This window comes from Pocillopora damicornis, chromosome 9, assembly GCF_964200805.1.
Source record: "Pocillopora damicornis chromosome 9, jaPocDami1.2, whole genome shotgun sequence".
NCBI lineage: Eukaryota > Metazoa > Cnidaria > Anthozoa > Scleractinia > Pocilloporidae > Pocillopora > Pocillopora damicornis.
In genome coordinates this window covers 12,115,986-12,186,141 of record NC_142678.1, presented here as the reverse complement: position 1 = coordinate 12,186,141, position 70,156 = coordinate 12,115,986, and the positions used below count along the sequence as shown (strand labels likewise).

The window sequence follows — 70,156 nt, the reverse complement described above, 5'->3', positions numbered from 1 at the left end:
ATCAAGTGTGAAAGCGGGAAAATGTGCTAACGACGAATCTTTTGATTGGTTGAGCGGAATGTGTTTCTTAACGTACATAAATTCTTATTGGGTGATGATACACTACACTACATAGAAGGGTTGTTTTGTTAATATCTTGAATTTATCTTTTCTTCCTACACAGAACACGCATCCACCTCTCCAAAGAGTAGATTCTGGAAAGACAAGATTTAGTACTGTAAAACTTGCAAGAAAGCTTGAATCCTCAACTATTCCTAAATCACCTCCCAAAGTACCTGCTTCCCCAGTATTGGCTACACATGCGCAGTTCCTCTCAAGACAGCGTTCACAATCCGAAGGAAGTGAAGGCGAACCTTCCACTCCACCCCCGTCAGTATGGAAAGTACCGGAATATGTCGAGCCCAAGTGGAACCCTGGGAAACCCGAATCAAAAACGGACTTGAAAAAGACTCTGTTAAATAATGATATTGTTTGTGCTAAAGTTAAGCTTGAGCCGCCATCTAACCAGCTACATAATCCTGTTTACAACAGCCAGTCGTTTAAAAAGAATCAATTTATGAATCAAAACCCCGAGAAAAGCCTAGCGCCTTGCGAGACGAAATCAAGTTCGCCTCCTGCCAAGGTCCTGGAAAAGCCAGATAACCGATTCAACGCGTATTCCAGTTTTTCCGGTCTAGATCTGCTATCTCAGTTGAAAGAGGAGGATAAACTTAATTCAGACACCGATGTGAGATCCTACTCCTTATTTGGTCCAGACGAACCGAACAGCGCCATATTCCGGTCCCCGCTGACTGGCCATTAAGAACAAATAATGCATCTTTTATTTTCTTTGAAATGGGAGTGTATTAAAACAGTATTTGCAAAGATATTAACTATATATTAAGTGCCAAAAGTTTCGGTTTGTTTACTGAATAAAGTTACTAAAGATAATTATTTGAACGATGAAATTTTTACAATGCTCTTCCTTCTTCACATTTCCTGTCAAATGGGCTGGTACTCATTTGTACTCGAAGGGTGGGGTGTAGGGGGTTTGGGGCTAAAAAGGGGTACCGTGAGATTAGCGTGTCTTGCCTGAGAGGCAACTTGCACAACAGGATAATCGGGTGCGGAATCGTCAAAAAAGAAGAAAGTGGAACGGACCCAAGTTTTTTCGATTTTTGGGGCCATAGACGCTTATGAACTGAGAAAAAACACGGGTCCGTGCTTAACCTTAAATAACTTGGCACGCATATATAGTATAGTAATTGAAAGACTTTGGGACCGTTCTGCTATCATGGTACGTCCGTACCCGACGTTATGAACGGCCTTAAAAGCCAAGAATAATTACCACTCCATCACGTCTTCCAAATATCTTAAGCGGCATGTACAATCTAGGGATCTGGGACAATTCAGTGCGTATAGATTTCGATTGTCAGACCTGCGGCGCGTCTCTGTAACGGTACTTAACATTCCTGTGACCCTTTCTTGACTGTTCCAGTGGTATTCGGAACTTAAACTAAAGCTTTTATTTGTGTCGTTCACATTGCAAGGTCAAGATAATAGAAGTGTCATAACGCGAACGATGTAACAGAACGAAGCAATGAGAAATTGAACAGAACGGAGAGATTTTTGAGCTAAGACCCGTAATAGTTTTCCTAAGATTTAGATTTAATGACATCGCGCCCGAAAATATTTGAGACTTTCGATTACGGGCCCCCAGGTACGGTAAGTTTGGAAGTGAGATACAATAACAGCATGTTGGCCATGGCTAAATCATTTGAAATCTGGTATATTTCAATAGCATTCGTTGAGGTAAACATTCTCAGTATATTCTCCCTCCGGAACGTCTCGCACAAACTCGCGCCTCTAAGGCTTGAAATCGCGCGTCAGTAAAACGACTACACCCTAAACGTCACTGCTCACCACCCCCCACCCCCCCTTATTACCCCACCCCCTCCCCCCGCTTCTTCCTCGATATTCCTAGTTACGGCCGCGAAAAGCGGTTCATGAACGGGACACCTCTCACACTTTAAACCTAAGCTCAACGCCTTTGTTTTTAATCATCTCATTTCATCCTTGAAAACAGTACTGTTCCAAATTGTCACTACATAATGGTCTTACAAAGTGGCAAACCTGAGTGCCTGAGTGATTACTTGCATGCGATTACATTGCGGAAGTAAGTAATACTCGTTTTGCAAACAAAACTTAATTATACGCCTTCACAGGTTATTTTATGTTAGCAAGCTTTCTCTTTTTAAGGCTGCCGCCCTGATACACACTGGATCGTTTTTCAGTTGCCCCAAGTTTAACTCCTTGGCTGCGCTTTGTAAGGTGTGAAATAGTCTGCCTCTTGCCAGTTGAGGTTCCCAGTTAACCATTGCGTCTATAATTGCTTACTATGCCTCATTCCATATTTTTTAAATTATATTGTTTCTAGACTCTGTGACTTGTGAAATGTGTCCTAAGATCATCTCATTTCATCCTTGAAAACAGTACTGTTCCAAATTGTCACTACATAATGGTCTTACAAAGTGGCAAACCTGAGTGCCTGAGTGATTACTTGCATGCGATTACATTGTGGAAGTAAGTAATACTCGTTTTGCAAACAAAACTTAATTATACGCCTTAACAGGTTATTTTATGTTAGCAAGCTGTGGCAAGCTGTCAGCAAGATGTTGGCTGCGCTTTGTAAGGTGTGAAATAGTCTGCCTCTTGCCAGTTGAGGTTCCCAGTTAACCATTGCGTCTATAATTGTTTACTATGCCTCATTCCATTTTTTTAAAATTATATTATTTCTAGACTCTATGACTTGTGAAATGTGTCCTAAGATCATCTCATTTCATCCTTGAAAACAGTACTGTTCCAAATTGTCACTACATAATGGTCTTACAAAGTGGCAAACCTGAGTGCCTGAGTGATTACTTGCATGTGATTACATTGTGGAAGTAAGTAATACTCGTTTTGCAAACAAAACTTAATTATACGCCTTCACAGGTTATTTTATGTTAGCAAGCTTTCTCTTTTTAAGGCTGCCGCCCTGATACACATTGGATCGTTTTTCAGTTGCCCCAAGTTTAACTCCTTGGCTGCGCTTTGTAAGGTGTGAAATAGTCTGCCTCTTGCCAGTTGAGGTTCCCAGTTAACCATTGCGTCTATAATTGTTTACTATGCCTCATTCCATTTTTTTAAAATTATATTATTTCTAGACTCTATGACTTGTGAAATGTATCCTAAGACCCGTTATTATTTATTTATCAATTTATGATAAGTTTTTTCTTTTCATGAATATCCTTCTTTCCTGTATGAAATATCGACAACTAGCCTCGCATGTTAGCTGTGTTCTAAGGACTACTACTGGGCGGGTGGGACGGGATCAACCCTGGTACCAAAAAATTCAGCCACTAAGGAGTTTCTTAAGCCCTTGACGATAATTTCCATTGAAAATGAAGTAGATGCAGGGGTTTATCGCACAATATGATACAGCCAGAAAATATGCAACAATTCTGAAAATTTCGTACCCACAAGAAGATATCAGGGCCCTGTCCGCGAGAAAAAGGTATCCTATTTGGCTGGAAGTGTAAGGAAGCCAACATATCGCAAATGTAAACACGATAGCTATCGACATCTTGAGCACATTTCGCTCTCGTCTTTCTCTGTTTTTCCTTGAGTTGTCTGATTGTTCGCCTGGCGTTTTCTGTGACTTCAGTTTTAAAAAAATGGCGATGTAAAGTACGGCAATCGACAACAAAGGAATATAAAACACTAAAATTGAAAGGGTCAGAATGTAGTGTTTGAAAGACTTAGAGTCCCCAAAAACTTCACTCCACTGCCTCTGACATTTGGCCCCTCCAGAATACTCAACAACAGTAAAGGTGAGGAAAAACGGCGAGTAGACAGCCATGGCGACTATCCAAGAAGCAAAAATTAGGAAGTAGGACAATTTTCTACTGATAAGTGGCGAACGGAGGGGAATTATCACAGCCCCAAATCGATCCACTGCCACTAAAACCAGGTTCTGAATTGACACACCGGTTGAGACATCTGCCAAGAAAGGTGTCATCTTACACAACGCCTCACCAAGACGACCTCTTATGAACCAGGCTTCGAAGCCCAGATGTAGCTGTGTTATGTTTCGCGTGAACAGGAAAAGCGAATAAATCAGATCGGACATGGCCATGTTAACGATAAAAAAGTTGATGGGGTTTCTTAAGCTTCTTGTCCTGTAGACAACTATCCCAATAAGGGTGTTTCCCACCAACGAAATAACAAGTAACAAGCAACAAACAATAGTTTCTCCGATTCTTCTCGCTAAAGGATTGAAGCAGTATAGAAATGTAACTGGCTGCCATTCATTCACTGTTGTGTTCATAGTCATGTTCGCTTGCATTTCTTTCATTGGTAGGAGTACCTTTCCGACACTGGCAAATTGCTAAATTTCCTTTTTAGCGTACAGCTCTCATAAATGAGTTCTACAAGTCGACTCGCCGGAGTCGACACCAATCTTGGTCTACATCAATCAATCGATCAATCAAATGATTGTTTTCATCCGTACATGGAAACTTAAGTAATGACAGTTAAAAGGTTCATGTGGCTTTTAAGCTCTCTTTTAATTTCATTATATATTTCGATCTTAAAACATCAATGTAATGAAAGTTAAAGAAAGGAATTGATTAAGATAAAAGAAAATATGTGCAATAAAAGCCCAAAGAATTAAGTATGATTTGGGTTTAAAGACTTCAGCTATCATTACGCGAGAAAGCAAACATGTGCTAAATAAGAATTTGAAGTGGTTATGTTACGGATGGTTTCTTCTGGTTGAAGCAAATTATCGTTTCATTGATGATGAATAAAACATTTCCATATATTCATTCGTGTTCCTCGACGTTTTGAAATTAAGCCTACGTAGAGTAATTAGCGTGGACCTGAAGGCTGACTTGATTCCTGCCGTGACCAGGTGCAATCTATAAGCTGCTAACAATTATTACTCAGGAAACAAACGTCAAGCTAAAAATATTCAGAACATTGGTCCTAGTTACTACAGTTCCCCATCCTTACTTATCGCTCAGTACGGAAGGGATACACAAAAACTGACAAACTCCTTCCCCCAGGAGGAGGGGGACATCCCATTAAATTCTTGTTGGGGTTGTGCTGATCTGTTCTCCAACTCCTTATTCTAATTATATGGATGGTGCCAGCTGAAACGGAATCTAATTTCGCTTGGCAAATATGATATGAGGCAAAATCGATCTTATCAAGGGATATAGTCACGTTCTATTCCAAGATATTTAGGTTTAAGATCTAAAAAAGAGCTAACTTTGTTTTTTTTTAAAGAATATTCCCACCAATTCCATTTGAATTCGATTTTTTTTAATCAACAGTTAATGTAAAAATCCTTAAATCAATAAGCCAATAGGGTCTTCAGCACAGCGTTTGTGTGTCAAAATGATTCCATGAATATCCCGATCACTGCCACTTGCACAACCAATTTTACTGGCTACATAGCTTTGGCTGTAAATGAAAAATTTATCCCGGGTATTATAAAGTTTTTTCTTATGTTTGATGTTATTAAAAATAGGGGTCACCGGCCGGGAACCGAGTTTTTCCGCCCAAGCTCGAGCAAGCGCGACCATGGCGTGACGTGCAGTCCTTTACCCAAAGTTAATAGACAAAAAATTAAGCAAAATGTAGATCCAGATCATTGTACGTTTTCGGACGTTCAGTACGGATGGAGAGAACTACGTCAGCGATGTTCATATTTACCCATTACTGCATAGCCCTCCCTGCTTTATTGCATACCGTATATATTTGATTAAACGCCGCGGCGTTTATCAAATTTTTCGTCATTCGAGTTCGGCGTTTATTTAAAATCCAAACATGTTTTCGTGCTTGTCCAAAAAGTTATTTTTAAATCGTTCTCAATTTCACGATTTGCATATTATTATATTACTACAATACATAATGTGAATAAAGAGTCAATGTCAGTTATGCTTCCTCGACATCAGAACTGGTACATTATCAAAGTGCTCTGGGAGCAAACTCGTGAATTGACACATGATTGTTTAGATTATGTTTAATGTTACCTGGTTTAGGGAATTTTGTGGTTGATTGTCATATCTAGAGTACGAGCAGTAGTTCAGTGTTCGCTAATGTAGCAAAGAAACAAAGTAACGTTGGGATAAGAAGGCATTACAATTGAAATGATCATGCTATTACATTTGATAAGGGTGGATGATGTCACGTGTTTTAAACGTCTATCATTTTTGTTTCTGGTTCAAAAGAAAAGGTTGGAAGTAAATGTGGGTGAAAAGTGAAATTTACTGTCTATCATTGTAAATATTAGAAAAGCAAGGCAATACTGTCTTAATGAAAACATTAACGATTCCCTCTTAATCAAATGAGACAAACAGGAACGAGTTTTGAGTGATATAACTAAGCCAAGCCTGCCACCGTCATTTTGGATCTCCGCCCGGTAGATTTAAGTCACGTGCTAGGCAACGTATACCCAATAGCAAGATAGAATTTCATTTCAGGCTTATTTATCAATTTTGTGGTGTATAACTTTCGCATTTTAGTACGTTGTATGTATGTTGAATCTATAAATTGTCTTGAAACTTAAAAGAAAATTGTTCTTTAAAAATTCACTGAAAATTGGTAGCTTAAATTGTTTGTTTAGGTGTTATCTGATTTTCGTGTTAACTTGTAATTTCGTCAGTCGCCGGCATCTTTTGTTGCTTCACACAGGAAAAGTACACGCGACGAAACGTATGATCAATTTTGTCCTCAATCTCACGCCATGACAGAAAAAGCTCTTGAACATCTGTAAACTCCAAGCGCTTCGCAGTAAGTGATATTTTCAATAAATCTCCGGATTGTTTTCAAGTTCAAGGATTGTAAATTACAATTTTATGAAAAACGAAGGTTGTTCTGTTATTTCAGTGTGAATCCTTGCATGCCTGCCAGTCGCTGGCGCCGCTTGTTGAAACTAAAACGAAAAAAAAACTCTTTTAAGATTATCATTGGCTTCTTTTTCACCCCACCACTATTCTTAGCAACAAAGGTCACCATTTCGTTTGTTTATTGCTCGCCAAAAACTATCAAATGCACTCAAAAGCCTGAAATCGAAAAAAAAATTACAGGAATCGACCAATCGAGCGAGCGTGCAATTGCCATTCCCCATATCATATCTACAACTCGCTCTTGCGCATGCGCGCAATTCACGAGTTAAAAAAAGGATTTGCGTCTGGTTCACACAAAATTTTCAAGTGTGATCGAAGTATTTATTACCGTGTGCTTTTTGAGTCTATTATTCAAATAAACGCCGCGTCATGATGCGGCGTTTATTCGAAGGCGGTGTTTATTTATATTTCTCCTCTAAATTACGGTGTTTAGTCAGGGCGGCGATATTCTGTTGGAGACTGGTATCAAGTACAATACAAGATGGCGGCAAATGTGGACACTTTGGTTAAAGATTTTTAGAACACAAAGAAAAGATATGGAATGATGGATTCTGGCAAGCTTGAGGAGACGCGCAGAAACTTTGGACCGTGGTTTGTCATGGAAGATTTCATCAGTCTGTTTGAAATTTTTATGTAACATTAATTTGAAAATTTATTTGTGCTTGTTGTCTTCGAATTCACAAAAAAATTAGTCTTGATATGTCTGCAGGATATCTTAGTTTGAGGGAAACGACCGTGATATAAATTCTACCTATGAGAGATCTGAGGCAACTTCTCCTTCCAATTACACTAGGAATGCTCAGGTGTGACAAAAGTTCCCTGTTCCAGACATGTCTTGTTGGTACAGAGTAGTAGTTTTTCGATGTTGTGAATTTTGTTGTCTTCTTTTGCCTTATTTTCTTGTTCTAAGGAGTGTTTGTCCAGAAGAAACCACAACTTCTCAAGGAAAATAAAATAAATAGTAACAGCTTGGATAGGAAATTGAAATGTAAATAAAAGTAGCTTTGAAAAAGATGTTTTTCATCTTGTCACGAGTATGGGACAAAGAAAAAATCCTGAGTCCACATGAGGAATTGAACCTCAGACCTTTGGATTCTGCGCTCTGATGCTCTACCACTGAGTCATGGAGACTCTATGGTGAGCGAGGTCTATTACAAAGGTTATATGACATGTGTCCTGCATACTGTTAGGATCAGCAATGTTGATAGTGTCACGTTTGTAAATAAAATAAGAGAGATGGTAAGTTTTGAGCTCAGTAAAGAGACAGAGAAGGTTGTCTTTTGTCTTTTCACAAGTGTGAGACAAAGAAAAAACTCTGAGTACCTTTCTCACTGTAGAGTCTCTGTGGCTCAGTGGTAGAGCATCAAAGGTCTGAGGTTTGATTCCTCATGCTTGGTTGCTGACTGCTTGCTTGCCAAGCCTTTGAACAGGAGTTAGATCAAGGTTGACCTTGTTATGATACAAATGTTGCTGCTTTTCAAATGCAATTGACTTTGTTACAATACTAACCTATAACCCTCTTCATTCTCTTTTACAATCATGGTTACAGTGGCACTCCTAAAATATTTGCCAACAGTATAAGGGCTGTACCACAAAGGTGAATTTGTTTTCCCCTCTTAATTTTACTTTATTTCCATTTTTTTGTCATATCAACAAAGTTAGGGTTTTTATGTGGTGTAAACCAAAACAACAATTCACTTCAATATTTACCTTGCTGCTTTGTGGATTAGGATAAACATCTTCTATTTTGTTGGTAATTTAGTGTTAACAACTGGGTTGAAAACGTAAATTAGCCATCGTAAAGGGTAAAAAAGCTGACGTTTCGAGCGTTAGCCCTTCGTCAGAGCGATTAGAGGAATTGCGGGTTGTGTGTGGATTACACCAAGTACACCTTCGCGATGTGGAAAGAAATGACAAGGATGCATCCAAACCAGTCACTAGACACTTTCATCTTCCTAATCATTCTACACAGCATATGGCAGTTTGTGGCCTTTGCTTACATCTAGGCAGTTCAGAAAGCTGTAAAACTCTAGAACAAAAATTTGTATTCCAAATCGGCACCCTTAATCCCCACGGAATCAACGAGCACTTTTCATTCAACTAATTTATTCCTGTTTTCTTGTCACCATATTCCCACCAATGGCGTAGCCCCACTTTCTGCATATAAATCCATACACAACCCACAATTCCTCTAATCGCTCTGACGAAGAAGCTTTTTTACCCTTTATGGTGGCCTATTTATGTTTTCAACTCAGTTGTTAACACTAAATTACCTGCTATACTCTCCCACCGACGCAGCATCACAGTTTCTTTAGAAACTTACCCCTTTATCCTCTATTTTGAATGGGTGAATTTTAGCAGGGCTCTAAATTTCCAAAAGGTTGCTTTGTGTTTTGTCAATGATATGCTGGACATAATAAACATGATATAAGCACAAAAGATGCTACAAAGTTTGGTGTGACACTTTTCAAAAGAAAGATATGGTGTTTTTTCTTATTGAATTAAATAAACTTGTTTAACTCCTGCGGAAACTGGCTGCTTATCTTGTTATGAGTAATCAAAGCAATTGTATTCAATGGTTCCAACATAAAACCAAATTCACAACATAATTCTAATGCATCTGAGCAATTATACCAAAACAATTATTGCCACAGCCTCAGTGAAAATTGATGAATAATCCCCTCAACTTCATCTCAAGGATTATTCAACAATTTTTACTCAGCCCGAGGCAAATAAATGCTCATTGTATGAATGTACTAGAAGGGAATAAATATCTAACTATAAAAAATAGATTTTAAATAAATGTATGAACTAAATAGTTGGTCAGAAGTATACATCAACCACCGTTTTATTGTGGCAGGTAAAAATAGGTTTAAGGCCAAGATAGATTTTGATTAAGAAGTGTTCACAATAACAAATTATGTACCATCAAGTTTGAAATATTTTTTCATGGGGAGTTTTGTTGTGTGTTAGTTCACATGAGCTTTCTTGACAGCTACCACACAGCTCTCCAGGATGTGCTTGTCTTAGTTACCAGGGTGACTAGACAACAACTGTTTTACTTAATTTGCAATGCGAGGGGGCAGAAGTTAAAGTGATGCAAACATTTTCAAAAGGTGTCGCTCTTTTTCCACAGTTATTTGTGATAAAAATGTGACTCATTTTCCTTGGTTGAGTTTTTAGCCATTTCATAACAAGATCTGATTAGTAATCTCCTTTCTATCTGCCATACAATTCTTTTGATGTTAGTTTGGAGAATTTGGTATTGGATCAACAAGTCATCTCCTAACTAATACTTTTCTTTATTCTCATTGCTTGGAACTATATTGATATTGTAAGGAGAAATTCAGACTTCATCACTCATGGGAATTAAAGGGTTAAGCCTGAAGATTACATGCAAAACTTCAGAAATGCATGCCAGTCATGCTGCTTACTCCAAAGACAATGAATGTGATCAGGGCTTTAGGATGTCATGTAATATTACACATGGTTCTTTTCCTGGCAACCAAAATTTTATTTTTGGCAATTATGGAAAAAAAAGAGCTTTAATCATGTCCACACCAGAAATTCATGTTGAACTAAGCTAATTTTCTCCCAAGGAGTGACCAACAGGGAATTCTTTTTATAGCATGCTCAGTATAGTTTCAAGTAAAAAGATTTGAGAAGAAAGTATAGAAATTCATGTAAAGGATATAATTTTTATTAATGCCAATGTTTGAGGTATTGGTTTAAGAAATGTATAACCCTCATTACTGTTAATAATGATAAATAAGTCCTGGGAGTGAGAGGCCCATTCTTATCCATTATTCTTCAAACTAAAGATTTTAGATATTATCCAAGTCAATACTTGTGAAATCACCAAATTCATGTTTTAAATAACCTATTGCCCCCATTGCTTTAATCCTTTTGGAACAAATAGCAAAATTCACTGTTGTGGAATAAGAGCTGCTAGTAATAATCAAATGCCTTTTCGTTGTGCCAGTCTCAAGCAGTATACATTTCTCTACCAAGATCCTAAGATTTGGAGCTCACTTCCTGTATCAGTCGCTCATTCATCAAGTCTTCATAGCTTCTATACAAAAATATGAGAGTTTTCACGAAAATAATCACCAAGTTGGCCAAGCTGTATATTCACAGCACTTTTTACTTATTTATTTATTTATTTATTATTTTTTTTAATACACTGTTGGAGGTTAAATGCCCTCTCCTTAAAGTGGGGTGGGTTCTGGAGGTCTCCTTGCCCTATGATGCATATTACTATTATTGCAGTGTATTAAAATGGCAATAAAGCAAATTTTGAAGATAAGGGGTTGTGATTAGTCTTGGATTCAAGTGAGTGAGAATATTAATCTGTTTATAGGAACAGAAACAAGAAGAAAAGAAAGAAAAGAAGGTCAAGAAAAAGGAAGAATGATTAAAGAGAAAGGAACATGAAAGGGAAGAGAAGGAGGTAAAAACTATTTCAATGATTAATGATGCATAGCTGATTACATCTAGGTACATGTGCATCTGTTTTCTCTGCTGTTAACCCTTTAACTCCCAGATCAAATTTGTCATTCTCCTTACTGTCAACCATACAATTATTATAATTTTAGTTCAGAGAATTTAGTATTGAATCAACTAATTATCTCCTAATTGATATTTTTCTTTATTCTCATCACTTATCTGGTTGATATTGTATTGATATTGTAAGGAGAAATTCTGCCTTGGTCACTCATTGGAGTTAAGGGGTTAAAACAAGATGAGGGGAGGAATTGTATTTTCTTTCGCCTGCCTTCTCTGATTTCTCTGGTTTTTGTGCACATCAGTATGCATACTACAGCTTCCACAAAGTTTGATTTCTCTAGAACAAGTTCTTTTGGCCTTTTGCTGATGGACATTTACACACAGTACCCTCATGTATTGTTTGTGATATGTGTTTTTGACTAAAAAATGTGGTGTCTAAAAGGCAGGAACAGACACAACAGCCAGCTGTAGCACTATGTCTTGGTAACTGTAACCTCTCTGTGCAGCTTGGCCAATTCAGTGATAATAACAAAGTCAAGCCTGTTTAAATTTGTGCAACATATCACAGTTGCTAAGTTGGTGGCAAGGACATGTACAGATTTTCATAACAATAATCCATGTCTTGAAACCACTGCAGCCTCTTGTCACTTGATAGACTGTGAACAAACTCTATTTGACTCAACATAGCAACAATTCTGGCATGGAACTGCAAAAAAAAAAAAAAAACTGCAAAAATAAAACCAGAGCCTTGTGCGTGAGTCTAGTGCAGGTGCCAGTAGGTTACTGCGTGTTTGAAAGCAAACAAGCAAACAGCAGGAGAGCTTTCTTGTGCCATCATGTTTGATGGTTTTGTTAGTCAGCCTCTTGTGGGAAAAAAAGTCAACATGCCCTTACTAAAATTGGCTGGCCAAGAGAGTTCATTCCTTAGTATGTCAGAGTTGTCTTGTAGTTTGCTTGCATCATGTGATCAAGTGTTAAAGCGGGAAAACGTGCTAACGACGAATCTTTTGATTGGTTAAGCGGAATGTGTTTCTTAACGTCCGTAAATTCTGATTGGGTGATGATACACTACACTACACAGAAGGGCTGTTTTTGCTTATATCTTGAATTTATCTTCTCCTCCTACACAGAACACGCATTCACCTCTCCAAAGAGTAGATTCTGGAAAGACGAGAATTAGCATTGTAAAGCCTGCAAGGAAGCTTGAATCCTCAACTATTCTTAAATCACCTCCGAAAGTACCTGCTTCCCCAGTATTGGCTACACATGCGCAGTTCCTCTCAAGAAAGCGTTCGCAATCCGAAGGAAGTGAAGGCGAACCTTCTACTCCACCCCCGTCAGTATGGAAAGTACCGGAATACGTCGAGCCCAAGTGGAACCCTGGGAAACCTGAATCAAAAACGGACGTTATTAACGGCCTTTAAGGACCGACTAGGCTTCGAAGCTAGACCTTTTGATTTACAGGGCCAGCGCCAATAATAATTACCACTCCATCACGGCTTCCAAAAATCTTGCGCGGCATGTACAATAGGGATCTGAGACAATTCAGTGCGTAGATCTCGACTGTCAGACCTGAGGCGCGTCTCTGTAACGGTAATTAGCATTCCTGTAGCCGTTTCTTGACTGTTCAAGAGGTATTCGGTCTTGTAAATTAAAGCTTTTATTTGTGTCGTTCACATTGTAAGGTCAAGATGACAGAATTTTCATAATGCGAACGATGAAACAGAACGAAGTAATGAGAAATTAAACAGAACGGAGAGATTTTTGAGCTAAGACACGTTATAGTTTTCCTAACATTTAGATTTTTTGACATCGAGCCCGAAAATAATTGAGACTTTCGATTAAGGGCCCCAGGTATTAGATGAAAGTTTGGAAGTGAGACACAACAGCAGCTTGTTGGCCATGGCTAACTCATTTGAAATCTAGTATATTTCAAAAGCATTCGTTGAGGTAAACATTCTCGGTATATTCCCCCTCTGGAACGTCTTGCACAAACTCGCGCCTCTAAGGTTTGATATCGCTCGTCAATCTAACGACTTCAACCCCCGCTTCCGCTTCTTCCTCGATATTCCTAGGTACGGCCCCGAAAAGCGATTCATGAACAGGAAACCTTTCACACTTTAAACCTAAGCTCAACGGCTTTTTTTTTTCTTAACATCTCATTTCATCCTTGAAAACAGTACTGTTCTAAATTGTCACTACAAGATAATCATACAAAGTGGCAAACCTGAGTGCCTGAGTGATTACTCAGTCGCATGCGATTACATTGTGGACGTAAATAGTACTCATTTTGCAAACAAAACTTTTAAAATTATACTCCTTCACAGGTTATTTTATGTTAGCGAGCTTTCTCTTTTTAAGGCTTCCGCCCTGATACTCATTGGATCGTTTTTCAATTGCTCCAAGTCAACTCCTTGGCTGCGCTTTGTTAGGTGTCAACTAGTCTGCCTCTTGCTAACCATTGTGTTTATTATTGTTTGCTATGCTTTTTTCAATTTTTTTAAAATTATATTATTATATTTCTAGATTCTGTGACTTGTGAAATGTGTCCTAAGACCCGTTATTATTTATTTATCAAGTTATGATAAGTTTTTTCTTCTCATAAATATCCTTCTTTCCTGTATGAAATATCATCGACAACTAGCCTGGCTTATTAGCTGTGTTCTAAGAACTACTACTGGGCAGGTGGGACTGGATCAACCCTGTTATCAACAGATGAGCCACTAAGGAGTTTCTTAAGTCCTTGACGATAATTTCCATTGAAAATGAAGCAGATACAAGGGTTAATCGCACAATATGATACAGCCAGAAAAAATGCAGCAAGTGTGAAAATTTTGTACCCACAAGAAGATATCTGGGCCCTGTCCGCCAAAAAAAGGTATCCTATTTGGCTGGAGGTGAAGGGAAGCCAGCATATCGCAAATGCAAACACGATAGCTATCGACATCTTGAGCACATTTCGCTCTCGTCTTTCTCTGCTTTTCCTTGAGTTGTCTGATTGTTCGCCTGGCGTTTTCCGTGACTTCAGTTTTAAAAAAATGGCGATGTAAAGTATGGCAATCGACAACAAAGGAACATAAAACACTAAAATTGAAACGCTCAGGAAGTAGTGTTTGAAAGACGTAGAGTCCCCAAAAACTTCACTCCACTGCCTCTGACATTTGGCCCCTCCAGAATACTCGACAACCGTAAAGGTGAGGAAAAACGGCGAGAAGACAGCCATGGCGACTATCCAAGAAGCAAAAATTAACAAGTAGGACAATTTTGTACTGATGAATGGCGAACGGAGGGGAATTATTACAGCCACAAATCGATCCACTGCCACTAAAACCAGGTTCTGAATTGACACACCGGTTGAGACATCTGCCAAGAAAGTTGTCATCTTACACAAGGCCTCGCCAAGACGACCTCTTATTAACCAGGCTTCGGAGCCCAAATGTAGCTGTGTTATGCTTGGCGTGAACAGGAAAAGCGAATAAATCAGATCGGACATGGCCATGTTAACGATGAAAAAGTTGATGGGTTTTCTTAAAGTTCTTGTCCTGTAGACAATTATCCCAATAAGGGTGTTTCCCACCAACGAAATAACAAGTAACAAGCAATAAACAATAGTTTCTCCAATTCTTTTCGCTAAAGGATTGAAGCAGTTTGGAAATGTAACTGGCTGCCCTTCCTTCACTGTTGTGTTCATAGTCATGTTCGCTTGCATTTCTTTCATTAGTAGGAGTACCTTTCCGACACTGGCAAAGTACTGAATTTCCTTTTAGCGAACAGCTCTCATAAATGAGTTCTACAAGTCGACTCGCCGGAGTCTACACCAATCTTAGTCTATATCAATCAATCTATCAATCAAACGATGGTTTTTATCCATACATGGAAACTTACATAATGACAGTTAACAGATAAATGTGGCTTTTAAGCTCTCTTTGAATGTCATTATATATTTCGATGTTAAAACATCAATATAATGAAAGTTAAAGAAAGAAATTAAACTAATATAAAAGAAAATATGTGCAATAAAAGCCCAAATAATTATGATTTGGGATTAAAGACTTCAGCTATCATTGCGCGGGAAAGCAAGCATGTGCTAAATGAGAGCTTCAAGTGGTTCTGTTACAGATGGTTTCTTCTGGTTGAAGAAAATTATCGTATCATTAATGACGAAACGAAACATTTCCATATTCATTCATGTTCCTTGACGTTTTGAAATAAGCCTACGTAAGGGAATTAGCTTGGACCTGAAGGCTGACTTGAGTCCTGCCGTGACCAGGTGCAGTCTATAAGCTGCTAACAATTATTACTCAGGAAAAAAACGTCAAGCTAGAAAAATTCAGATCATGGGTCCTAGTTATTACAGTTTCCCATCCTTACTTATAGCTCAGAACGGAAGGGATACACAAAAATTGACAAACTCCTTCCCCAGGAGGAAGGGGACATCCCATTAAATTCTTGTTAGGGTTGTGCTGATCTGTTCTCCAACTCCTTATTCTAATTATATAGGCTGTGCCAGCTGCAACGGAAGCTAATGTCGCTTGGCCAGTATGTTAATGCGAGCAAAATTGATCTTATCAAGGGCTATAGTCATGCACAGATATTTAGGTTTGAAATCCAAAAAAGTGTTAACTTTGGTTTTTGTAAAAGAATATTCCCACTAATTCCTTTTGAATTCGATTTTTTTAAATCAACAGTTAATGTAAAAATCTTTGAATTAATAAGCCTATAAGGTCTTCAGAACACCGTTTATGTAGGTTTTCATAGCCAAAATGATTTCATGAATATCCTGATCACTGCCACTTGCACAACCAATTATACTGAAAATTCTAAAATTCGTCCCTTTAAAGTCCTATGTCATTTTCTGGTTAGCGGGCAATAAGCCGCTCTAGATTACATCTCTAGTCAGTCGATTCACAATGTTTAGTTTTGAGAGAGAGAGACCATCAAACTCCTTACTGAAGTCATGGCTAAACAGAAGAAACTTTTAATAGTAACTTCCCACGGGGCTTTTCAGCCACATGATCACCACACAATAAAGAAATGTCTATATCACAACAAAATTACTGCTAAGAAAAAAGATGTTTCTTCATTAGATTTTCAAAGCCTTCAGCGGGGGAGCAGGTGGTTTAAAGAAACTGTTTATTTTCCTGCAGGCGAATGGTTTTTCATCTTGTATCAGATTGCTGACTAAGCAAAACATAGGTACGCAAAGCGTGCAAGAGTTTTCTTTTTTTTTTTTAAGTTTAGCCAATATCCGAACAAGCCACAACAATAGCTACAAATCCGCTTTACTCTTTCCACACTAAAAGATGTTATTGAGCGGTAATTTTGGACCGGATTGAGTCGCGAACTGTGTATCCGTTGTAGTTTCTGGTGATTTCTGCCGTTTTAAGCTTGCTTTACCATCACTGTTATTCACCTCATTTACTTTTATTACGTTGGTAAAATCTGTACAGACATCACACAAACCAACTCGCGCACAAAGTAAGAAGACTATATTGAAGGCTTGAAATTATATTACGATCGATTTTCATCAAGAAATGGGCCAGGAATTTTCCACAATAGTGCAAATAATCGTGAAGGCTGATCGAGGAAAAGCGATTGCGTGACGCTCGGTAAGCTGTAAGATAACATGTTATTATTTACCAGACGTAAAAACTCTTCAGATTCTCAGTCTGCATTTTATACCCACTCTGCAGTCTGCAGTCTATATTTTGTATCCGGTCTGCAGTCTGCTATCTGCATTTTGTACTAAAAGGTATCCGTGGCACCAATACAGTTTATTTTTGGTTACATTTATTCGCACAACACACAATCTACCACAAAATACCTGTGTGTGAGGTAATTCGACATTTTCGTTCTTTTCCGCGTTAATACTCTTAATACTCTTCTTTCCTTTTGTAAGAATGTAGACCACTTACAATGTTTCAAGTAATCCACCCACCCTACAAAAATAACTCTTGCATGCATAGCATGCCTATGTTTTGAATGCCCTTGGCCAGACTTGAGCTCACTATTTCAGTATACTAGTCCGACACCCGTATTATCGCTACAATTGATTCCAAGGATCCAGTACCATCCAGGTATCCCAGTTACCCTGCTCACAGGGTCTAGTTTGTGTAAATATGCGTAAAAAGTACCTGAGCGACGTTGACAGATATGAACTTAGCAAACACCAGTGGAAGAAAGTAGCTGACATTCGAATTGCAAGAAGAAGAGCAGTCAACGAGACATATACTACTCTACGATCATTAAACCTATAATGCCTTACGGCAGTATGATTTGGACTTCTTGCAGCCAAGAAAATCTTTTGAAAGTCCTGCGTCTTCAAAAACGTGTGGCTAGAATAATTCTTGATGCCAAAAGAACAACACCTTCTGTCGCCTTATTTAACTCCCTAAAGTGGATTCCCTTTTATGCTGAATCATATGTAAATCGATGCACTTTAACCTAAAAAAGGCTACACGGCAAAACCCCTGAATATATAAATGATTTACTTATCAGGAACTCTGACACACATAATAGATCAACCCGATTCTGTAATCCGGCTTAACTTAAGTTGCCCTCGATATAAGAGAAGAAAGGAAGGTGGTCGAACTCTTGCTGTGAGAGCAACAAATGAATGGAACAAACTAAGTGTGGGCCTCAGACGTAGTACTACTGTTAAAATCTTTAAGCGTCCCGTTTTTAAAATAATATTAAATAGTCAATTTCTTACGCAATTATTCATGTAAATTTTAAAATCTGTATATAACCACATTTTATAATCTTATTTTTCGATGTGCAAAGGCTTATATACTATTTTAATTACTATTAATATTGTTACAACTACTGCTATTAGTTTTTTTTTTTTGAGGGCTATTAGATTATCAGTATTATTACTGTCAAATGTTACCCTGATTAAATAAAGTCTTACCTATCTACCTAACTACCTACCTTCATTCTCTTCGATGAGATCATTTGTCACGACATCAACTCGGCGAAATATTTCTTTCGCTTGCTTTTGTCATAATCAATCCATTCCGGAATGAGCGCTAACATTAATTTCACCACTTGAAATCGACATTTCTAGTTCCTTGTTCGACATATTCAAAATGTCTTCTCGGTTCGCTGAGTACATAGTTTTGGCTCTAAATGAAAAATTAATTACGGGTATTATAGAGTTTTTCCTTTTGTTTAACTTCATTTTAAGTAGGGGTCACCGGGAACCGAGTCTTTTCACCCACGCGCGAGCACGCGCGACCATGCGCGGCCATGGCGTGACGCGCAATAGACAAAAAAAAAAAAAACAAAACAAAATCTAGATCCAGGTCATTGTATGATTTACGTTTTCGGACGTTCAGTACGGATGGAAAGATCTACGTCAGTGGTGTTCATATTTACGCATTATTGTATGACCCTCTCTGCTTTATTGCATACCGAATTCATTCGATTAAACGCCTTGGCGTTTATAAAATTTTTCGAGATTTTTTATTCGAGGGCGGCGTTTATACGAGGGCGTTATATATAGCGTTTTCAATTTCACGATTTGCATGTTAATATATTACTGCATACATAACTTAAATAGTCAATGTCGGATATGCTTCCTCGACATCAGAACTGTTACATTCAAAAGGATTTGTGTCTGGTTCACACAAAATTTCCAACTGTGATCAAAGTATTGATCGTCGTGTGCTTTTTGAACCTATTATTCGAATAAACGCCGCCTCATGATGCGGCGTTTATTTCAGGGCGGCGTCTATAAGTATTTCTCCTCTAAAGTGCGCTGTTTATTCGAGGGCGGCGTTTAGTCGAATAAATACGGTATGTAGCGAGACATGAAATTTACCTGATACTCTGTTGGAGACTGGTATTTAGTACAATACAAGATGGCGGCAGATGCGGACACTTTCGATAAAGACTTTTAGAACAAAAAGAAAAGATACAGAATGATGGATTCTGGAAAGCTTGAGGTGATGCGTAGAAGCGTTGGACCATGGTTTGTCATTAAAGATTTTCAGTCTGTTTGAAATTTTAATGTAACATTAATATGAAAATTTATTCGTGCTTGTTGTCTTCGAATTCACAAAAAAATTATTCTTGATATGTCTGCAGGATATCTCAGTTTGAAGGAAACGACCGTGATACAAATTCTACCTATGAGAGATCTGAGGCAACTTCTCCTTCCAATTACACTAGGAATGCTCAGGTATGATTAAAGTTCCCTATTCCAGACATGTCTTGCTGGTACAGAGTAGTAGTTTTTCGATGTTGCAAATTTTATTGTCTTTTTTTGCCTCATTTTCTTATTCAAGGGAGTGTTTGTCCAGAAGAAACCACAACTTCTCAAGAAAAAGAAAGTAAATAATAGCAGCTTGGATAGAAAATTTAGATGTAAGTAAAAGTAGCTTTGACTGAAAAAGATGTTTTACGTCTTGTCACGAGCATGGGACAAAGAAAAAACCCTGACTCCCATGAGGAATTGGACCTCAGACCTTTGGATTCCTTCACGCTCCGATGCTCTACCACTGAGCCACAGTAACTTTACGGTGAGCGAGGTCTATTACAAAGTTCATATGACATGCGTCCCGTGTACTGTTACAATCAACGATGTCAATAGTGTCATGTTTGTTAATAAAATAAGAGAGATGGTAAATTTTGAGCTCGATAATGAACTGGAGAAAGATATTTTTCGTCTTTTCATGAGCATGAGACAAAGAAAAAATTCTAAGTACCTTGCTTACAGTAGAGTCTTTGTGGCTTAGTGGTAGAGCATCACAAGTCTGAGGTTCAATTCCTCATGCTCGGTTGCTGTGCTTGGTTGCCAAGCCTTTGAACAGGAGTAAGACTGAAGTTGACCTTGTTAGGATACAAATGTTGCTGCTTTTCAAATGCAAGTTACTTTGTCTGGTCTCTATCTCAATATGGTCACCTTCAGCCTCACTCTATGTCATTAAGGCTTGGCAACTAAGTACACAACTGCAAAATGGCCTATTGTCACCATACATGACTGGATGCAAGGAGTAACCTACATTAATCAAAGTGATGTAGCTACATTATAAAATCATTTCATACCTCTTTATTGAAGATACATGAAAATGGTGGAATTAGGCAGAGCCTTTATATAAAATCCCTTCATTGTGGAATTTCAAATTACAATTTAACTCTTCATCTCCCCCCTTTGTATTATTTTCATATTTAGGTGCAGCATGTATGATTTCATAAATTAGACAATCGCATCAAAGAATTCTAACCTTGACATTGAAAATTGATGTGGGCATGTTTTAGCCCTTTTTTGTTTGTGTTATGGAGTTATTTTTACTTTTCTTAGCTTTTGTTTTCACAAATTTTTTACCCCTTTGTTTGGAATTGAAAGAAGCTTTGGAGTTTATATATGAGCCAGATGTTTTGCTTCATTTAACAAGTTCAATACAAGTCTCATTTTTCATGAATGGATCTTTTTTATAGCTTTATTGGTGGGAGGGTTTGGTCGCCTCATGCCAGAAAACAGTCCTGTAATAAATGGCAGCTATCATTCCTGAAATCATGTTTCAGGACCAAGTACTTTTATGAATAACAAATATGTCAACTTTTGTCGTGTTCTGTGGCAAAAGAAATGTGCCCATCAGATGTGTACATGTTTATGTATGAGAGTTCATTTTCTCATTGCCATTTACCTTTCATGACTGCTTCTAGTCAGCAGTGACCTTTTCTTTATGCTGAAATAACTTGGTAGACTACATGTACTTAAATATGTGCTTTCTTTGTTTTAGATGATATAAAGAAAGATGAAAAAATTCAGGGGGATCCATTAAAGAGTATCTTTGTTGCAAGACTGGTATGTGACCAATTTCAAAGCTAGGATTGCTTCCAAGTTAAATGTGGAAAATTTTTTTTAAAAGATGTGTTTGTTTATCATGATTGTGACAATAAATGAATGTTTGATTGTTTGCCTCATGATTTAGGGTCATTATCAAGGCCCATTAGTAGAAATTTTATGGGGAGTGCAGGATTTCAAAAATTTGATAAGGGAAATGGGTCAAACCTGTTAGCTGTGCATTTCTGTCCAACATGACGGAGGATAACTGCACTGTTACAACTGAAGAGTGTTTGTTGTTAGCTTTGGCCAGTGCAGTCTGACAATTAATGTTCAAAGTCAACCAAGACATGAACAAGCGTTAAGCATACCGTGTTGTCCTCAGCTACAGGAATGATGACCAATCGAAATCACTGGGTTCCATTTGGTTCCATTTGGAAAATCTCAAATTTTGGTGTGAAGTCAAGTTATTGATCGATCAAACAGTGTTAACCCAGGGCTAACAGTTTATGACCAGTGACATCTGGAGAGAGAGTACAGGGGTCCAATTCCCCCCCTCTTCTCTTCCCCATCAGACCTTTAGAAGTAGCTTCTCAAATGGCTAATTTTTGTATAATGCCATGTGAGGTTTATACAAAGGCAAGGGGACAAGCATGGGTTGGGTTAGAAGTAATTTGCAGCAAAAAAATTCTGTGGTTTTTGAATCAAAATTTAAACCTCACCCCTCCATTAAAATTCCAAGATTTGTCCCTGATCACTTACTGGATAGTGTAGTATAAATTTACACATTTACTTAGTTAACAAGGTTTGTAGTCCATGTTGCATTATTATTACAATATTATTATATTCTTTGTTTTCTTGAGATTTTTCTATCTTCATCACAGGACTATAACACAACAGAGGAGAAATTATTTGAGATTTTTGGCAGGTATGAATGTTCACCCTTCTGCAATAATTTTTCCAGTGGTGTGCGGCAGGAAGAGTGTTCAGGTTATTGTCATTTTCACATCTAAGAGACCTTCAAAGTGAAAAGTCAGTGGAAATGTATTTCTGTCTATTGAAGCAATATTTGGTTACATTAAATAGATTTTTCCATTCCCACAGATTAAAGATAATATTTGTACATGTATTCCTTTATGAATTCTAGTGAACTGTTTTCAAAGTTCAGCATAACCAGATCCTTTTTGTTGTAAAAACATGGGAATCTATTACCAGTTACTCTCAGTTTTAAAGATTACATGGCAAAAAATGACAGTGATGTAATGAACGTGTAATACTATGTTGGGGAATGATATGAATAGAAGAATTGCCTTATTGTCAAATTGTCAAATTTAAAGAGAAAATTTTGCTTGGATCATGCAATTTCCTTCAACCATCTCCTCTCTAACTTCTTCTAATTCAAAAATAATTGTCAGGTGAAGTTGCGTTTTTTTTTTTCTGTCATTATTCAGATATGGATCCATAAAAAGGCTTCGGCTCGTGAAGGATGTAAAAACTGGAGAATCGAAGGGCTATACTTTTGTGGAGGTACTGTCCTTGCCGTGCAGTTCTTGAAATTTAAGCTCCAAAAATTTGGACTTAAATCCAGAAATATTCCAGAGTTGATATTTTTCATTCTTCTCGTCAGTTTTTGGTTGACAATGTATAGACACTGTAGGAAATCATCGGCTGATCTTTGATTAGTTATAGGTGTGAAAGGGTTAATCCAACACAAGGTCTTTGTCTCTAAGTTTTCAGATGAAAGCGAAGCAAAGAGAGCCTTGAGAGAGACCAAAGATAAACCACTTGTGATTGATGGAAGAAAGGTGAAGAAAAAAGTGGACTAGAAAAACTCGAAACTTTCTACAACGGGATTGTATTATCAACGGGGAGCAAAAATGCTGTTTCTTCTTTACGTCGCTGTTTCTGTACATCCGCGTCGCTGTCTACCAATCTAACCTCTGAAAAAGTTAATGGCAACCGTTATCATTTACGACTCTATCCTGACTCCGTGAAGTGCACTCAAGTTTCACAGAAAGTTACATCTTAGTGTACCCTTGCCTTGCATCCACAAAACATTTTCTTGATTGTTTTGCGCTCATCATGTTCGTTCGTCATGTTTTGGAGTCGCGAAATTTTGAGAGTGATATATAAAACTGAGGTATAAGCATTAGCCAAAGTTATGGATTAGAAGACGAGAATTGAGCGCCAAAGAAATACTCACACTTTGGAACAGCTTTAAAATTCCCATTCTGTTGGTCGGTTGGTAAGGTGGTCTTCCTTCTGTAATTCATGATCAGTAAGTCAGTGAGAAGGACAAAGCTCTTTGGACAGTGAAGGACTGAAGCATAACTATAAAATCTCATGAGATGCCGTTTAAATCCTACCAAACATCGAATTAAACCACTAATACGGGAAGATAGACCACAAAAAAGTAAAGAAAAGAAACGCTCATTTTTGTTTGTTTGTTTTTTTTTTTCAGATTCTGGTTGATCTTGTTCGGGCGGGTGTGATAGAATCCTGGCTACCACGTAGATTAGGCGGGGGTCTGGGTCAAAGGCAGAAAGGAACGCAGAGATTTGCTTGGAAGGTAACACCTTCATAGTCGTCCAATTTTATTCTGTTATATTGAAGTGACAAACGAATTGTTATCAGTGTGATGATGTGACCACCTTCCTGTTTTTTCAGATAATGCACGTGCACATGTTGCAAAGGAGTATGTTTCTCAGTCAATGTTTGCAAAATAACAGTCACAACTTCATTAATTTTTAACATAATTCCAAGCTTGTTTTTCCTTCTAACAGCTCGCTTACTTTGGTGACCCTTCTCGAATTGATCATGATGAAATTTACAGGAGGCAACAGTTATGGATGGAACACAACAGGTTGGCTGATTTTTACTTACCACAATAGGCTTATTCCGATTCAAGTTTGATGAAACATGAATGTGATGCTTGCTTCATATGAAAGGACTACATTATGATGTAATTTTTGACTCAGCTTCGTTGACATTTTCCTTTTTTAGCAATTCACAGTATTGTCTCAAAACTGATCCATTATTGCATCGTAATTTGGTATTATCAACTGAGTTGATAACGTAAATTGGCCACCTTAAAGAGTTTCAAAACTGACGTTTCGAGCGTTAGCCCTTCGTCAGAGCGAATGCAGCACCTTGCTGACTCGTCAAGTCGACCAACTGCATTCGCTCTGACGAGGCGCTTACGCTCGAAATGTCAGCATTAAACCTCTTCACGGTGGCCAATTTACTTTATTAAGTCAGTTGATAATACTAAATTACCCTGTTATACCCTTCCACCGACGCAGCACCAAAGTTGCTCTAGAAACTTACCCCCTTTATTCAGGATTGCTTTTGTTTTGTTTACTTCGCCCTGTGATTGGTTCAGAAAAACCAATCACCCAATCGATCACCCAACCAATCAGATACAAAGCGGATCACAAAGTAGTGACTCGAAGAATTTACATTAGCTGCCATGACATAACTTGATGGTAAATAAAGTATATGCTATTATCTTTCACATGAACTTTCTAGTTGATGATAATTGTTAAAAAGTACTCTTTTCTTTTCAACGGTGTGTATATTCTATATTGCAGACGTTCCATGAAACTCTCGTAGACTTTGGTACAAACTGGATTGTACGACGATAAAACCAAATGATTTAAAAACGAAACTCTCCTGTAGGACTGAATCCACCTGTCACCCAGCCCTATTTTTTATTTCATTCCCAACCCATTTGAATTGAAATTGATACAGGATCTTACTGCACACCAGGAAAGTGCTCCGAAAAATGAGTTCGAGCAGGGGTAATGCTATCTCAATTGAGTCCTCACTGCGCTCCTTAGTTGTGTCTGGAAAAATTTCTTCTGCCCTCAGGCGAAAAATTTTAAAGTTATTTAAGCAGGCAAGCTTACAATGGCAACTGAGTCTGTTATCGTTGGCCGACCGTAGGCTTGTAATTTACAAACTTTATGAATCTTCCCCTAACAAGCCATAGATACACAGAAAGAAAATACGTTGTACTGCTTTTTTTATTTGCTGCAAAGCGGTTCAGTTTTTGCATAGGCAGTCCACTAATGCACCGTAAAAATGTAGCTGTGTTACGAAATAAACAAAATATAATAATTAGCATGGGAATGAACGATCATTTTACGAACGAGTTTAAATAATAATAATAAAAAACTCTGCCCAAATTCAGTTTTGTGTTCCGTTGTTTAGAATTAGTGTTCTCTGCCGATTTAAAGTCGTTTAATGTGTCTTTTCAGTTCCTTTGCTTTTCCCCTCCAATGTCTGGTAACGTGGGGTCAATTCCCGACCAGAGGCCGTGGGCAATAAGTTTTTTGACTAATGGAAGCGCAAATTATCGTATTGATCTGACAAGGCTCTTTGAAATTTACTCCAGTTATTGATTACGAACAGAAAAATGAATTTTTTAGTGGGAAATCACCCAAAGTGTTTTGTCTCTCATCTAATTACTATCATGAAATGAGTGCCCGCTCGTTTGGCAACGGTGATGAATTTTCAAGTCTTAAACGGACTTTTGTAGAAACATTTATTATTAAGCCAAACTCCTGTTGTTACTAAAATTAGTTTTTCAAGTGGGAGGGATAACATTTTTAAGAATGGGGTGTGAAGTCTCTTAGAAAGTGTGACGTCATTGCTATTATCGTGCCATTAATTGCAGGTGTTTGAGATCAAGAAAACGGAAACAACTAGAGGGCGATAGGGAAATGAACCGTGATAAATATTTTAATTATAACTTTCTGCGTTTAAAGTCTATCTATCATTGGAAAGTAAGAGTCAAGCCCTAGTAAAGCATGGCTGTTGGTAATTACTACGTTCAAACGATTTCGAAGATTGTTGAAGATACTTCTCTTTGTTTCGTGTGGGTTTCCGAGTGAACTATTTTAAATATTAATGAAGTTCACTGAGGCTTAATTATGAGTCAACTCGGAGGCAATTGTCTTTTGAGGTTGTTATGATGATGCGTTTGTAAATATGTTCCAGCCTTATTCCGAAATTCTCTTTTATATCTCAGTTCTTGTGTTAGATTAAGGCTCTTGAGCCAACGACAATGTGCACGCAACTTTTCCTATCATGAATCTTACTAAGGTCTTAAATGCAACTTATGAGAGTAGAACGCGCCATCGCGAAAGCCTTAGAGATCGTAATAGATGGCTCCACAAATTCTCCCAACGCCGTTATAAGAAATTCAAGGAAATTGTTGTGAGAAAATTATGTAAATCGGTTTATAATGGTTGACTGCCGGGAGCTGGCAACCCCATGTGGCGAATAGCATGTCACTCAGAAGATAACAGAAGTTTCCAGGTGTGTGAGAGTATGCAAATTTTAGCATCGCTAAAGGGTTTGAGTTTCCCATAACTTGCCAACTACTTTATCGTAACATAAGAACACGAAACACGAAGGAGATTTCATCCGTCGAGTTTTGTTTTAACGATTCGTGATTGTTAAGTCAGAAACTGACCCAAAAGAAGACGAAGGAGGCCATAAAGAAGTCTGCAAATACTTTACATGGTTTCCGTTGGTGAACCAAACGAGGCCAAGGTTTGCTGTTATTGAAACCAGGTTTTTTGCAGGTGTGTGCGCAACTTTCTTAGCATAATTTGATTGTACATAGAGCACAGCCTACATGTTCTAGAAATCGAACTCCATGGTAGATTTAACTTGCGTATAAGCTAACAACCATGTTGAATCGTTCAGAGTAAGTTTACAGAGTTGTATACGTATTTGATGAGGAAATATTGGAACGGAGGGCTTTTTCTTTTACAAAAAGGACGTTCTACATCACAGGTGTTGGAAAAATCTTTAAAAAACCGACTAAGAAAGAGGTAATTCGGTTTCCAAATGAATTGGACCGCAACACTGAATGAACCGGCTAGTCTCTGAATACTCTCTCTCTCTCTTTATTTCTTAACTGTAAATGGGCAAGTTCCATAAACGTCGTGTGGTTTTTATGTCAGATGATAGCTGAGCTACCTCAAAAAAATTGTTTGTCTTAGCTTGCTTGATTTTGTTATGAAGAGAATGATGTAAATTTTCATGTATGTTAGGAAGCTCCCGTTTCGATAAGTCAAGATAATTTTCATCCTTTCATAATCCACTTGGCATTTTGGTAGCCGCGGGGAATAAGAGCACAAATTTGTGCTACTAATCGGCTCCAATTGCTTATTTATACAAATTAAGTTCCAGTTCGAGTTAGAATTGTTGACGTCGGACAGTATAGTCATAACTCAACTCCCTGTTTTCTTATGGGTACAAGCAACTAACTTTTGATCTTCGACTAATGCATAGTTTTGTAAATATTATCGGTTTCCAAAGCAATAGTAATTTTCGAACCCACACTCAAGCTGTTACGTTGAATGGTAGAACTAGCTCTGTACATCATGCAGCGAAAATAACGGACCACCATTGGAAGGGCGAGACTTATTGGAGGTATAGAAAAAAAATTAAATGGAAACCAAAGATGTTATTTTCTCTGTACAAGCAAATTTTGAACGGAAGTTTCTACTTAAGCTTTCGTGTTATTAAAATAAGGCTGAATTGTAGAAATTTGGCTTTGTGATTATATCAACATGTTGCGATACATAATTTATTATAGTAGCGTCGCGCGTCATCATTGATGAAAGTTTTCTTTTGGCTCAGATAATTTGCCTGAGTATAAGCCATACCTTCAGCTGGGCGACATCTTAATTTCTTTCGATCAATAAATTATTCTGTGCATCATTTCCGAGTTTACTAGGAATTCTCAGTATCTAGCACGGTACAATTCCTCTTAAAAGCACTAAGGCGAATTTGGTTTTCATCCAAAGTAAGAGATACTTGCCAAATTACTAAATTGCCAGCAGTCGTCTACTTCAGGCCATATTGATTTGGAAGAGGGTTTTTCATCACGAGGTACCGTTTTACTAATTAAAGTTAAAGAAGGAAAGCTTGAGTTCCAGTCTTTATTGAGGAAACAGTCATTCGCCTGCTCCACCGTATTTACTATTTTTTTTATTGCGTCTTTGCAATTTCAACCCAGAGAAAACAAAAATAAACAAGAAAAGAAACTTCGGATATTTATTGCAGGTTTGTGTTTTTATTCTGTTTGCGAATGTGGACCTGAACAGTGCTCCATTCCTTTCGTTTGATAAAAAGTGAAGGTTTTTTAACACGGAGATTAAGTTTACAGGTATGGATGTAATACCCGTTTTAACAATTAAAGTAACTTAATATATGTTTTGGATGAATTTTCCATCTCAAGTCATTCCCATACGTGTTTCCTGCGACAATATGGTTATCTATTACTTAAGCTTACACCTGGAAAGGAATTTTCGTATATTGCTTAACCTGTTTCATTGACAATGTTCTCGGTACTGAATTTTTTAGTCACTGTTCTCGGGTTTTGAAAGTACTGAAAAGCTCTTTTGAACTGAATCGGCGTAAAAACAGTTTTTTCTTCTCAACTACTTATTTACATGAAGAATCGATTTTGGATTTCGCAATAACCTTTCTCTGAGAAAGTTGTTTACATTTTGAGATGACCTATCCGTAAGCATATCGATTATCTACCGATACAGCTATATCTCCCGGGAACCAAATATCCTCACCACATACAAGGAGTTTATCCACCTGCACGGTGATAACACCAAACTGAATTGAAAATAGGGTAAACATTGAAGTCTGCTTCCAAAAATATTTAAAGATAACCGCAAAGTATTCAGATCGATCCGCGTGTTACAGCCTTTGAGCCAATCACTCAGGGCGATTCTACGGAATCGTAGCTATTTTTCCAAGTTCAAGGTAAGCTCTACTTGCCACCACTTTGTGGGATAATGGGAAGGCTGTTTGTTTATAATGATAGAATTCATTGTAATGTATGCGAGGTAAATTTTGGAATTGTAACTGAAACACTTTTCCCGCCGAAAGGTTTAAGTCGAGGCCTCCAAATTTGCTCGATGAATTCATTCAGGCAAGTTATTCAAGTTCGTGGTTATCAAATTACACCGAATTTACATATCGCCGTTACATTATACAAGTTACGCAGTTGTGGATGTTCCTCCAAACCTCAATCATTGTACCATTGTAAGAATAATTTTATTTATTGATTGATTTGTTTCCCAAACGATCAATACGTTATTTTAAAAATAATTGCGAATGCAGGTGAAGATAGAAGGCTTTAAAATATATTTATTCTATTGTTTGATACCAATTGTGGCGCAGGGCATGCACAAAGGAAGGATTGTACGAGATGGGTAGCAATGCACGGATGGGTGATAATGCAAGAGTAATTTTTGGAAGAGAGATTACCTCCATGCAACGAACTGCATCTGTAAGCGAGTGCAGTTTTCTCCGAGCATTTTAAGCTAAAAAAATCAAACTCTGCCCTTTCCTTACAGATGACCCACTGAATGGTTTAGTACGCGTGCTTCTCTGGTCAAGAAGTTAACAAGATGTCGAGAGGGACCCAAGGGCTCAGCTGGTCCCAGGACTTCCTCTTACTCTTTATTCTGGTTCCTGCGGTGGTTGGGCAGTTTACTCTACCGTTCCTTTACATGCCTTTAAAAAGCCTGCTTCCAAATTTTTTCGGATCAAACGACAAAGATCTGAAAGTAACCACTGAGCACGTGAGAATCTTGTCTCATTGGTCTTTGGAAAAAGCATATTCTGAAAATATGACTAATATTTTGAGTCGATTGGCAAAAACCGATTTTTACCAGCCAGTATCATTTACAGCCGCTGATTTGAAAGACTTAAGCTATCAATGGACATACGAGATTCCATTTGGAAGTGTCAATGATTCTTTGAGTAATGACAGCGTCGCCCTAACATTAAATGCAGCAGATTTCCAACAGGAACTCTTGAAATATACGGGTGAAAAATTCTTATTTACTGTCAACAATGTGGCGTCAAGGTTAAAAATTCCAATAAGAAATCTCTCTCACTCTTATGATCCTGGAGACTGGGAGACTGTCGTAAATGCAATGGTTTCAGAGAGTTCTTTGGCATTTAGCAACAAACTCCAACTCTCATCCGTGGATGCCTTAGCACGACTGGTGAAAGTAGAGACACAGGAATTACTAAAACTTACCCTTGGCGCTTTTGAGAAACTGGTTTTTCCTCTCCCTCCAAAGAAGGCGATTCTTGACGGAAACACGACATCCACGATTTTCAATTCTTCAGATATCTCAGAGGCTTTATATCCTGAGAGTACTTTGTCAGAAGCCCTAAAACATGAGGAAATTAAACTTTCTCCTCAACAATTCGGTATTTTGTACAACATGAGTGAAGAGCAAATCAAGACTTTAGACCGATCGACTCTGAAACAGATTTATCACATGTGCATGATTCCTATTCAGGACCTTCTGAAAAAAACGTTGCCTGACGCTTCTGTAAATGTTTTTGGATCAGTTTCTCGTGCACCTCCATGTCCAGTGTTGATCAAAATAAAAGGGAATTCGATTTCCTCATTTCAAACCAACCCAGTGATCACCTCCGAACAGACGACTGTGCTAAGAATTCTCACAGAAGTTGCCAATCTATCTTGGCACGCCGTCCGCTGGTCGGTAAATGCTTCTTTATCGGACTGGGAGTTTCTAGATGCTGTAACACTCCCACAACTTGCTGAAATCTCAGGATATGAAGAAAAAAGTTTGCGAAACGATTCTGTGAGCGAGTTAGTCAAACTTGTATTCTCCCTAAGGGAAAATGGCACCCTTGACAACTCGACGGAGAGCTATCGTGTATTCATTGCAAAGAGGCTGATGGAGACATTCAACCTAACATTGAACGAGGTGGCTACGTTAACAGGGATGGCTGATGGTTCTTTGGTGAAAGTTTCGTCCCCTTTTCTGTTCAAAAGCTTTTTCAATGCAACAGTTGTCTACTTCAAGCTGAATTCAAGTGAAGTTATCAAGGCTCTGCAGACGACAGAAGAAGATCTTCACTACTTACCGAGACAAGAATGGAATGACACGATTCCTGTCATAATTGACGCTGTAGTTAAGATCGAAGCCACAAAGTTGCAAATGTCAGTCGCAAACCTGTTTCAGTTGATAGGATACAACTCTAATGAGCTTACCATTTCTCAGCTGAAGAGGATTATCGGAACTCTGATCCAAGAGGTTACTGAGAAGAAAACGAGGTTTGAGAGCGATCCCATAAGCTGGCATTTAGCAAATAATTCTATCTCAGATGCTGATTATTTGAACACGTCGGTTCATACCTTGTTGTTATCTGGAGGTGGCTTCACAGATGTAGAACTAAACCTCGTTTACGATCTCAAACCTGATCAACTATTCATCCTCGAAGGTCTACAGTTTAGCGACCTACCTCGTGTTTGTCAGTTTAATACCTCTTCTGCTAAAGATAAAACACTCTACAACATTACAAAAGAGCTGGTTGGAATAAGAGAATATCCAGCTTTGTGTGGAACAACAAGATTTTATGTGAATGGAAGAAACAGGAACATGTCTTACTTGCAAACAGCTTTCATTATTATTGAAAACTCGACTGTTTCATTCGTGAATCTTGTTGAAATGGTGACAAGACTTCCATGGCGGAAAAACGTGTGGGCTTTCGGTTTGAAAATGGAAGACTGGACAGCGCTTTATGTTCTAAATCAAGAAACATTTAGAAACGTCACTGGTTTTAGCTTGGATGTGTTTCGGTCCAAAACGCTCTTGCAGGTATTTCAAGAGTGTTTACAGCTTCAGGCGGACAGAGATACAAGTTTTCGTATGAGAGAAAGCCAAAGCAAGGGACCCATGTTGGACATTATTAACGACCTGTTCAACACAAACGAAGACGAACTCATTCGGTTTGGAGACATGGCCAAAGCGGATTTTGAGAAGCTGTCTCCCTTTGAAGTGGTTCCACTGGTGTACAAATATCTGGAGGTAAAGTTCAGGGTGTCATTAAAAACACTAGAAGCATCGCTGAAATTGCAGCCTGGAAATATAAATAAGCTCGCACCAACCGAATGGAAAGAGGTGATTCCTTTTGTGAGGGCAGAAGTCATTCGAAGTGGCCGTCGGCAGCTTCATGTTAGTCTGTCAAATTTCGCAAAGCTGCAACAAGAAACTGTGGAGAGCCTCCAGAACTTAACTCTGGCACAGTTGGAATCAAAATGGGACGACAGTGTGATCAGGCTTTTAAATGGTAAAATGGCCATGGAAAATGAGTCAGTGCTTCATATCATAACGTCTGTTGGCATTTCAAAGGAGCCTCTTGGAGAGATGACTATATTGGATTTCACTGAAAACAAGATAAACCTGACAAAATCAGAACTATTGCTACTTTACAACTTCAGCTCCATTGGAATTGAAGCACTTGGAAACTACACTTTCAACGAAGTCTCGCAATATTGCCAAATCTCTGAGAACAATATTTATAATAAAAGGCCTCACGACATCGTAGTCTCGCTTCTGGGACATAATAACGACATGACATGCCCCAAAGTTGCTTCACTTGTTGCTGCTGCGATAAAAACTGTTGATGAACTGGCTGCAAAATCAAACTTTAATGTGCAAGATGATGTCAGTTTGTTAACGATGTTTGAAGATCAATTTGAGCTGCCATGGCCAAAGATTGCATGGGCAGTGAATGCCTCGCTAACCGACTGGCCCATATTGGGTGCAACATCTCTGTCCAATATGTCCACCCTGGTATCAAAATCCACAGGCGACTTAAAGCGTCTTAAATCATTCAGGGAAATAACAAGTCAGCTATTAGCCCTTTCACCAAATTCTTATACTACGCTGTTAAACGACTACCGGGCTAAGCTAGTCAGCAAAGCATCCAGTCTCTTTCACGTCAACTCCTCCAAGTTGTGTGATAACTGCAGCATCGTTAATTTATTGTGGAAATCGCTCACACAGCTCAATTCTCAAATTGATTTTGATCTCCATAATCTCCCTCATGAATTGAAGGTTTCTTCCTACGAGTTCAACTTAACTCTTCCATCGCAGTGGACACTGATAGTATTTCCAATAGTAAAAGGAGCCTACGCTAAAGCTGCTCTATCGCTAGAGATGTCCCCTGCTCGCTTGTCAATTCTCCTGGATATCCAACCTCCAACTATCGAAAATATGACTGTCAAAGATTTCCATGATGTCTTAAAGCAGTCTATCCAGCCCTTGATTTCTGCCAAGACCGCTTTGATGAAATCTTCTTTGATGGATCTTATCACCGCCAGTGGAAATAATTTTTCAGCCCTGAGGAACGACAGTATCTTTGATATCATCGACTCACTTATTAATATTCCCATTCAGAATCTTACCTTCATCTTCAACTGGACGGCAGAACAGCAGGCCATACTCAAGAATTATACTCTGGATGATATGATTTATTACAGGGGAGAGAAAGTTGGTAATGAAACCCTGTTCACTTTGGTCAGCTTTGTCTTTAGGGAAAATCTACCCCCACGTACCCCAACACCGCCAACGTTACTCCCGTGTAAAAGAGGATTGGTCAGGGAAGGAGATAGCACAGAATGCAAAGGTAAATTTGTCGTTGATTTTGAGAATTCTTAAGTCAAGCTGTCCAATTAGCCTGTTCGTTAAGTAACTGTGCGAAGGCCAAAACGTTTTTTATGTGCAGAATTGGTCTTCGCCAGAATGAGAGCATTTTCGATTTTCCTCCTTATTTTAATGTGATTTTGCCTTTCAACAGGGACCTATTTGCTGTCTTTTGCCTGCCCACCTCTCTACTTTAACGATGTGTTGAACAAAGTGTTTTAAGTAGATAAAGTTTAAATGGCGTCGTTTGCTCCTCGGTACTTGTTAAACTTAGCTAAGAAGTGTTTCTTTTATTACATAGATATCGACGAGTGCGGCTCTGGAGTGTGTAGCAAGGACAGTCAGTGTCAAGACTATCATGGGGGTTTTGAGTGTGAATGCAAAGTTCCCGGCCATTTTAAAGCTAGTTTCAATGAGACATGCAAACGTGAGTAACAGTTAGATTGAATGTCACGCCTCATCCTATAGTTTCACAATTTCTTCCCGAAGCTGTACTTTGGTATTTGACATATTTTAAAATGTAGGCTCATTTTAACAAATGAAGCCTGAATGTACATATCTGCACCAAAATGTCTTTTTGCCAACTTGGGCTCATGGAAGTGTATTTTAGTCGATCAAACCAAAATAAGGCCTGGAGTGGATGCAAAGATTACAAGGATGAATAAATTGGGATTCTTTATGAACTTTCGTCAACTGTTGGCACCAATCAAGGTTTGACTCACAGGTCACGCCTTCTATTTTGCAGCTTGTAAGACCTTTAGAGGCACTCTGACCATTTCAAACAAGGTATTTGGATTATCCCTCAAGAACAAAGCATCAGGGGGTTACTTCGATTTCAAGGAAGAATTTGAAGCGATGGTAAGTCTCCAGACCATGTGTCTTTCTAGACGATTGAAAGCAACCCTTTCATGTTGCCTCTCTGATTTATTTAAAGTAAGGATTTTATCCTTGTAGAATGTTGGGGAAGCTTCAAGAAAGAGACAGAAATGGAAAAGGAATCGGCATCATGGAGATTAAATACTTCATGTTATAGGAGCAATAGTATTTCACAGTGCCCTGCTCTTGTGAAAACATTTGCTTTTCTTTATTTCAGGTGAATCAAGAATTTAGGAAATCAACAGTAAACCAATATTACTACGGCTGTAGAGTCAACAACTTCAGGTATCAATCATAGGCAAAAATTTGGGTTAAAATTTTTCATTTCTTAGACTCCTGCATCGTGATGGAAAGTAGCTTTGAGTGAGAACCTAGTAACTGTGTTGTCTTCTCGAATATGAGGCTAAACTCCTGTGTTATATTCCCCCTTCTCAAGAGAACAGTCAGGGAACCTAGGCAGGGAATACCGCTGGGGATAGCCCATAAAGTGGACAAGCATCTTTCCTATAAAAGCAGCGACGATCCCAGTTGCTTTATGATAATGAAATCGCGAAGAAGGCAACTGTTTTACATGAGGGTCATGTATTCATAAGCTGACTCAATCAGTTGTACCTTTTCTTATTTAGCTCTTTTCACTGCTATTCATCTAAAGGCCGCATTTCTAATCGCTTTTTTTCTATCTACATTTTGTAGGAACGGTAGCGTCATCGTTGACTTCCTAATCTTCACAAGTCCACAGTTTTCTGGGTCCTTGCAGGATTTACAAGATGCCCTGGCATCAAGATTCAATAATTCACATCTCGGCACATTGAAAGTAAAAGATCCTGAAATTATAGGTAAAAAGAAAAGTTTTTGAACATGATGATTGATTTTGGATATCTTAAAGAATTAAAATTTTAGGAATGGATAAATAAACCTTCATAAATCACCTGACGAGCGCCATTTGAAAACAAAGTTTGGTATCTTTTGTGGTATGAGGAACTTAAGTTTCAAAATGTCAGCATTTTTGTTTAAGTTATGAGGATCTTTTGATTTGATATGGATAAAAAGTTGAGGGATAATCATGTCGATAAAATCAGAAGAATACCTCCATAGGGTTGTTAACTGGTATACAACTGAAGACATGTAATTTAATGTTGTGGTTATGTCTAAATGTAAATCTAACTTCTTGTTAAAGATTTTGACGAGTGCGCAGCTCACCGCGATGATTGTGGCCAACATGCGAGCTGCGTGAACACGGAAGGTTCTTTTGACTGTAAATGCAATGATGGCTACGATGGGGATGGTAGAAAGTGTGAAGGTAAAATAGTTGAACTCTTTTGTGAATTCAAGGGTTTAGGGTTTAGCTTACATGAGTTCAATCAAGAGCTTGTAATCTCCTGGTCCAATTTAGTAATAAGAAGGTTATAAACCTATCGAGACTTCGATAATTACTGAAGATCAGAGAGTATTTTATCGCGTGTAACAATATCTGGTTCCTTCTTAACACTCCTGGTACGTTCTCGTATCACAAAAGCGATGGTGTAAAAAATTGGCTTTAAAAACACGTACAGGACAGACTATTGTAGTTGTCTGTCAGTTGTTTACCCATAATAAGCTTCCCAAAATTAATGAAAAGATAGAAGAATTCCATCCTCTTGCATAGTTATGCAGTCTTCTAAGGCTAGAGAATCTTTTGAGGACCGTGAAGAACTCGGGTCATCTTTTGAGGAACAGTTATTAGTTGTGTAATTTACATGAGGTACCAAATAAATCTGATTTTGCCTTCTGCTCGTTGCTCACTGAGAAGTCCAAAGAGTGATTGAGCTTTTCAACAAATATAATCATCCCACTTCATCTTGGTTTTAATAAATCTTTCAACATTGCTTCAAACGTCGCCCAACATCTACTTTCGTCAACTTTGTAGTAATCTTGATTTCCGTACATACAAAGTAGAGTATCTGTGGATTTACATACATTTGTTCTTGTTTAATTTTTTTTTCTCAGCGGGATTTTTTAAGACTATGTGGTGGACTGTCATCGTTGCAGCATTCCTTCTTCTAATAGTGGTTATCATTGTGGTATGTTTGGTGGTAAAGAGACCCAAACCCTCTGGAAGGTACATGTACCAACTTTACTCTGTAATACCTCTTTCTGAGTGGACCGTTGTTTTTTATGTGAACAAAACCGAAAATTCATTTGTAGATATTTACCTTTTGATCTTAATTGTCTGCTTTAGATATGGTCTAGAAACAGATGCTTCTCTTTCAAACAAGTACAACAGACGGAACAGCGGTGCCAGCAAAATATCGTACCGTACTGGTGACGTTTATTACAAGGATAAAGATGGGAAAATGCGGCCGGGCACTGCGCATAGCTCCAGCTCCCAGGAGAATGGGAGATCCCACCCACCACACTTTGATGACGATGAGGAGGACGACAACGAAAAATTTGAGCCAAGTGGCACGATGAGAGCTAAAACGCCGTTTGAGCTGGCAGTTGAAAAGAACTCCAGAAATGGAAACGTCTATGAGCAGAGGACCGAGTTTCAGTTGTCTGAACTGCCTTCAAACGGGGCTAATGGAGGAGTACCGTCCTCCGTTGAGAACTAACAGTGAATTGAAAAAAAAAAGGACTAACAGTGATAATAAATGCAAAAAGTAGCCAGAATAAGCCTGATAAGCAGCCATAAAACGACAGAAGGCCGAGGAAGGTGTCGTATTTTGATTCGAAGGACTCTAGAAACGATGAACGACATGAAAACAGAGTTCGTTAGTCTTATTCGAGTCCATTACGTCTCTTAGACCGTGCACCTTTGTAAAGTAAGCCTTTGGACCTAACTGCATGAAGAGTAAAATATTCAAGAAAAAGATTTATGAGATAAGTAATACAAGAGATGAGTTAATGTAAATCGAAACATGGATCGATCGGCTTGATAACAGAAGATACGTTTATCCTATCCTTTGAAAGTTCCCCTTAACTATTTTGAGACTAATGTAATATTTAAATTAGTGAAGAGGACAACACGATTTTGCTTAAAAATAAAATGTCATGTCATACTTGGTAGTTTGTTTCTTTGAATACTAGCGTGCGTGTGAAAATGCTTTCAGGTCAATTTCTGTGAAAAGAAGTGACGTCAGTAACTAAAGGATATTGAGGACACATGAATCTGATTTGTCTCCAAAAACTGTCTTTATGTGGGATAATAACGTACATGAAAAAATCACGCGCTTCGTACTGGCTGAGAACGAATACATTTTTAGTGGTGATACGAGTGCAAAGTTGTAACAATAGCAAGCGCGCTGTCAAAATGTCGTCTATTTTAATTTTCTGTGATGTATATTGTTAATTAGTAATAATATGATTTGTCGTGCAATTTGGTGTTAACATGCACTTGTAAATTTTTCAGACTACAAATTACACTTGCCCTGCAATGTTGTTGTCTTTGAAAAATTTACTTGTGCTTATTAACACCAACTTGCATTCGAAATCATGCTATTACCTACACTTACGCACATGCTAAGGAGACCATTAACAAACGTTTCGTGCAAAATTGTCTACGAGCAGGATCACTTAGGTAACATCCTCTTACGTGGCCACATTCGTCAATTACCAAACATTTTGCAGTGAAAATTGTCGGTAAATCCAACTGCTCCTGCTTCCAGATGCCCTTGTTGCGCAAAAACGCTCATATAAGCGGTTTCTGCCAGGACTAAACCCTAATGCGGAGTCTGATCAAAATAAGGTAGTAATGAATAAATGAACAGAAAGAGATAAAAAGATAAATTAAAATGTAATCATAACCAACCAAACAAGACATAAAAAGGGTTTCCTCACTTTATTGAGACCCATTATCCTTATCAGAAAAAGTGCCACAGGATAAAAATGAGGCCATGAGATTAGGAAACCGATAATTACCCAGGGCTAGTTATGCTACTTCGTGATGCGAAAATTTTTCAAAGATGTCGATGCAAGTCTTGACAAACCATCCCCCCCTCCACTCCCCCTAATAAGAGAACAGTTGTAACACGTAAACCCGGTTATTATTGAGTGAAGAGTAAGGCTGCTGCCGTAGTTGCGTAACAATACACAGAATAATCTCCAACGGTACATGTATCTTGATAGAGAGTAAACCAATGAAGTTGTTATATTCTACCCTATTGATGCCTTCAACAAAGGGTCTGGCGAGATAAGTCTAAATTGGTATGGAGAAATACGGATAAGTTGACGCCACCTACTTATCAACGAATCAAAGTTAGGGATAAGAATTTGGGCGAACCCAAATAGTAAGGCGTAAACCCCAAAAGTAAGTACAATGTTTGAGTTCATCGATTCCGTTGACGAAATTGGTGAAAATCTATTTCTCTAAAATCAACAATGAAATATTTTCTATCCAATTTCTGGTTCCTGAAACTAGGAGGACTGAATACTAGTTTAGTGCGAATGGACTTGTGGGATCACTCAGATAGTCCATAAGTTCGCAGAATTGCGGCAAGAATAGTCTTTATTAATAAAGGATGTCAAACGATAACAGCCACGTTTAATCTTTCTTACTAATCTTAATCCCTTTTACCCTTCTCAAGAGGAAGTTGAATTGACTGATGCGCTTGTTAGGTTATGGTTAGTATGAATTACTCGGTCGGTTTTTTTGTCAGTAACTAACATAACAAAACGAAAAACACAAAAGGAAAATTTTCTCTTTTACCGCTTTAAATTTCTAGCGGTACCTGCACAAGCAAGCTTCTTAAACAAAGTTCAAGAAATCGTGTTAAACATCATTACTCACCATCGAGATAATTTAAGTTACTTTATTATTTACATACTGAGACCACAAAATCTTGTGAATCTTTATAATACCAATATGGCTCAATCAAAACCATGTTTGTAGGTTACACAGAATAACATCAGAAAGAAAAGGATAGTTCTGTGTCCAAACCTGAACAAACCTTCTCGAAATTGGCGGCTAACTATCAATACTATTATTTTGGAATTTAAGTCCAAAAGTAAGCACCCTGAATTCTGTAATACTGCACATTTCATTTGATAACTCTTTAATAAGCCGAGAATATATAGACCTGAAGAAGAAACCACATCCCCAACAATACGAACGCATTCTAATACGGAAAACGCCATATTGACACTTTCTCAATAATTGGAATTGTACGTAAATGAAAATTGAAAAATCTATTATGGTGGGCATTATTGTTGCGGTGGGAATGTGTTTTCTGATTATAACTTTTGGGCTTCAGTCGCAATTTTAGAAAAGGGCCTGTTCACTATTCAAAATTAAAAACATTTCTAATCAATAAAACTAGAAAGCGCCTCGCTATCGTTAATACCATGACGACTTTGCTTTCACCTGAAAGAAAAATGAAAAACAAAATTTAAAGACAGGTCTGATTTTGCGGTGACGTCAAACAGTTAATGTCGTTTTATGAATGATTGAATGATTGAATGACTCAGTCTTCATTAAGTTGAGAACGATCTTTTACATCACGCTGTCCATAAAACGAGCTCACTCATATAAAAATTAATCAGATTTACAAACGTAACTTGCACTTGAAACTAGATAAACAGTAAAACACCTCAATGCTAAAAATAACCCTTCTCTTCTACTCCATAAACCGTTTCCTATTCTTGTCACTGCTGTCGATATTACCTTAAGTCTGAAGCTAAATGTGAAGATTCACGCTATTATCTCAAACATATATAGCTTGGGAAAAGAGAAGTCACTAACAAGAAAAAAAGACTGTCATGACGTGGTCGCACGACATGAGCGGCACCGCTGATACTAAAAACTACCAGCTCAATTAAACATAGAAGATATGGAAAAAGCCAAGCCTACCCAGTTGTTATCACAAGTAAGTAGATATATGTTTTCACGCGATTGATAGAAAAGCCGACCGCAGAATAACCTAGATATAGTATATATGATCTATAAGAACTGGCCAAATGTTTGCTTTGAAAACTGTCTTACAACGGCAAATGCGAAAAGAAAAATAAATGAACATTAACATAGGGTGGAAATTAATAAATGATTGACATGCTGTTCCCTACAAGTTCTGATAACAAGTGTACATTTTGTGATGCTTACTCAAAGGCATCTTGATGTTGTTGCGTGACAAGACTGAACGTCACGCCCTAAAGGGCGATAGGAAGCCACCCTGGAAAGGGCAAAACAATAAGTCAACCAACGTATGTGACATGAACTCGGGTGTTAGTGACGTACATTGTGTGACACACTTGTTACATCCACAAAGACGGGACCGATGCGTAAAATCTTCGTTACACAAAGTGGGTGTTTTTGTTGACGCACACGAAACAAACCACGGACGTTTGTTTTGTTGTTTTTGTTCAAACGCTTTACACACAACTTCCCATTTGACACTAATTTTTAACGGCGACAAGCTTGATATCTAAGATTTAGAGTACAAATCACAATTTCAACTCGAATTTAAAAGCGTTTATGCAGCCTTTAGGGAATGAATAGATTACTTCTATGAAATGCGATTTTCTAACTATTTACAGTTTTCTCCTCCATTTATCATCATTTTTTGTAAATAGTACAGAAAAGTAGGTAACAACTCTTCCTTATTGCGCATCCAGCATTATTTTATAGCACTGTTCATGAACGTTTTAGTAAATGAATCTTAATTGAAGAAACTTAGACATGAAAGGCAATGGTTATTGCTTTAAATATGACGAATACTTAGAGTAATTGTCTAATTCCGACGAAGTAAACACTTGACATGAACGAAAACGTTTTCTGTAGTATAAGTAGTTATCTCCCTTTATCAAATAAAAACTAAATCAGATGTAAATCTCCAGCAGTTTGCACGGATTAAATATTCACTAGTGAAAAGAAGCCTCGATAATAACCTGACAATTTAAGTTTAAGGCAACATATGTTTAGGAAACGACTTTGACAACTTTTTACATACTGAAATTCACGAACTCTGCACCAAAATTTAGAGTAACAGCTGAAATTTCAAAGCTAATAACCTACTTGTGTACTTCTGCCCGCAAACATAACCTCCAAGGTTTTAGTGACATTTTGCGATTTGCAGCGCCTTTTAATATTACGTAAACAGGGCTGGTTAAATCTTAGTTAGGTATTATGACTATATCTAGTGGGACGAGAGCGAGTTATAAGTTACGACTGTTTTTAAATAGCATTGGAATGAACTGATCTATGTCAAGGATTTCTACTGATTTTCATGGTCAAGCACTCTTTAGACCAGTTGAAACTGTTCTTTTATTCATTAGATGAACAATTAAATTTTAGAGGGGGAGGAATGGGTCACAAGCTGAGAAACATTTTATATATATGTGAACTGTTTTACCCAAACAGACGCAGAAAAGATAAAACCCAGAAAGATTGGCGAGAAGAAGGAGAAGGAGGAGAAGGAAGAGGAGGAAAAGGAGGAGGAGGAGGAAGAGGAGGAGAAGGAGAAGGAGGAGAGGGAGGAGAGGGAGGAGGAGGAGGAGGAGGAGGAGGAGGAGGAGGAGAAGGAGGGGGAGGAAGATGAAGAGAAGGAGGAGGAGGACAAGAAGAAGAAGGAGGGGGAGAAGAAGGAGGAGGTGGGGGACGAGATAGGAGAAGGGGGAGGAGGAGGAGAAGAAGGTGGAGAAGCAGGAGGCGGAGAAGAAGGAGGAGGAGAAGGAGGAGGAGGAGGAGAAGAAGGAGGAGGAGGAAAAAAAGGAGGAGGAGGAGAAAAAAGAGGAGGGGGAGGAGATTGACATTCGACATTAATCTGTAATTGCCTTCAAGGCACTTTGTTCACCAACAGATAGATGAACCGAAAAGACATACAAGCAAGGGTAAGTATTACAGTATTGATATTCTTTTGCTCAGACCACTCACCTGATTTGCTTGTTCGTCAACTTTACGTAAAATTTCCTTTTGTTGTTTGGGGCTGAACCGTAGCAAGGCTACTAACACTTTAGCCATTTGCTGCAATGAAAATAGAGTAACTGGTAAATGTTTACTTAATAACGATACCTCAGGCAGAATTTAAAGTGTTTACACACGTATGCATTCTCAGGCTTGCGAATGGAGACGATATTCTCAGACAGTGTAGTTCGCTAACCTTTTTTGATGCAATTTTCAAGACAAAAATTCTCATTCTCCAGAATTAAGGCTACGAGTCTAATGACAAGGCCTAAGCAACACTGACTTTCTCAGCAACACACATTCGAAGGTTTGCTCCAAAACTGAAAATTCTCCTATCGCGCTGAGAAAACTTTTTGGCGAAGTATTTTCTTTAACACTCAGCTGCCTCAAAAACATTTCATCCAGCAGTTAAAGCACTTGTTACAGATTGGAAAATACTCCAGAGGCATTTTTCAAGGTTCCTGAACAATGGGTACCCAATTTCAATAAAGACTTTTAAACGAACCCGAGACTTGGAAGAAACATACTTTTGCGAGCTTTCAACCATACCACACCAAAACTGGCACATTGATTACAAGAAAAAAAGTAAAATAAAAATAATAAAAATTAAACAAAGCCATAGAAAGAAAGATCATGATCTTGAAAGGTTAGGACTACACATAAATGGAAATTTCAGATTGGAGTCAAACGTTATGGATCAATATCAGTATCTGGGCAACTGCCTACCTACCCCTCCCCTAACCCAACATTAACCCTAACCTGTTATCAATTGAATGTTGTTGGGTTAGGGGAGGGGTAGGTGGGCAGTTGCCCAAATACTTATGTTGATCCAACTTTCTCACCTTTCGTTCACGGCCCATCATGTATTCGTATAATATATTTCGAAGATACTACGGAAGTGAAAGCATAAAATGAACAAGAAAGTTTGTTACACCAACACTATGCTCAAAGAAAAAAAGATAGAGAGAGAAAAAAAGCCTCGTGCGCCAACCTCGAACTCCGTGGGTTCCACGGGCGACTGTGGAGGGCCTGGATCTAACAGAACAGGGCTATCCAACAGAGGATTGGACACCAGGTTCAGTTGCGCGGGACGATTTCTGCCTTGTAGTGGAGATCCACTGAGTTGTTCAATCTGTGACAGTAAGTATGATAATCACTCTTTTTATCGTTAAATCGAAAAAAACAACAACAACCAATAAGGTGTCTGTCCACGGTCGTTGTATAACTGCACATACATTACTATGTAACACACGCTCCAGGACTGACCTGTGATTTCAGTGATTCCTCTCTCTCCTTCAAGCCACTGACTTCTGTTCTCAACCGCGTAATTTGTTCCTAAAAAAAAGACCGAGATAAGATTCTACTTCGTGCAAAAATCTGAAGCAATTCAATCTCTCAATACAACTTTAAATCATGACTAGCAACCTTCAAATAATTATTACAGCTAAGGAAACACAGCGCTCACTACTTTGAGAATCGAACGAAATGAGTGGGAAGATCTTCATAATAACACCGCAGCTATATTTTTCAACTATCAAGCTCACGTGTCTGATAAATTGCGTACAAAACATCAAACAAACCTTCAGCGCTGTTTGACTTGGATCCTCCGCAATAGGTTCCTAGAGGAAACAGAAACATCAGTGAGAGAAAAAGTGCGTTTCCTGATTTCATTTAGGAAATAGTAAGAATGAGTAAATCGGAGGAGAAAAAAGCTGACAATCGCATTTATGCCAAATCTGTTTGGGCCATTGCTAAGATACGTAAAGCAACTGTATTAAAGCGATTGTAAGTGCGATGCTTTTATGACGTTTGTGTCTTGCTTGTTCTTAAGCGAATGTTAAACATAAAGTGGATAATGAGATGTCACAAAAGCTTCACAAACAAATATCGATGATGGATGTGAGATGGGGGGTGGCCTTTGATGAAAGATGTCAAGTTATGTCACGTACATAAAATAACACACAGTAGTGTCACTTGGGTATCGTAGCTAAGGGGCGTAGTAAAGCAGTGGAAGATGGAGAGAGGTGAACAAATGAAAAGACATTCAGTAAGTTAGAGTTAGGCGGTAAATATTATTAAAAATGGACAAGTGTTGTTAATAATATATGTCTCATAGCTGTGATTAATATGACAAAAGAAAATGATCAAATATGAAAAAAAAACAACAACAATGAACAACATAAACGATCCCACAAATATGACACTCCTTAGGACTAAAGAAACAGTGGAAATTGTCAATGCAGTCATGTTGAATGGTGACTTGTCAAAAAATTACAGTGCTACGTCAGAAAAGTATTGTTGTTGTTGATGTTGTTGTTGTTGTTGGTAGTAAACAGAAGTACTTGTTGTTTAAAAACTTAATAGTGAATAGCAGAGGCTCCTGGTCTCTTCCTGTGATCTCTTCGTGCATTCCCCTGACTTACACTATTGAGGGACGAAGATGACCCTGCTCTCTGTAGCTGTCCGGGTTCAGCATCGGTCAAACTCACACTCTGTGCTTGAATAAATGACTCTTTTTGATTTAATAACTTCTTCATTTCGTTCTGGTTTTTTTTCATTTGCGTCTTGAACTTCTTCTCGACGGCGGCCACTTCAGATTTTCGATCCCTGGCGTGCGTTTCCAGCTCGTTCTTATGGCGGTTGTGCAACTCTTCAAGTTTGCCTCGATTCTCCTCGTGAAGCTTTTCCATGTCGGCTTCATTCTTTCGAACCATCTCTTGTATCGTTTCATGATGTTCCCTCTCGACGTTTTGCAACGCTTCGGAATGAGTTCTGTTTAGTTTTGTAATTTCACTGTCTTTTTGCGCCAGCTGCTCCTCCACGGTTGTTTTCAAAGCTAACATTTCCTCCTCTCGCAGTTTAAGTTCTCGCTGATATTCTATGATTTCAGTTTTATACTCATCGATTAACTTCTGTTCCTCTCTCTGTCCTTTCTCTATCACTTGCCCCAACATTTCTTGTTGCTCTCTTTCTTTCTCGCTATATTTAATCTGAAACTCTCTCAAAAGTTGTTTGATTTTCGAATTATAGTCCAACTCTTTTTCGCTCAATCTAGCTTTGCATTTCTTCTCGCACTTTTCCAACTCACTGGCATGTTCTTGCCGCAGATTCTCCATCTCCAATTCATGTTCTTCCTTCAATCCCGATTCCTGCTCGTGAAGAGCATCCATTTTCTCAACAAGAAGATTCTCAATGTTTTCTGACAGCTCTTTGTTAGAGGCATCTAGTTTGTCAAGTCTTCCCTGCAACTCTTTTTCGCGGCTTTCACCTTCAGTTTTTTTTGCCTGGCGTAATTCCTGGAGTTTCGATTCTAACTCTTCTTGATGAAGTTTCTTTAAGCCCTCCATCTCCTCCTGGTGTTTCAACTCGAGATCCTTGATTTTGCTTTCTGATGAGTGCAGCGACTCCATCACATTGGAGATGGCAGTCTCTTTTTCTACAGCTTGTGCACTGAGCTGTTTCCTCAAGCCAGCAATTTTGCTCTCTGCTTTCTTCTTCATTTCAGTCAACTTGTTTCTATACTGTTCAGTCAGTTCCTCCGCTTGTTGTGTCAACTGCTGTTCCTTGGCGTCTTCGATTTCCTTGAGCTTTTCGTGTTGTTCTTTCTCTTGCGCTTTCAGTTTGGATTCAAAACTGTGCGTCTTCTTCTCCATTTCAGCTTCAAGTGTCTGCACTCGATGCCGCCACTCAGCTTCCTTTGTCGCAACAGCATCTTGAGCCTCCTGCTTTTCGCGACTCAGTTCTGCCAACTTCTCGTCGATAGCCTTATTGTTGCTTTCTCCGGTCACAATCTTTAGTTGCAACTCTTCCTTGCGTTTTTCAGTCTCTCTTAGTTTGTTTTCGTAGCTTTCCTCCTTCTCGGCCATTTCTCTTTTCAAAGAGGACACCGTCTCGTGTAGTGTTTTGACCTCCTGATCAGTTTTCTCTTGACTTTCCCGCATTTCGTTTAACTCTTGCTCATGTTTTGCATTCATACTTTTGATTTTTTCCTTTGCTTTTTTGATCTTCAACTGCAGCTCCGATGCAGTGTTCTGTGCTTCGCTCAACTGGTTCTTTGCTCTTTCCTCCGATTCAAGACGTTCCTCTTTGTTTTTATTTGTTAATTCCTCCATCGCTTTTGCATGCTCTTCAGTCAAAGTCTTCTTATCTTCTTCCTGTTGCTTCAGCAGGTTTTGTATCTGAGTTGAGTACCGCTGGTTGATCTCATCGCATTTCCCTTTCCATTTTGTATTCAACAACTGCACTTCTTGTTCTCTTTCCTTTTTCATTTGACCCAGTTTCTTCTGCAAATTCGTAGTCGTCGCCTCCGAAGTTTGCTTCACTTCTGTTTCAACTTTCTCTAACTCGGCCTTCATTCGTTTTTCTTGTTCTAACAACTTAGCTTTACCCTCTTGAAGTTCTTTTTCTTTTTTAGCACGCTCCTTCTTCAAGTTGTTCAACTCCTCGCTTAATTTACTCTCTACATCACTATGTTTTGTCTGTGCTTCGTTAGCTGTCTGCTTCAAAGCCTCGATTTCTTTCTTGTGACTTTCCCTTACTTGTTCAATTTCTTTCCTAAGTTTGTCCTCCAATACAGACTTGGCTTCATATTCCTCCGATAACCTGCGTATCTCCTCTGCCTGTTGTTTGTAAGTTCTCTTTAAGGTATCAATTTCTTCGATCAGCTTTTTCTCCTCGTGATCAAACGCTGTCTTTATCTGCTCTGCGGACAATCTTAGTTCGTCCATTTTAATTGTATTCACTGTTTCAGTTTCGCCCAACTTTTTTTCCAGAACTTGAATTTGCTCTTTCAACTTTCGCTCCTCAATTTCAAAGACCGCTTTACTCTCTTCAGCAGCTTTACTCAGTGCATCGATTTGCTCCCTTAGCTTGGTTTCCTCGAAGCCGAATTTCTTTTCATTCTCTTCAGCATACTTCCGCAGCTCTTCCATTTTGCTACAATGCTGGGTCTCTGCATCGGATATCTTAACCTTAAGAAGCTCGAACTGCTCTCTCAAGTTTGCTTCCTCGGTAGCAAACTTCTGCGCCCTTTGTTCTCCCGATCGTGTTAACTCCTCCACTTGCTTTGATTTCTCAATCTCAACTTCTTCTATCCTGGATTTTAATCTTTCCACTTCCTCGAGGTGTGCCCGTTCTCGATCAGCGAATTTATTCTTATCATCCTCGCCGGTTTTCAGCAGTCCCTCCATCGTCTTGGAATGTCCTTTCCGAAGCTCGTTCAGTTCAATTTCGTGGTATTTTTTAAGTTTCTCCATTTCAACGTTCTGCTTCTCGTAAATCTGCTTGATTTGCGCCAGGTCCTGTTGGTAAGTGTTGGTGACTTCCTGCAGCTTCGCTTGATAACTATCCCGCATCTCCGCGATTTCTGATCGGTGCCTTTCCAGTGCTTCGTTCAACCGCCCCTCCGTCTCCATCTTGGCATTTTCAAATTCACTTTCGCGATTCGCTAAAGCGTTTGTCTGTTGTTGAGCGAGTTCCTCAACATTCTTTAAAGACTGATTCTTAATGTCCTCGACGTCGCGTTTATGACTTTCAGTCATTTCGCTTATCCTACTTTCCATTTCCACGTTAAGATTCTCGATTTGCTGTCTAAAACGTTTGTTCTCTTCAGCCAATTCTCTTACCTTCTCCATGGCGGACTCCTTCTCTTCTGAAACACTGTTCGCTTTGGCTTGCAACTCTTCCGTCTTCGCTTGATGTATTTTCTCTCGCTTAGCAATTTCGTTCCTCAAGTTGATATTCTCTTTTGTCATATTCTCTTCCTTTTCCCGCGCTTCGCTCAGAAATTTCTCCATAGTCTCCTCGTTTTCTCTGCGTATACTCACGACTTTGTTCTCCCAGCCCAAGTTCAGTTCAGATATTTCCGCCTGATGTCGCTCCTCGAGCTTCGTTAGTTCTTCTTTCCTCATATTTTCTAAATTCGCTGTTACATCTTTGACACCCATATTATGATGCTGAGCAATTTCGTGCAGTTTCTCCCTGGTAGCGTTCTCTTTTTCAAGTAGCTGGTCGTGGAATTCCTTTTCCATTTTATTGACCAATTCCTTCACTTCCTTTTCTTTCAGTTTCATCTTCTCGTCGTGTTGCTTCTTCTGTGTTTTGAGCGCCTCCTGTTCAAGTTTCAAAGCTTCTTTCAGTTTCCCAATCTTTTCATCTCGCAGTGTTATACTTTGACTAAGTTCATCAATATTTCGCTGGGATTGCTCTTTTTGTTCATTCATTTGGCCAGTTAAACTCTGAATCATGTTATTCAATTCAGCAATTTCGGAATTTTTATCGTTGAGAGATTTCTCACTCGAAGCCGCTTTACCACTGAAATCTCCGCGAACCTTTTCTAACTCAAGTTTCCATTTCTCTTCAATAAGCAATTTCTCCTCTTGAAGTTTCTGAATACTTTTCTCGTGTTCCTCTTTCAAACTCGAGACCGTTTTCTCGTGACTATTCTTGCTTTCTGAGGCACTCTGAAGACTTTTCTCTTCCGCAAGGAGCAATTGTTCTTTGTACTTTTGAACGTCAGTTTGATATTTCTGTTTGAAATTTTCAAATTGAGTTCTATACTTCTGGTTTAATCCGGCCAATTCTTCCTTGAGTTTATTTTCGTTCTTTGCGGAAGCCTTTAACTTCTCCTCTAACTCTTTGTTAATTTTTTCAAGCTCGTCCTTTTTACTTTCCACCTCTTTAACTGCCACGTTTTCTTTCTCCTTCTCCGAACTTAAAACCTTTAGTTCTTCCTCTCTTTTATTATTAAATGCTGTCTCTAGTTCTCTAATTGTCACCATCGCCTTTTGCTTGACAGCCTCAATCTCATGATCCTTCTCGGTTTTCATTTCGAGAAGTTGCTTTTCCAGTTCCTTGGAGTAATATTCCTTTTCAGTAAGCTTCCCTTTTACGTCGACTAATTCTCTCTCTTTTTCCTTCAAACGATTATCCCGGTCTTTCGTCAACTCCTCCACCTCGTTTGCTTTCTTGCTTTCAGTTTCTTTAACTTTATTCTCAAGATCACTAACAGTACTATCTTTTTGCAGTAGTTCTTTGCGTAAATCTTCGGCGATTTTGTTAGCATCGGCAACTTTCTTCTCAAAGTCATTTACACTCGCATTTTTTTCCGACTCAGTTTCCTGTTGCATGATATTTACTTTCTCCTCAAGTTCCTTCGCTTGGTTTTCTTTTTCAGTGAGCTTTGTCCTAAGTTCCTTTACAATCTTTTTCATCTCGTTGGTTTTACTTTCCATTCGTTTGGAGACGCGAGCAAGTTCTGACTGCTTATCAGCCTCAAATTGTCTCTCTTTCTCCTCCAAGTCTTTCAAATGTTTCTCAGCCTCGGCTTTTCGCTGTTTCTCCAGTTCAACCACTTTTTGTTCGGCTTTCTTAGAATTCTCGGATATTTCACCCATTTTCGTTTGATGCATTTTCTTGAATTTGGCCAACATTTTTTGATGTTCTTCCTGTTTTTCTTGAAGGAGATTGCTGTGTTGCTGGATCATCTCCGCGATCTTAGCCTACCAAAAAAAGGAAGCGTAAGATTGATGGATCTATTCAATACAAAATGCTTTCGGGGGAAATTGAAAATCGTTCGCAAATGCTTCCGCACGACTCTTTTTGCGGAGGATGCGTAATAATTTTTTTTTGGGGGGGAGGGGGGGGGGTGTTAGGTTACCCACGCGTTCATTACAGTACAAAGTTTATCAGTTTATACCGGCTGCAGTCAACAGAAAATGAGACGACAAAGGGGGGTGGAGTGAGGGATCCTGCTTCTAGACTTGAGATACATGTATGCCAATACCACTTATTTATAGACAATGTCTTATAACGGAGCTGTGTACCCCAGGTGTCTGTATGCAGTGTTCTCCCTTATTTTAAGCATGACAGGTAAAATAAATTTTCAAACCGGTATAGCAATCCTTTTACCCGTTGAATTTCAAGAATTCCAAGCAATTTTAAACGGCAATAAGAGGACCCCTAATCGTCCTTTGATGTATCACAAGGATTGTTGAAAATCAGAAACGATCAGAAAGCACTCACTTGTTCTTGTTCTAGTTTCTGCTGAGTCTCTGATAGCTTCTGCTCCAAATCTGAAAAAGCAATGACAAAGATGATGACTGACAACCTAAGAACTGTTCTTTTCCCAGAAGAAAAGGTACCAATTACTTTTTATGTTGGAGTAGTCTTACTTCACACCTCATTCAATAGGGAAAAGAGAAAGAACTGTACGAAAAAAAAAGAGTGAATGTTAACGTGCGTTACGTACAGTATTAAAATGTAAATAATCTGATTAATGACATTTTCCCTATTAGAACCCTGCGTTATCTCACCTTCAGTGTAAATGCCCTTTAAATTTAAACTCTTATTAAAGCCAAAGTTGGCACTCAAATGTGCTTTCTACTTAAGGCTCAAATACGTGTAGTGCAAATGTATAAATACATGTACACCCTGGCCACTAGAGCACACTAACGCAGCAAATAAACAGGAAGTCTCGATCACACTTAGACTTCGTATAAATTTTCAAAACTAGATACATGTACCCAGCAAATAACCAACTAGAACTAAAGTTGGACCCGGTACATGTACCAGACACATGTGAACGTTTGTCTTGCATTGAGACCGTTACATGTAGAATATTTTTAAACTTCTCTTGCCTCTCTTTTCAACAGATGTCTTCTGCAGCTCAGCCAAGAGGTTAGACATCTTACTGGCTTGTTCCTGTCCAGTACGGGAAGCTTCAGAGGTTTTACTTTGTAGATTCTCTGACAGCGATTCCATTTGTTCCCTCAAGGCTTGGAGTTCTTTCTCTTTCTCCTTCAAAGCGGCTTCTTTCTGTAGCTCTTTCTCGTCCACTGCTATCTCGATCTCCTTCACCTAAAAACAACCAAACAATAGTCATTCATGCCCAATACGAGCCATACCAAATCAGGGGCTTGGGCACGAGTTTCCATCGAGAGAGATGTAACGTAACGTAAGTGTCTCGCTGTTTTGGGGAGTGCCAAGTTAATTCATCATGCCAAATAGTCCTTTTTCTTGAAGGGGGGATCCGCTCTACCCTCTAGACCCCTCTTACTTAACCAAAATGTTTTAGGCCCAGCTAACTTGTCTTCCGAGGAGAAAGTGTGTGAAAGTGGCCATCTATCAAGAACCTAAGACCTGCTCAGCCAAAACGAAAAGGTGAATTTAAATCTACCTCTACAATGAGTAGAAAATGTTCCCGCATCCTTTTACAATTACGCACGCATTAAGTTGTTGTCGTTCAAAAGGTGGATAGCACACCTTAAAGATCCTCCCACCAAACCGCCGAGTCCTACCCCCCAAACAATTTGTATACCGGATTTTGTCTAGCGTACGTGTACTTCTGTAATACCTTTTCATTGTACTTCAACTTCATCTCTTCCTCTTTAGCATGTAAGATCGACTCCACTTCCTTTGTTTTCTTAGTCAGAGCCTCCTGTAACTCCATTTCCTTGGCAACTAACATTTCCTCTAACTTCTCGTTCTTGTCCTTCTGCATGACTGCCACCACCTCCGCCTTGTCTCTCTTCAACTTCTCCATCATTGATTTGCGCTCATTTTCCTCCGCAGCTGCAGCAGCCTCGTATTTTGCAGTCATCTCTTGAATTTCTCGCTCCTTCTTCAACTCGGCAATTTCTCTTCTCTTTTCTGACTCTTCGAGTTGCTTCTCCATCTTGAGAAAGAACTCGTCTTTTTCTTTTTTCATTTCTTCGTTTTGAGCCTCATGCTCCTGCAGAACTTTCCTCATTTCACTAGCGTTGTTCACAGCCTCGTCTTTTTCCCGCAGCGCAGTCTGTAGGTTGTCCATCATGTCCTGAATAGCTGTCTTCTTCTCTTGTTCTAGTCTAAGTATCAAGGCTTTAGCTTCCCTCATTTGATTCGAAGTTACATGATCGTGTTGAATGGACTTTTCCTAGTAACGCACAAAAAAAAAAGAAGAAAAAAATGAACAAGATAACTTTAAATAAACTCCTTCATCCCCTCCCTCGTGTGCAGACTGCTTAAAACTAGTCTGTCCCCAACCGCTTTTTGTTTTTTTTCTTGCAATCAAGTGGGAAAGCACGAAACAAGCACACAAGAGTGAGCGCAGATTGCAGAGAGATCGTGATCCTTGTTTCGCTTGCGCTGTGGCCACTAATCTTAACAAAACGGAAGGTCTGTGAACAGTGTAGCCAAAAAACCCGCAACATTAGCAATATATCAAACAAATCTAAAAATAGTAAAGGTACGCAAGTGAAGAAAATCAATGTCGTACTTTATTCTCGTTTATTTCCCTCGCTTGTTTCTCCACAAGAGCTTGAAGGCCTTCAATCTATGAAGAGAACGACCAAACGTACCCTTCAACAACACTTCACACACAAGAATCTGCACAAATGTAACTTCATGAGCTTAAGTGCAGCCGAAATCATATTGATTCATGCAATATCCTTGCATGAAAGAGCCCTAAATTTTTCATCATAAGATGGTTTGTAAAATACCCCCTTCATGAGTTGCCAATTCAGTATCACAAAATAAATAAGGCTGGTGGAATCTACGGACTGTTTTGTGAAAGGATCTTGAAAAATCTATCCCAAGAAATCAGTTCTGAAGGTAAACAACATGTCACCAGTGTCCATTGACATACAATACAATGGTATATTTTCGTTCTGAACAATATAATCCACGCATGGATACAGATCTCATCTTCAAGTATAGATAAAGTCTTTAATAAATAAGCAACACAGACATATGAGGGGTACCATTCACAAAAAATCAGGAGTTTGTGTTGTGAAGCAGACATGAATGGTCAGTAGATAGAAACAATTGTACATTTTACACATGTTCTAGTTAGTGCAGTATTAAGTCAAAGATGAAAACACCTTTCGAGAGCATGCTACTTTTTTTCTGGTGGTTAAATACTAAAAATACTCCATAGATCACAGAACATCTACATCAGAAAATAATGTTTTTAATGGTGCAGCTGTAGATGTAAACATGTTCACAACTGTATGTAACTGTACATAATAATGAAACTGTTCCTTACCCTCTCCTGGAGACTCTGCTGTTGAAGCTTCTGTTCGTCACTTTGAGATCCTGTAATAAATAAATACCAATAAATTCACTCCATGTACATTTATGGATGGTAACAACCATTGGTTGAAAATTGAAAGGTGTTTGTCCCTCAGAAAACAGGGTTGGAATTTGGCATGGTGTTTTGAGTAGAGTAAGGAAACCCAAAGAAAAAAATCCTTGAAGCAAAGATGGGAACTAACAACCCACTTGTGACAAAAAGTTCAGGAATCAAACCCAGGCCACAGGGTGGTGGGGGGAAGAAGGAAAGAAAGCAAAAGTGCATGGCCACTGCAATATCACTTCTCCCCTGCACCATCCCACCAATGAAGGTCAAGTTTAAAAGAGTCACTACAGAGCATTACATTACAGTATTCATGGAGATCAGACAGAAATACACATTCAAAGGCAAAATCTTTTAGATAGCTCACCTAAGCCAGCATCAAGAACATCAGTTCCAGGAATTGCTAGTGAGCCTTGCTGCTTGAGTAGTTGAACCTATCATGGAGCAATTATATCCAGATTTAGTTTCCAGGTGAGGCTAACATTTAGTTGTAAAGTACACCTAGTTAAACTAAAATACATAGTGGTCCTAATAAACATTCAAACATCCAAATAGGCAGGGTTGATGAGAAATGCTGATGGGTGCCAATATCACAAAATAAAAAAAATAAAATTATTTTGAGAATCAAAGATGAAGAATTTACCCACGAACATAACGAACAAATGTACTAGTTATTATCCACCTGTGTTTGTAGAGCTTTGATGATTTCTTCTTTTTCATCTAGAGACAACTGAAGTGTTTCCTCCAAATGCATCTTGGCCTGTTTTTCAAGTTCTATGGTCTGTGAACAAATGGAAAGTTAATAAATTTGTCACTGATTTACAAAAACTGACTCAAACTGCCCTGTGATTTTACAAAATATCTCAGATTCCTACACAAACCATACAAAGGGAGCTTGATGTACCTGCAATGTACAACTCTCCTAAATTACCAGGCTGAGGATAACTCACAAGATTTACAAAAGTCATTTACACCTACAAGTACCAATAACTGTTACACATCAACACTGAAAACCATTGCCTCTGAGAAAAGACAAAGACTACGAATGTATGAACCTTCTTTTGTGCACTTTCAGTAATCATTTAGTCACCAAGCCAGGCCATCACCAGTCACAGCATGATTCAAGAGTTTGTCAAGTAACACCAACATCAAACAATCAAGGCAATGAGACTCTCTTATAATACACACTTCTTATTACAATGTTTATCAGTTCTGTTGCATAACATGTAAACATGTACACCATAATTACAAGATATTTCAATTATCTACTCTCAAAAGTCAAGATAATTGTATCACACTGTGTTTTGCAAACTTAAATTTACCTCTTTCATCTCTGATATTCTTCTGAGAGCTTTGTCCTGACTCTGTGTGAGATTATTCTGCAAGAGGGTACATTGACATGCATGTATCACATACTAGTTCAGATCAGATCCAGTATCATATACCCCCTTTATTCAATATCATTATAGCTTATTGTTCAAGTTTTGCATGCAAGTGATCAAAAAACACTAAAACTAATAAATAAATGTAAGTTCTTTTCAGTCAATTGCAGTCAAAATTAAAATAAACAAAAACTGCAGAGAGGAAAACCACAACACAAGTCATCTTTTACCTATCAACTTTTCACACATTTGTTTACATGTGTACCTGTAGCTTTTCATTTTCTTTCTGTAGGTTCTTGTATGCTTCCACAACCTATCACGTTCGGGAAAACAAATTGGAACATCATCAGTCTATATTTTCCCATACATTTTCACTAGAATGTTTTGTTAACAACTACAGCAACCCATATGACTGATTCTAAGGATTCATTTCTACTCACTCCAGAATTAAAAACAAAGATAATTGTCCAACCTACATGTACAGTATCTGTAAAAGGATGGCCATTGTAAATTTACCTTTCTAAGAGCCTTTCTCTGTTTATCTTCAGTATCAAGTTGGCTTCCCATACAGGAAAACATCTTAAGACCATTGTCCCAAAATATTCCCAATTATAAACATTTCTTGAAATACAAGACTATGTGTACATTGCTGAATAACTTCAGAAGTGAAGTTTGTATAAATTTCTTCATGTTTGAGTGTACAACATGAGTTACTGTTTCTCCCGACATATCGGCCAGTGAGATGTTGATGCACACTGAAGAGACTTACAATAATTAAGCTAGGTGAAATGCTCCTGGTTGTGAATTAAAATAACATCTACATTTTGTTCTTGATACAAGAAAATTATTCCCAAAAACATGTACTTAGCAGTTGCACGTAGAACTTTGTTCTAAAATTCATAGTCAGATGATTTGGTGCTGTTTAAAACTAGTCCTTTCATGTCAGTCTATTGTCTGTTGTAGATTTTTATTGTTCAGGCTAATTTGAATAAAGGAAAAATTATGCAAAATGTTTCTAACCACAATCATATCAACTGACATTTATTATTTAAGCTGCATTCCGTTCAACATGACTGAATACCTAGGTAACCTCTTCAAAACTAACTGTCCTTTACATATTTTATGCCTACAACAACAGAAAAAGAGTTGTAACTCGATTTGAAAACACATCTCTTGATTTGTTCATTTCTTTTCTTACTTTATTTACCAAGTAAAATTATACCTCCACTTAAAATATAAAACAAAAGCAAAACAAAATTAAAAACTTACTTTTATCTCAAACAAAATTGCCCTCATTTGCCTTATGCTGAGGTGGACAGTGCCTGACATTGATCACTTGTAATGTTTCATATGAATTTCCGATGAAAATGATTTCAAACTATACTGTGGATTGGTTTGTATTTTTCTTTGTTGTAGAATTGTGGTCATACTTCAGAAAGAAGATAAAATCACAATGTTCGACCTAACTAGTTTAAAAAATAATTTACACTCGTTTACATTACACTTATATTTCCTATGATTCAGTTCATTGCTATGTGTTGAGATTGAATTTATTCTCATTTCATATTTTGATCATAAACATTCAAACCAACAGAAATACATGTAAATTTATAAATTATACTTGGTCAAAATATTCTAAACTGAGACAAAAAAAAAAAATTCTGCACCATTATCTTACAAAAACCAATTTGTCAGAAGTTTTTTTTTCAAATTGTTCACCTGATTTGTGATTTTTAATTGCCAAAACACTAATCAGAATTGCTTAATGTCTAACACTGTTTCAGTTATTAATGGTACAGATGAGCACTCAGATTACAAATGTACTCTTGATCACTAAAAGCAAAGTTTATGACAATTGATACTAACATAAGAAATTTCAGCATTTGTTACAAGTAGCTATTCTAGTGATGCTGAGGTCAAAATTTATGAAATATCTAAAAACCAAATTCATCATCAGATGGGCAATTTTAGTAAAAGTTCATTTAGCGTGAACAGTGTTATAAAAGCAGCCACGGCCTAATTTGATACCTTCAATATACATGCACATTTGGCGCAGAGACCAGTGAAGGGAATGAATCCCAGCCCATGGGAACAAGGGCAAAGAAAGACAAAAAACTTAAGGCAACACAACAAAAGAAGCACCAAAGAAGGGAATGGCTAGGAAATCTGGCTGATTTCTTTCCAATATGTGTTAGTACACTTTTTTTTGGACCTCACCATAAACAAACCTGTCAATAGAATTCCCCTCATTTTGAACTGAGTGATAACTAAAAGTAGACTTCTCCTTAAATCAACAATATATGAATGCAAAAATACAAAAGATTGTGCATGACAAGGTAGCTCAAAAAATAAATGATAACTCTGCTGTTTTCATTTTCCATTCTTCCTGGCTTTTCTAACCACTCACATCAACTACAGAAACTGTGCCAGTGCTAAATGCATACAAGAAAATAGCCTAGCCCTTTTAGCCATACCCGCAAGTTGGGAGACTACTAACATTGTAGCTTTCCTTATTAATTTGATTGAAATTGAAATCCTTTAAAATCATGTAAAAACAAAGATGTTACAAAGTGCGATACCTCTGAGAATCTGGTCTTGTAACGTGCCAAGACTCTCTCTTGTTTTTTAAACATGGCCACCACCTCTTCCTTTGTGGCTCCGTCTAGGCGAGCCCCAGGTGTACCGGGTGTGCCACTTTGCTCTGCATCAGACTCAGCGTCAGACCGTCCTCCCACAGAAATAGGGCTTGAAGGAGGGATTGATCCTTGACGTTCAACAGTTCTCTTGGGAGTTTCAGTATCACTGATGCTGTCCTGTGACAAAGTTTTACTTGGGGTGCTTGTGCTCTTAGGAGGAGTTGTCTCACCAGAATGAGGCTTTTCTCCATTTCTGGAATCAGGCTGAACAGCCTAAACAATGAAATAAATCAACAAACAAATAAACAAATTAGGAAGGTCTGAATTTCACTAACTTCCTTGCTTTACTTCACTCTAGCATTTTCATGAATTTTTTCTTCATCCTCAAGTTACCTCTGATTTAATTCCTCCAACAATTTGTCAGAATTAAACACTAAACTGTTTTAAGACAAGGGATTTCATCAAATCACTAAATGTTCATGAATATATATATGTACTGAGTTGCCGAAAAAACAAAGAGACTACACTTTCATCCCGACAAGCCTATTTCACTCTTCAGTGGAAATCTTTTCTTGTTCACTGTTTTCTAGTCAAATTTAAACTTGGAGTGCTGTTGTTATTGTTGTTTTTCTGCCATCAAAGAGTGAGTTAATCACAATTAACATGTGTTTTTAAATGTTTTTCCCCAAACTCAATACATATCATGCTCTACTTCTATGTATCAAGCACTGTAATACAGAAAAACCAAAACACGGACTTTCTATATAAATATATACATATCACAGTGCTACATTGTAAAGTTCTGTTTTATATGTATGTATATATATATATATATATATATATATATAACTAACTGCAGACAGTACTGTTTCGGCCTTCTGGGCCTCATCAGTGCAGTGCTGATGCTAGGATGGAGGAAAGACTATATAGCCACCTCAAGTGATCTCACATATGTGGGATCATCTAAGCCATGCCAGAGTGCTCAAACTAGAAAAACTAGTGAGCATGCATAATGCTAGCAGCAATGACTCATCCTAGTAGAGTGCTCAATTTGGACATGAAAGCAAAGCTTTGTATGCCAAAGAGCTATATATATATATATATACATACATACATACATACATACATACATACATACATACATACATACATACATACATACATACATACATACATACATACATACATACATACATACATACATACATACATACATACATACATACATACATACATACATACATACATACATACATACATACATACATACATACATACATACATACATACATACATACATACATACATACATACATACATACATACATACATACATACATACATACATACATACATACATACATACATACATACATACATACATACATACATACATACATACATACATACATACATACATACATACATACATACATACATACATACATACATACATACATACATACATACATACATACATACATACATACATACATACATACATACATACATACATACATACATACATACATACATACATACATACATACATACATACATACATACATACATACATACATACATACATACATACATACATACATACATACATACATACATACATACATACATACATACATACATACATACATACATACATACATACATACATACATACATACATACATACATACATACATACATACATACATAACAGAACTTTATAATGTAGCACGGTGAGTGGGCAAAGAATTAGATCTTGCATTCTGATTACCTATATAAGTAAGTAAGATGCTTGGAATTAACCAGCTTCTCTGCAACTTTATCATTACTGACTTTTTTTGGTTTATCCTTAAAATCTTTTCAATCCTTCTTGTCATAATTTTCTGTGACTTGTTGATGTCACAAGTGAGTTCAGATTACTTTTGGTTCTATTCTGCAGGAAAACAACACCAACAACACTCCAAATTTAAATTTGACCAGAAAACAGTGAACAAGAAGAGATTCCAATCAGTATCTATTGCTGAGTCAAATTTTACCTATTTAAAGAATTCTTTTTAAGATAATTAGTATTGACAACTGAGTTGATAATGTCAAAGGCCACTGTAGGGTTTTTAGAGATGATGTTTCTTAGGTTAGCTGACCTCCTCAAAGTGGCAAATTTACATCATCTACTCTGTTGATAAAACCAATTATCTGGTAATATCCTCCATTAATGCAGCACCCAAGTTTCTTTTAATTAGAGACTTAAATTCCTTTTATTTCATTTTATCTCTTTTTCCTTTTTATTTCTGATTTGTTTTCAATACACTGACTATTACAAATCAATAGCCTGAAACCTTTAAAATCTACAACATTTTAAAGTTATGCTGACAAAGGAAACCTATAACAAAAAAAGAACAACTAGACTAAGAGGAAAAATTAAAGAAAGTGCCAAGGATGACACAATCACATATAAAAATACAGCTGTTTTGAAAACAGTTATTAACGAAGATCACTGATCACCTCCGATCCAGTATAATTGATTTGGAAACAAAAAAATATCTGATTTTCAATCAGGTTTAACTCACTCATGCGATAGCTTCAGGTCAATCATTTGTAATATACCTTAGAATCAAGGAGGTTGTAGACTCGGTCGAGAACCTCTCGTGGCGTAGATTTCGGTTTAATCTGTGATGTTTTAGGAGTTGATGATGTGCTCGAAGGAGAACTTGTTACATTTGCAGCTGAATTTGAAGGCGGAAATACACGGTTTTCTTCAGATTTCGCCAGGGTTACATTGGTACTTTCATTGCCTGGCTCTTTCGGAGTCTAAATTATTCAACACAAGACGATCAGTAGAATACACACAGAATAAAACTTGACAAGATCATTGTTCGTTGAGAACAGTTAAAACACTTCTATCACAGAAGAGGAAATGACGCGTGCAGTCGATCAAAACTTTGAATCATTACCTGACGTGCATTTTGCTTCAGGGGGCTCTGTTCCCCATCCGTCTCCTCTGCTAATTTCTGCTTTAGTTTCTTAAACATTTTTTAGTTCATCTCATTCGATCAATACCACCAGACTATCCGCCATCTTGGATTTTACCTTATGCTTCACTGAGCTTGCGCAGAGGGAACATTCTTACATGCGCAGAAAGCACCTTGACACGTCAGCGACTGCGACGAGAAAAACAAAATAGGGTACGGCGGGGATTTTTTTTTTATGGTGGGTGAAAAAAAGGGGAAAATAATTCCTTAGTTTTTTTTTTTTTGACAAACGTAAGGAGCAGAATTACACATTATTTTTTCAAGTCTTTCATGCTTTATTTTCCTGGCTATTTTTTCAAAAAAGGCTGGCAAAAATAACGAGGTAAAAGCTGGAAGAAAGTTAATTTTTATTGTCAACCTCGGTTCCAATGCTCTCTCTTTCTCTGAACTTCCTTCACTGACATTGTGTGTTCCTAATTGACACATTAAGCCACTTATATGACAACATAACTGTGACGTCACCGAATTTCAACCTCATCATGCTGACGAATTTCGTTTGTTTTGAAAAATTATCTTTGGTTACTTACAGAGTTCAAAAGACTTTCAAATTTCAACCATGGCGGATCTCACAACCATGTTTTCAAGTTCTCGGATGGCAGAATTGAGACAAGCTTTCGACAAGCACGCTAAGGGAAACTCCTTGAAAGGCGAAGACTTTGGTAAAGTGATGAAAGAGTGTGGAGAAGAAGTCCCTGCCTTCAAACTGCGAGATATCGAAGAAGAAGTGCAGAAAGAAAAGCGAGGGATGTTAAGCTTTGACGATTTTACCAAACTATTTGCAAGGCTGTCTACGAAAGCGGTTGGAGGTGCATACAAAAAGGCCGTTGACAGCCGCAAAGGAGTGCAAGCTGTCGGAGGGACTTCAGCATCATCTGCCGAAGGGACAAGACACTCGTTTTCTGATGATGAGCAGATCGGCTTTAGCAACTGGATTAACTCAGTTCTGGAAGATGATCGCGATTTGAAAGGTTAGAAATGTGATATACAAATAGAGATGTTCACGATAAAAAGTTTTCGTGCACTAGAGTTGTTGTAGTAAAACTCACAGATGGAGAAATAGATATTGAAATTTTCAACCACTTTCGGTGAGGATGGAAAGATTTCCAGTGAGTTTATTTTAAAAGAAAGTGTCCGTTAACTGTAAGAAGGAACAAACTGCTCTTAGTAACCAGCAAACAGTGAGTTCGACAGAAAGCATTAAATTTATTTACACCAGTATGCACCCTCAATAACAATTTTTCTCTTGACAATTGCGTAGATTGTCCGAAATTCGTGCGTTCAGTTCACTCAAATAACTAAACCTTATGCAAGCTAATGATAATTATGTCTTGGATTTATTTGACAAAGTATATATTCAAAATTTGAGTAAGAGGGAAGGTTCTCAAATAACACATGCCTCACTGTTATTGGACTCATTGCATACGAAGCAATCTTCGTTTTGCATTGGCAATACATTGTGACGGAACGGTGAACTTTTTGAGCCTTAAGTAAAATTTTTGTTTTACATAGGAGAATTCTATGCGAGGGTCTAATAATTTAATTTGAAGAAATGACATGCAGGATTATTTCTCCGATCAAAGTTTGGGGGGCGGAGTGGAACCGCGGGTGATTCTTTCTCAGAAGCAACGCCCTACGTGGGAGTTGTGATACTAGGTCTTGCAGGAATGAAATAATATGAATTCACTCCAGCTGACTCTTAGTTTTCTTTTGAAAGTCGAGTCGAGTCAGATCAGCTTTTTGGTTCTCCTTTACCAGTTAACACTACTCAATGGTAGATGAAATCTTAACATTATGTTTCTATCCTCACAGGGAAGTACGTGCCAATTAATGAGGACGATAAAGATGGTCTTTTCAAAGCCGTTAAAGACGGGATTCTGCTGTGTAAACTCATAAACTGGGCCTGTCCTGGTACTGTGGACGAGAGAGCTATTAACAAGACCAAGTTAAACGTGTACAACATCCACGAAAACCAAACGCTGGTGTTGAACTCTGCCATGGCTATCGGCTGTAACATCGTCAATATTGGCGCGCAGGATCTAATTGAAGGCAAACCTCATCTGGTGCTGGGTTTACTGTGGCAAGTTATCAGGGTATGTGAAGCTTTATGGTGAACAGAATTTTCTCACAAAGCGCTCCAAGTGTTTATTTGCTATCTTTTCGCACAACATTAGAATCTAAACTTAGAGAATTTCAGTTTATAATTTTAAACCGTATTATCTTTACAAACGAAAAACTATTTCGTTTTGGCATGGCTGATTCGCCGTCCTGTGCTTTCTGCCAAACGGAGGTTGAATCCGTAGAGCATTTACTCTTTTCCTGTAAAGTATCATCTAGTTTTTGGAAACATGTCTTGTCCTGGTTGTGCGATTATAACATCCCTGTTGATAACCTTGAAGAGGAAGATGTCATTTTTGGTAAGTTCGATATTGCAGAAGATTTTCTCCTGTTTAAGCAAATTTTGCTTCTAGGGTAAGTTTTATATTTACTCTCGGAAATACCTAAATGGTATACCTTCTCTTCGAGGTTTTATAGCCAGGACAAGGCGTGTTTACAATATCGAACTCCGTATTGCCGGGAAAAGAGACAAATTAGCTAATCATTTTAGAAATTAGGAAAGGTTAATAAGCGTTTTTACGAATAAGTGATCGTGATGTCATGATTAATTTCCATCATTAGTTTAAAAGTGATGTCATTGTAACTTACATACGAGGTAACCGTATTGCTGTAATAGCTTTGTGAGTGTGTGCAACTTGGTAATCTTCTATTTGTACCGTATTAGTGTGTGTGTTTTTCTTTTTTTTTTCTTCCTTAATTTCTGTTTTGTATGTAAACGTAAGAAATGCTTTGATAAAGATAAAATTAAAAAAAAAATTAAAAAACTAAAGTGCTTACTCCAAAACTGTTAACGTCAGGTGTAGGCCTCCAGAGATACAGGGCCCTCTCCATTCGACTAAAATTTTCGTTCTGAATTTCCAAATTTTTCGCATGTCGAATGGAACGTGGGTGAAATTCCCTGGGTCAATTTTCTTAGCTTTTGAGCCACTCGATGATCTCCATTTACCAGGTTTACGTTGGAAGACAATGATGAAAGAGCTGGCTTGATTGTCGGCTTTATGCCGTTAAACAGCTGTTTAACGGCGGTAGTGGACTCAGAGTATGAAACTGTGCAGGGTTGTAAATACACAGTCCAATGCGACTCACCGCAATCTTGCCGAAGGCAACCCAAATGTGGAAAACCTTTCTTGTTACATGATCTAAGATCTTTTACATAAAGGAAAATACCTTATCGGTCGATTTTCAGCTCATAGCTGAGCGAATGAAACGGGTAACGGGTCTAAATGATTCAACGGTGCCTATCTTAAGAAAGATCTAGAGCCATTGAAAAGCATAAAAGATTCGTCTATGATGCACGGCATAGCTGCTCGTTCCAAAAAAATTGTGCTGTTCATGGGATCATTATAATTCTAATGCTTATTATTGCTTCTCTTAGATCGGTCTGTTCAGGCAACTGACTATCCAGAACTGTCCCGGACTTGTTCGCCTGGTTGAAGAGGACGAGACCATCGAGAAACTTCTCCGTCTTCCCCCGGAAGCCATCTTGCTCCGTTGGTTCAACTATCATCTTCAGGATGCCGGGCACCCTCGGCGAGTCGCCAACTTTTCAGCTGATATCTCTGATGCGGAGAATTACAGTGTTCTGCTTCACCAGGTAATCCTTTATAGCTTTAAGTTGAAGCTCGGACTCCTGAGATGCGTAGCATGAGAGCTGTCCTCTAAGAGCATCGTCTGAATTGTGATTTCTTCACTCTCGACGTGGTCTGATCATTCTCTCTATATCTGCTTCCGTTAAATCTGAAACAAACCATACAACTACCAATTAATAATTTAGAACCCAGGATAAAAACCATCACAGCTTCTCTAAAAGGACCAATTTATTTGGATACTTTTGTAGCAACATATTTTGGATTCGCTATAAGGAAGAGCCGACATTCGAAACTTCAGCTTAGTATTTCTCTCGACGATGGCCAATTCCCATCATCAGCTCAGTTGATAAAGCCAAGTTACCTTGCAATAACCCCAAAGGCGAGGCGCTACAGTTTCTTAAGAAAGTTACCCCCTTTTATTTTTCTTTATTCTATTTAGTAAGGTTACCTTTTTCCCCTTCCAGATCGCCCCTCCTGAACTCGGGGTCGGCGAACCACACATTGGCGTGTCCGACCCGATGAAACTTGCCGGGCTCGTCCTCGACAATGCCGCCAAGATGAAATGCCGCAAGTTTGTGCGAGCCAAGAATATTGTTAATGGTAACGCGAAGCTGAATCTAGGATTCGTCTGCAACTTGTTCAATAACTATCCTGCACTGAAGCCAGTTGAAGAAGAGCTGCCCAACCTTGAAGAAACACGAGAGGAAAAAACTTTCCGCAACTGGATGAACAGCATGGGAGTGAAGCCGTTTGTGCAACATCTCTACCTAGATTTGGATGATGGTATCGTTCTTTTACAGCTGTTTGATTTGGTAATGCACAAAGAACCAACGTCATTTGTTTATTTTATGCCATTAACCGAAAATTCATTTAGGGCGCTTTTCCGAGGAGTATCTTGAATTTAACATCAAATTTATTACAATTATTATTATTGGAAATTTAAGCTTCGTCATCGAATAAAGAAGTAGGTCAAACCATTCTCACAGGTGTGGGTCAAAATACAAGGATACATGATTTGATAGCTAATTAGTTTTCCGTGTTTTCAGGTGAAAAAAGGCGTGGTGGACTGGAGCAAGGTCAACAGACCACCTTATAAAAAGATGAGCGAGAGTATGAAGAAACTCGAAAACTGTAACTACGTGGTCGACGTCGCCAAGCAACTCGAATTTTCCGTGGTAGGAACCGGAGGCAAAGACATCTTGGACATGAACAAGAAGCTGGTCCTGGGTCTCCTGTACCAGACCATGCGCGCCTACACATTGCAGGTCCTGCAAAAATGCACCGGAAGCGACAAGAAGATCAAAGATGAAGAAATTATCGCATGGGTCAATGAAAAACTGACAAAAAGCGGGAAAGACAGTAGAGTAACCTGTTTTAAAGACCCCACCATCTCAAACGGCAAGTCAGTGATCGATCTAATCGACAGCATCAAGCCAGGTGTTATTCAATACAACATAATGGCAACAGGGGAGACACTGTCAGACGACCAGAAGTTGTTGAATGCCAATTACGCCGTCTCCATGGGGCGAAAGATTGGCGCCAAATTGTACGCGCTGCCTGAGGACGTAGTGGAGGTCAAGGCCAAGATGGTACTGACCGTGTTCGCTTGTTTGATGGCTGTTGATCATGCGAATACTGCTGGAAAGAAATGAAGTGCCAGATTTAAAACGTCTGGGAAATGTAAAACACAAGAAGAACATTCGTCCATTATTTAAAACAAACTACTTGAGAACTTATAAGTACTTCTTAAAGCACAGTAAGGTTATTTTAAGCGATAAAATATTGTTTCTAGCTATAATAAGCGTTGCAAACGGTTTCGAAACAGTAATTGTGGTTGCACTGTTGGTGCTCTCTTCACCAAGTTTCACTGAAGACATTGATCGTAAAGTGTTTCTTAAGATTAAGTATGTCTGGCTCGTTAGTTGTTATCGCTTGATCTGTATGTCAATAAAACTGTTCTGTTCTGGTGAAACTTACATAAAAGTATATATTTTTCTCTACCTCTTACTGACTTAGCACTGGAAAGGTTTTATTTCGGATAACATTGTAGGGGGTGGAAGGGGGGGGGAGAGGAGCTGCAAGGGAGTAGGGGGGGAAGGGTGAAATGTGAAAAATCTCCCAGACATTGTTGATTTTGATTGTAGAGGTGAAATTTGCTCGGTAATGTGAAACTGAATGTACATATTTCGGTCGGGTTTCGCTAGACTAAATTGATTACAACAGCCAATCAGTTATCAGAAAGCACATGAATCCAATCAAAGTTCAGATTTTAACCAGGGATAATGCTCCAGGCGCGAGAAAACACACACGACAAAGTCTGCATCTGATTGGTTGAGAGGGAGCTGAGGGGTTTGTAGACCAATATCACCAACCAACCCAATTCAAGATGGAACATTTTTCCAAGAGAGAAGTGAAAACTTTTCGGAGCTGAAAATAACTGTCGACTGAAAATGCCTGACAATATGAATATCTTCGGACACAATTGAGAACTTTATTTAAAATCACTTAAATAAGCCGATAGTTTCTACGAATAGACCACTCGTACCCTACTCTTCTCTTCTATCGAAATACACGAATTATGTTCCAGTTGTCCTATACAAGTAATCAAGAATACTAGATAACCATGTTTAAGTAATCACTGGGAATGATACAAATCACTCATTTTAGGACTTACCAGTCCAAAACATTAAAGTTCCGTTTAATTACCTTCTCTATTCCCTTACAGGGACTAGCATCTAATTTCTCCTTCCAATATCACTCCTAAATATCAGATTATGGTCACGAGAATTAAGGAAATGATCACCAACTAAGATCACTCTCGATAGTTGAACAAATTGTCCTTGTCAGTACCTAAGGAAGTGTATAAAGAACAGTATGGAAAATTTACCTACTGATGTCAGGATTTAAACTGTTAAATGTTTGAAGCGGCGGCTGGAGTTATCGGCATAATTCTCAACCTTTGTTATATTTATATTATCATTCTACGAAAGATATGTTTTTGATTAAAAATAATTTCCACACCTTTCATTAACGTTACGTAATTAAGAGGCGATCTCTGTAAGAGCGGTCCAGGGCATTTCGCATCGGAAAAAAGTTTTCCCTCAAACTTTACCCAATAAACTATCTTTGGTAACAAGTAAATAAAACCACATTAGTTTTTGGAAATACCTCAAAATAAAATTTTTAGAGCTCTCAAAAGTCAAAGCTGCAGAAGGCCCTTTTTTGACCTCTTGCGACATCGAAAATTTCAAATGTTGAATAGCCCGGTCCTCGTATCACACCGCATGCAGCAAAAAATATTTTGTATTCTTAAAGTGTGTGATATATAAGGTGTATAAAATGCATTTCAATTTTGATATTCGTTTATTCAGAGGCTCGTCATAATTTATTTAAAAACACTCGTTGGACAGCTTTCTGAAATTGGTTGAAAGTACTCTTTCTTTCTCGATTGATATTGCTCAAGTCCAGACCAGACCATTAAAAACTCCGCTTGATTTCTGTTAGTAAGATGTTTGGCTGCAGAAAAATATAAAAACATCTTGCACTTATTGATTTTCTTCGCCGAGGTGACTTCGAACTTTTAGCGATATTGCAAGCGTGACAGCCGATTATGCAAATTAGTTCATTGAGCAAACTCCGACCGTTTTATGTGAGTAGCTCAATAAATCTTAGAAGTAGAAAATATAATAGAAAATATAGTAGACAGAGCTTTAAGACCACACCGATTAATACCTTAAACATTTTAAAAGGCCAAAATTTGACAAATTTTATTATCTCGTGACGAAAGACGTCAACAACAACGTATCGAATATCAATTTGATTAGCGCTCGCAAACCCCTTTTTAAAAATTTGGCTTCTGTTATTTCATATTTGAGTTCTGATGGCTTACGCTATTCAAACCTGTATGAACATTTCAAAACCAAACTACAGGATTCTATTTAGTGTAACCGGCGATAACAGCACACACTGAAATACACCGTGACCACTGTCACATAATTCAATTGTACATGTGTAATTATCCTCATTTGCTTCTCCCTTCTTAATAAAGCAGCGATAACATCGCCTTTTGGATCCGAATTCTGGTCGGCAGGAATAAGAGAAATTTTTTCTGCACACCTGTCTTTATGAAAGTATCTATTCAGAACTCTAGGGAGTTCTTGTGGAAAAGGACCACGCGATTTTTGAGGAAATAAATTATTACGTTACGTGTGACCTCATTTTTCCAACAATTAGCTATATCTATACTGTAAAGTGCGTAATTATATTAGCTGTAATTCATATGTCTCTTTCGGTACTGGTTTGCTTGGGATTAATAACACTAAATTCTTGAAGCGGTATTCGCCAAAAGAAGTCCTGTTTTCAGTCGCGTTCTTCAGAAACTTCGTTCGAAGACTCACGAGGAGTTTCCGGTTTGTTTAACTTGCCTCAGAGTACTGACTCAATAAAGAGTCATCTCTGCTTAATCCATTTGTCAAAAGAGAGTTTCACAGAAGGAGAGCTTATCTTTGCAAGGGCTGGCCTTTTCGATGCAGAAGACTTAATTATGGCAAAATGTGGGTCTGCGCAAAGCATAGGCACACTTATGGGAAGTTCTGGCGCCAAAGTTCAGCGTGCCAGTATCCGACACACCCTGGTAGCGATTCCAAAGGGCTAAAGAGCCGGTATTCTGTCAATTTGCAAAATTCAAAGGCCATTTCTAAGATGTATGGTGTTATATAGAGGTTTACACGATACTGCAGCTGAGGGAGCGGATGGTTTCAAGGATTTTCTCCAAATTATAGACGAATTAGAAAGCGTAGGAGCAGAAAAGGACTAGTGTAAAGAAGTTCGGAAGAGGCTTTAGGAGAGCAAGTTGTATTTGAAGACTACATACCGTAATCACTGCGAAGAGGACGATAGCAAATGTGCCGATCACTGTAGGGTCTTTGCACTGAGCTATGCTGGTGACACTGAAGTTCAGAAAGTATGCAGTCACAGTCACAACGTGAAGTGTGAGGATTGTGAGATGTTGAAGAGTGTTCTTGAAGAAGTAAAAGGCGCTATGTCTGAGTACACAATGCAATTGGGTAGGTTTCAAGCGGAAGACTATCTGTATGAAGCAAAAAATGCTGCCGCTAAGACCTTTGAATGGAGAGGGTATATCCTGAGAGCAGAAACCAGGATCAGTACGAGCGGCAAATTGTCGATACTTTGGAGGGAGATGAAGCATTTATAATAGTTGACTGGACAATGAAGTTCATAGCGATGAAGTTCCGAGAAAAGCAAGCAGAATGGTTTCCCCAGAGGGAAATCAATTGGCATGTGAGTAGCGTTGTTGTAAGACAGGAGGAAAGCCTGGAAGTAACCTGATACGTAGACCTTCTTAACAGCTGTAAAAAAGACTGGTTTTCAGTGCTGTCAGTCCTAGAAAATCTCTTTGTCACCATAAAGTTAAGAAATTCAGGAATAAAAAAGGCCTTTTATAAGATCGGATGAAGCAGGTTGCTATCACAACAGTAAGCTAGTATCATCTCTACGAGGGCTCGGACATCACGATTGCCGCTTTCAGCAACTTACACAAGAGGGCCTGCGCGTTTGAAGAGCGTTTAATGTTGGGTCTGGAAAGTTTATTCGGTAAAATTAAAATTGCAATTTTTCCACAGAAAAAATGACGGATCTGGTGAAGGAGATTCCATTTTTCCCCACTACTGCTCGACGAACTGCATCAGCAGGAGAAAGCAATGATGGCAACGACGGTAGTTCCTATCAATGCCCTGAACCTGGTTGCGATGAAGATTTTAAGACGCAGGCCGACCTT

The 70,156-nt window shown here is 38.3% G+C and overlaps 6 protein-coding genes, 2 long non-coding RNA genes and 1 pseudogene across 12 annotated transcripts in view; 5 read left to right on the top strand and 4 right to left on the bottom strand.

The window, feature by feature from the left end:
- LOC113676532 (uncharacterized) overlaps positions 1–933 on the top strand; it is a 31,229-nt gene extending 30,296 nt beyond the window's left edge. For both annotated transcript variants that reach the window (XM_089182441.1, XM_089182438.1), the window contains exon 8: positions 164–933. In XM_089182441.1, coding sequence (XP_089038567.1) covers positions 164–802 — 639 coding nt within the window. In that variant the 3' untranslated portion in view covers positions 803–933. The remainder of the gene's footprint in view (positions 1–163) is intronic.
- A 1,062-nt stretch (positions 934–1,995) lies between these two features.
- On the bottom strand, positions 1,996–4,728 carry LOC149040131 (QRFP-like peptide receptor; annotated as a pseudogene).
- A 2,486-nt stretch (positions 4,729–7,214) lies between these two features.
- Positions 7,215–11,990, top strand: LOC149040130 (uncharacterized). 2 transcript variants are annotated; one of them, XR_016179756.1, is made up of 4 exons: positions 7,215–7,923; positions 8,485–8,532; positions 11,296–11,385; positions 11,783–11,990. It is a non-coding gene; the product is annotated as an uncharacterized LOC149040130 (long non-coding RNA). The 2 variants fall into 2 exon arrangements; XR_016179755.1 differs by having other exon boundaries at positions 7,215–8,532.
- A 1,562-nt stretch (positions 11,991–13,552) lies between these two features.
- Positions 13,553–15,242, bottom strand: LOC149040129 (QRFP-like peptide receptor). Its single transcript, XM_089182436.1, has one exon. It carries the CDS (start codon positions 15,157–15,159, stop codon positions 14,116–14,118), a length of 1,044 nt encoding a protein of 347 aa, XP_089038562.1. The 5' UTR covers positions 15,160–15,242; the 3' UTR covers positions 13,553–14,115.
- A 3,964-nt stretch (positions 15,243–19,206) lies between these two features.
- LOC113676561 (U11/U12 small nuclear ribonucleoprotein 35 kDa protein) lies at positions 19,207–25,418 on the top strand. Its single transcript, XM_089182435.1, has 10 exons — positions 19,207–19,413; positions 19,530–19,623; positions 19,730–19,808; positions 21,188–21,252; positions 22,116–22,159; positions 22,683–22,758; positions 22,962–23,036; positions 23,693–23,800; positions 24,015–24,094; positions 24,822–25,418. The coding sequence occupies exons 1-10, from the start codon at positions 19,364–19,366 to the stop codon at positions 24,841–24,843; spliced, it is 693 nt and encodes a 230-aa protein (XP_089038561.1). The 5' UTR covers positions 19,207–19,363; the 3' UTR covers positions 24,844–25,418.
- Positions 22,211–24,537, bottom strand: LOC149040128 (uncharacterized). The gene is made up of 3 exons (XR_016179754.1): positions 24,115–24,537; positions 23,435–23,551; positions 22,211–23,171 (listed from the first exon to the last, which is right to left on the bottom strand). It is a non-coding gene; the product is annotated as an uncharacterized LOC149040128 (long non-coding RNA).
- Positions 25,419–26,531: 1,113 nt separating the features above from the next.
- Positions 26,532–37,660, top strand: LOC113676521 (uncharacterized). The gene is made up of 9 exons (XM_027193183.2): positions 26,532–26,822; positions 29,625–33,726; positions 34,045–34,170; positions 34,489–34,601; positions 34,837–34,904; positions 35,313–35,455; positions 35,797–35,919; positions 36,606–36,717; positions 36,838–37,660. Exons 2-9 carry the CDS (start codon positions 29,679–29,681, stop codon positions 37,208–37,210), a joined length of 5,106 nt encoding a protein of 1,701 aa, XP_027048984.2. The 5' UTR covers positions 26,532–26,822; positions 29,625–29,678; the 3' UTR covers positions 37,211–37,660.
- A 758-nt stretch (positions 37,661–38,418) lies between these two features.
- Positions 38,419–60,732, bottom strand: LOC113676505 (uncharacterized). Of its 3 annotated transcripts, XM_089182432.1 has the most exons (20): positions 60,578–60,732; positions 60,231–60,434; positions 57,567–57,896; positions 55,253–55,300; positions 54,928–54,984; positions 54,288–54,386; positions 53,973–54,039; positions 53,516–53,565; positions 52,748–52,804; positions 51,845–52,405; positions 51,129–51,348; positions 50,515–50,564; positions 44,916–49,991; positions 44,073–44,111; positions 43,759–43,827; positions 43,484–43,624; positions 43,335–43,382; positions 42,463–42,552; positions 40,693–40,762; positions 38,419–39,957 (listed from the first exon to the last, which is right to left on the bottom strand). In XM_089182432.1, exons 1-19 carry the CDS (start codon positions 60,653–60,655, stop codon positions 40,733–40,735), a joined length of 7,314 nt encoding a protein of 2,437 aa, XP_089038558.1. In that variant the 5' UTR covers positions 60,656–60,732; the 3' UTR covers positions 38,419–39,957; positions 40,693–40,732. The 3 variants fall into 3 exon arrangements, with proteins under 3 accessions (XP_089038558.1, XP_089038560.1, XP_089038559.1); XM_089182433.1 differs by lacking the exon at positions 40,693–40,762 and having other exon boundaries at positions 39,085–39,957; XM_089182434.1 differs by lacking the exons at positions 57,567–57,896; positions 60,231–60,434; positions 60,578–60,732 and adding an exon at positions 55,504–55,963.
- A 377-nt stretch (positions 60,733–61,109) lies between these two features.
- Positions 61,110–66,342, top strand: LOC113676556 (fimbrin). The gene is made up of 5 exons (XM_027193223.2): positions 61,110–61,623; positions 62,465–62,745; positions 64,146–64,364; positions 64,824–65,171; positions 65,406–66,342. Exons 1-5 carry the CDS (start codon positions 61,212–61,214, stop codon positions 66,009–66,011), a joined length of 1,866 nt encoding a protein of 621 aa, XP_027049024.2. The 5' UTR covers positions 61,110–61,211; the 3' UTR covers positions 66,012–66,342.
- The last annotated feature ends 3,814 nt before the right edge of the window (positions 66,343–70,156 follow it).

Excerpts from the sequence above, each read along its gene's own strand:
- LOC149040129 (XM_089182436.1), bottom strand. The coding sequence starts at position 15,159 with ATGAAAGAAATGCAAGCGAACATGACTATGAACACAACAGTGAAGGAA.
- LOC113676561 (XM_089182435.1), top strand. The coding sequence starts at position 19,364 with ATGATGGATTCTGGAAAGCTTGAGGTGATGCGTAGAAGCGTTGGACCA. Across the intron at positions 19,414-19,529 it reads CGTAGAAGCGTTGGACCATG|GATATCTCAGTTTGAAGGAA; the intron begins GTTTGTCATTAA and ends ATATGTCTGCAG. Across the intron at positions 19,624-19,729 it reads ATTACACTAGGAATGCTCAG|GGAGTGTTTGTCCAGAAGAA; the intron begins GTATGATTAAAG and ends TTCTTATTCAAG.
- LOC113676521 (XM_027193183.2), top strand. The coding sequence starts at position 29,679 with ATGTCGAGAGGGACCCAAGGGCTCAGCTGGTCCCAGGACTTCCTCTTA. Across the intron at positions 34,171-34,488 it reads TTTCAATGAGACATGCAAAC|CTTGTAAGACCTTTAGAGGC; the intron begins GTGAGTAACAGT and ends TCTATTTTGCAG. Across the intron at positions 36,718-36,837 it reads AGACCCAAACCCTCTGGAAG|ATATGGTCTAGAAACAGATG; the intron begins GTACATGTACCA and ends TGTCTGCTTTAG.
- LOC113676505 (XM_089182432.1), bottom strand. The coding sequence starts at position 60,655 with ATGTTTAAGAAACTAAAGCAGAAATTAGCAGAGGAGACGGATGGGGAA. Across the intron at positions 49,992-50,514 it reads AGAAACTAGAACAAGAACAA|GCTAAGATCGCGGAGATGAT; the intron begins GTGAGTGCTTTC and ends TTTTTTTGGTAG. Across the intron at positions 44,112-44,915 it reads CATCTTCGTCCCTCAATAGT|GAACCTATTGCGGAGGATCC; the intron begins GTAAGTCAGGGG and ends TGTTTCCTCTAG.
- LOC113676556 (XM_027193223.2), top strand. The coding sequence starts at position 61,212 with ATGGCGGATCTCACAACCATGTTTTCAAGTTCTCGGATGGCAGAATTG. Across the intron at positions 62,746-64,145 it reads TACTGTGGCAAGTTATCAGG|ATCGGTCTGTTCAGGCAACT; the intron begins GTATGTGAAGCT and ends TGCTTCTCTTAG. Across the intron at positions 65,172-65,405 it reads TTTTACAGCTGTTTGATTTG|GTGAAAAAAGGCGTGGTGGA; the intron begins GTAATGCACAAA and ends CCGTGTTTTCAG.